The 71,650-nt window shown below is 39.1% G+C and overlaps 3 protein-coding genes across 5 annotated transcripts; 2 read left to right on the top strand and 1 right to left on the bottom strand.

Annotated features, from left to right (window-relative positions):
* Positions 1-9,865: 9,865 nt before the first annotated feature.
* GATM (glycine amidinotransferase) lies at positions 9,866-25,475 on the bottom strand. The gene is made up of 9 exons (XM_054564917.1): positions 25,362-25,475; positions 23,680-23,898; positions 16,425-16,620; positions 15,463-15,653; positions 14,411-14,548; positions 14,104-14,268; positions 12,474-12,537; positions 11,905-12,021; positions 9,866-10,791 (listed from the first exon to the last, which is right to left on the bottom strand). Exons 1-9 carry the CDS (start codon positions 25,428-25,430, stop codon positions 10,679-10,681), a joined length of 1,272 nt encoding a protein of 423 aa, XP_054420892.1. The 5' UTR covers positions 25,431-25,475; the 3' UTR covers positions 9,866-10,678.
* Positions 25,476-44,911: 19,436 nt separating this feature from the next.
* AFG2B (AFG2 AAA ATPase homolog B) lies at positions 44,912-62,116 on the top strand. 3 transcript variants are annotated; one of them, XM_054565470.1, is made up of 8 exons: positions 44,912-45,902; positions 47,022-47,207; positions 52,449-52,607; positions 55,214-55,423; positions 55,919-56,143; positions 57,476-57,610; positions 58,462-58,587; positions 60,427-62,116. In XM_054565470.1, exons 1-8 carry the CDS (start codon positions 44,925-44,927, stop codon positions 60,592-60,594), a joined length of 2,187 nt encoding a protein of 728 aa, XP_054421445.1. In that variant the 5' UTR covers positions 44,912-44,924; the 3' UTR covers positions 60,595-62,116. The 3 variants fall into 3 exon arrangements, 2 of the variants coding, with proteins under 2 accessions (XP_054421445.1, XP_054421444.1); XM_054565469.1 differs by having other exon boundaries at positions 44,912-46,019; XR_008528431.1 differs by lacking the exon at positions 60,427-62,116 and having other exon boundaries at positions 44,912-46,019; positions 55,919-56,111; positions 58,462-58,572.
* Positions 62,117-67,916: 5,800 nt separating this feature from the next.
* Positions 67,917-71,222, top strand: CUNH15orf48 (chromosome unknown C15orf48 homolog). Its single transcript, XM_054564904.1, has 4 exons — positions 67,917-68,055; positions 68,199-68,284; positions 69,608-69,668; positions 70,853-71,222. The coding sequence occupies exons 1-4, from the start codon at positions 68,020-68,022 to the stop codon at positions 70,919-70,921; spliced, it is 252 nt and encodes an 83-aa protein (XP_054420879.1). The 5' UTR covers positions 67,917-68,019; the 3' UTR covers positions 70,922-71,222.
* The last annotated feature ends 428 nt before the right edge of the window (positions 71,223-71,650 follow it).

Raw genomic sequence — 71,650 nt, 5'->3', positions numbered from 1 at the left:
CTGAATCTCTGTAGATTAGCAAGATAAGGAAGGTGAAAAGTGCTCTATGGTTATGATACATGTAAGACCTCAAGTAGATCTCTCTCCATGTCAGCAGGCATTAAGGCATTAATTTCTTGGCTTGGAGAGAGTGCAATAGATAATGACTTTGGTTCTCTCCCCACCTCCCTTCTTTCTCCATTTTGTTTTTCATTCTTTAACTCAGCTACTAGATTCATCACTCTTTTTCTATCTTTCCCTCCAACTTTGTGAATTGGAGAAAGGGGAAAATAAAGGTTTGGGAAAAAAAAAAAAAAAAGAGCCATTCCAGGAGTTATTTTCTTAGAGTCTCTCTGCTCCAGCTCTTGAATAACTGTTGACAATTTTATTCACTTTTTAGGTGCTGATCAAAGCATAATTATCAGCAATTATTACCAAAAAAGTAAGTATAGCAAGCCCACCTCAGGAAACTCTATGGCTGGCAATGTTATTTATCAGGGTAAAATTATCACAATCCATAGCATCTCTCTCTCTTTCAGTAACTATTATGTATCTCTGGAGTACCTACTAAGTGTTAGGTGGGAAGGAGAACTCAGAGATTGATATCCCCCAACCTCAAGAAGTTTAGAAAGGAGATAAAACCTGTACATAAAAATTATAATAGAAATTGGAATGTGGTATGTTCTATGCCAGTACTTCTGAGACCACCTACTAAACCAGAATTTCTGGTTGTAGGAATCAAGAATCTGCATTTTAGCAAACTTTCTATGTTTAGCAAACTTTCTCATGCACATTAAAGTGTTTTATATGTTTAAACATTTTCCCCAGAGGAAAATAAGGAATTCCTTTATGCTAGATACCAAAAGAATTCTAGCATAAAGGAATCAGAAAAAAAATAATAGAGAAGAAGGTCAGGAAAGTTTTATTTCACCAGTAATCACCAGTAATGATTAAGTGACCAGAAAGAGAGAAGTAATGTTAGACACCTCTGCATAGCTTACTTGTAGCATGTCATCACATTGCAGATTAATCATTTTAAATTGAAGATTAGGTAGAAACTCATAAATTGCACAGTTAAGTGAATTTTGAAATATGGAAATTCCTATGCAGTTGCATTGTTTCAAAAAACTGCTGGAATTGCAGTTCAAGTTCAGAAAATGTATCTGTGTATAAAGCTACTTGATGTGACTTATGACTGAAACAGCGTTAATTGTCATCAAAATTTACCATACTATATAAGTTTTGCACATAAGCACTTTTTTGCCTTGTAATTTTAGGTTGAATTTTTTAAACATTATCAAGTCTACAGCAAGAGCTCATTTCCAAAGCTATTTATTTAGTGTTTGATAATAGTAGTTGAGGGCAGCTCTTCTACTTCAGAAAAATTTCAGTCTCAGCCTGAACTCAAAAAATTGCCATAAAATTTTTACCATTGCTAAGCCATTCAGCTGCTTTGTGGGAGGGCAAGTTGGAATATTCATACAATTCTTTAGTCATTTTAAACTCAGTATTGACTCCGCAAATGCTCAACAACTATACAGTATCTCTAACATCTGTTGACCCATCAAGAGCTAAGGAAAACCACTCAAAATCACTTGCCTTCTTCTTTAATTGATTATTGATATTGCTCACAATGTCCCCAACTTTTAGAGCAACTTTTCTCACTAAATGGTTAATAGTTTTAAACAGGTTTGTTTTTTCTGGACACATTTCTTCAGCTGCTGCAATTGAGCATGGTTTGATTAACTCACTATCAGTAAACGGCTTTTCTTGCTTGACTAACAAATGAACCAGCAAAAAACTAAACTTACTTTAATTGCAACCTTATTTTCATTTTTTTATTTTGGGGGAGAAATTTTTCTGTGATGAGATACCCCATTTTAAATTTTCTAATTTTTCTGACTGTTTCTCACCTATGTGTTGGGAATATTGTGATCAGTGCTTAGTTTGGTAATATTAACATATATTGTATTCTTTTCGGCACAGTTATGTCATTATATAATAAACACAATGCTTTGCCATCTCATTTGATCAAAAGAATCCACATTCTGCTGTGCCTTAGAAGCAGGACATCTGAAGTCCTCTTTTCTTGTTTTGACATGATGGGTATACATGGGCAATAACAAAATGTCACAGATGTAGTGATACATAAGGCGCTTGAAACACAGTCGAGTTATAACTGCCACTGTGATTCATAGTTGCGAGCAGCAGTGGGCAGCAATGATACATAACGCCACATAAGGTCTCTGTCGCAACCACTCAGCTCTGCCATTGTAGCACAAAAGCAACCACAGACAATATGTAAGTGAATAAATGTGTCTGTGTCTCAGTAAAACCTTATTTATGGACACTGAAATGTAACTCCCCTGTACTCTTCACGTGTCATGAAATATTATTTTCTTTTGATTTTTTCCAACTATTAAAGAATGCCAAAAAAAAAAAAAAAAAACACCAACCAACAAGAAAAACATTGCTAGCTCACAGGATGTTAGAAACAAGTGGCAGTCCAGATTTGGCCACAGTTTGCTGAACCCTACTCTATAGATGAACCAAAGGAAAAGTGTTTTAAGAGAAAGTGCAGAAAGTGGCCACTGGGACTCTGAGTTCTTTGTTGAACCCAGAGGAAGCAGTTTCTGACAATGTTGTGGGGGCCAACTTCAGACATAAGTGGATTGAAGTGAATGGTAAGAAAGTAAATATGGGAAAAAACAAAGCAACCTTTCATGAACTTTCACTCTGAAAAATGGGGATTGAGGGAGTGAGAAATGAGAGGTAGCTGAGGAATTATGTGATTTAAGAGAATTTTTTGGTAAAATAAGAGGGATTTGAACATGAGCACTTAATCTTTGTCTCTTTTTTAATAAGGAAAATAATACATATCTTGAAGTTTGTTAAAAAGGTCAAATGAGATAAAGTATATTTTGCGCCTAGGTTGATGCCTAGCATTTGGTAGGTTCTCAATAATAGGTATTAATATATATTCACTTTTTTTTTTGGTAAAAACAAAAGTTTATGCTTCCCCTGTTACTTTGTTGTTAGGTTTTTAAGCTATCTTATTTAAAAATCAGGATTGTACTCTAATTGAGGTGTTTTAAAAATGATTAAATAAACTGAAAGTTAACCAATTCATCAAGATTTGGTAACTTCCATCATTTTGAGTTTGTAATTTCCTCAGATTTCTCCGTTTATTTTATTTTTAACTATATTTTATTGATTATGCTATTATAATTGTCCCATTTTTCCCCCTTTCCCCCCTCCTCCCAGTACCCTCCTTCCATCCAGCAATTGCCCCCCTGCCTTAGTTCATGTCCGTGGGTCCTGTGTATAAGTTCTTTCGCTTCTCTATTTCCTATACTATTCTTAACGTCTCCCTGTCTATTTTGAACTTTCCCCCATTCTTCCTCTTCCTCCTCCCTGCTGATAACCCCCTATATGATCTCCCTATCTATGATTCCGTTCCTGTTCTAGATGTTTGCTTAGTTTGTTTGTGTTTTTGTTTTTTAGAGTCAGTTGTTGATAGTTGTGAGTTCATTGTAATTTTACTGTTCATAGTTTTGATATTCCTCTTTTTCTTAAATAAGTCCCTTGAACATTTCATATAATAAGGGCTTGGTCATGATGAACTCCTTTAGCTTTACCTTTTCTGGGAAGCACTTTATATACCCTTCAGTTCTAAATGATAGGTTTGCTGGATAGAGTAAAGTTGGTTGTAGGTCCTTGCCTTTCATTGTTTTGAATACTCCTTGTTGGTCTCTTCTTGCCTACAAAGTCTCTTTTGAGAATCAGCAGAGAGGCGTATGGGAACTCCTTTGTAGGTAACTCTCTTCTTTTCTCTTGCTGCTTTTAAGATTCCCTCTTTATCTTTAACCTTTGGCATTTTAATTATAATGTGTCTTGGTGTGGTCCTTTTTGGGTCCAACTCTTTTGGGACTCTCTGTGCTTCCTGGACTTGTATGTCTATTTCCTTCACCATATTAGGGAAGTTTTATTTCTTTATTTTTTTCAAATAAGATTTCAATTTCTTGCTCTTCTTCTTCTTCTCCTTCTGGCTTCCCTATGATTGGGATGTTGTCACTTTTGGTGATGTTCCAGAGTCTTCTTATTTTCTTTTCACCTTTTTGAATTCTTGTTTCTTCATTCTGTACTGGTTGAGCATTTATTTCTTCCTCATGTTCCAAATTGTTGATTTGAACCCTGGCTTCCTTCCCTTCTCTGTTGGTTCTCTGTGGGTTTTTCTTTATTTCACTTAGTGTAGCCTTCATTTCTTCCCTTATGCATTTGCCATACTTAGTGAGTTCTCTGAGCACCCTAATCTCCAGTGCTTTGAGCCCTGCATCTGATAGGTTGGCTATCTACGTTTCGCTTAGTTCTTTTTCTGGAGTTTTGATCTGTTCTTTCACTTGGGCCATATTTTTCTGTCTCCTCAATTTGGCAGCCTTCCTGTGTTTGTTTCTCTGTATTAGGTAGAGCTACTTTGATTCCCTGTTTTGGCCCACTGTTATGTTGTAAGGGGAGAAGCCTTAGGTATCTGCCAAGGCAGGGCAACCTGCTTCACCACTTTGTGGCACTGTATGTGGTGGAGTTGTCAGAGAGAGAACAATGCCCCTTGCTTGGCACCCACCCATTCCCAGTCACATCACCCACTTCCCATATTTGACTGGCACTCCTCTAGGTGTTGCCCTGGTGGTGGTTCCCAGAGTGGGTGGGTTTGCATATGTTCTAGGACTGTGGGGGCCTTTTGGATGGACTCTCCTGTGAGACAAGCAGTTTCTTTCTCCTCTCCAACCCCTACTGGTTTTTTACTGTCAGAAGTTATGAGACTTTATTTCCCAGCACTGGAAACCTGAGCTGCATAGTCTGGCCTGGGGCTGGGATTCCTCATTCCCCATGTGTCCCTCTGGTTTTTATCTGCCACACTGAATGTGGGACCACCCTTTCTGCTGGCTGCTGTCACTGCTGCTTCATCACCCCTGCCTCACCGCTGCTACACCATATTCTCTCCACCCTGGCTGGCTGTCTCCACCACTCCAGCCCATCTGGATGAATATTTCTTCTTTAAATCCTTGGTTGTCAGACTTCCACGCAGTTCAATTTTCTGGCAGTTCTGGTTATTTTTTGTTTTGAGGTTAGTTGTGATCCTTTTTATGGTTGTGCAAGGAGGCAAAGTGTGTCTACCTAAGCCTCCATCTTGTCTGGGAGTCTCCAGCTTTCTCCTTTTTGACTGAGTTCTAATCTCTTTAGTCTATCTTCACATGTGAGCTACTTCCTTTAATTTTTTCATTGTCTTTTTAAACTATAACACAATCATACAAATGATTGTACAAATGAATCATATCAATATTACACTAATTTGGTATATTAGTGGGTTTATTTTTATTCATTTTTTTAAATATAACTTTTTATCTATAAGTCATACATGGAGTTACTATATGACCCAGCAAACAATTCCACTCCTGTATCCAGGAGAAATGAAAACATATGTCTACATAGAAACTACCCAAATGTTCATAGCAACATTTTTCATAATTGCCAAAAAGTGAAAATAATCCACATGTCCATTCATCATTTGGAAATAACAAAATAACCCACTAATAAAATGTAGAATATTCATACAATGGAATTTTGTTCAACCATAAAAAAGAATGAAGTCCTGATAAGAGCTACAAAATAAATGAAACTCAAAAACATTTTGCTGAGTGAAAGACATCCATAGCAAGAAACCACGTATTGTATGATTCCATTTCTGTGAAATGTCCAGAATAGACAAATCTATAGCGACAGAATATAGATTAGTGGAGGCCTAGGGCCTGAGAGAGAAATCGAGAGTGACTGCGAATGGGGTATCGGGCTCCTTTGTGGGATAACAGGTTAAAGTCTGTGTCTGATAATCTGATAACTGGAGTTCCTGTGGATATCTTTCTTTTGAATATTGTTTTGCTGAAGGAGTCTTTTCTCCTCCTGCATCTGTCAGCCTTTGGCTGTGTGGGGTACTATGTATATAAAATTTTATTTTTAGAAATAATTTGAAGCCTAGATGGATGTTATCTTTCTTTAAAGAAGAATTTTGATTGCTTTTTTGCAGGCATCTAGTAGTGCCAGCAATCAGGTATCATATTAATCCAAATTCAGGCAAGAGATTTTACTGGACTACCCAGATGATTTGAATCTGGGCTGCAGACAGTGTGAGAGCTGGTTTACTTTCACTTCACCTTAATTCCTATTGCGCAGCTGGTGTTGTGCACAGCCACATTTGAGCCTGAGGCCAAAGAAGTGTCAGTACCACTGATCCTGTATTTATTTTAAAATTTGATATTTTATTCATCATGGATTTTTTACTTATTTATTAATTTTAATCGGTAATACTGCATTAAAGTATTATTTATCTAGATTAGTGAGGGGTTTTTTTTGTCCTCCCTAAATTTTGTGCCCAATATGAGTAATTCACTTACTTAGCTCTGCTTCTAGCCTTGGTATTTTTACATATGCTTTGGGATTTTTATATCCTGAGAGTTTGAAGAGACAAAGCTGTGGGTTCCCCAACTTCCTGTAAAATCCCATAGTGATTTGGGGAACACTCTCTTAATCTTCTCCTTTACCATGCTATTATGAATTAACTGTCTAAAGGCTTTTACCCAACTAGAGACTGAAGTGGATTAAACATAAACATTTATTTTCATTTTCCCCTGAAACTGCGCTAAAATGATAGCAGCAGAATAACAAAGTAAAAACCTATCAGAGCTAAGTGCAAGGAGAAGAGAAAACAGTAAATGAGAGCTGTCCAAAATTTTTTGGAAGACAGGCAGCTGAAGGAAGAGCGACATCTCAGACAAGGAACAGGGAGCAGAGACCTGTTACTTGCAGGGACAGAAATGAGAAGTGAGCCAGTTCACCCTACAGAATCCCACAGGAAATGTGTTGTTCTCATTATCAGTCATCAGGGAGTGTCAACAAGAGTTTGCATTCACATGTTATGGTCTATAATACACGTTTACTGTATCACCTCAAAGATTATTTGAACTCTGCCATGTCACAGTCTGGTCAGGTGGGACCTAGATCTTGTACAACTGGACAGTATTCTAATAGAGTATATTGGTTATCTCAGAAACTGAGGATCAAGCTAAAAGTGACCTTAATATGACAATAAATTGTATAACTGGTTAGGAATGGTTGATTAACTCCCCTCTCCCCCAAAAATCCAGGGCCTTGCACAGGCTATAAAATGTGGGGCAATTGCACGAGCTGAAAGGGTAATAAAATGGAGCTTGGGGTTGACCACCTGGGACCCTTTGCTGTGAGATGACCTTTGTCTGTGATTCATATCCTTACTTTAGCACTGTTGCTGTATTGCATCCTTTTCCTGCAATCAACTGTAGGTTTTTAAGCATTGTCATTTTGGGTACTATGGAGTCTTTAACAACCAAACCTCACTTAACTGTTACTGTTAGTGAACTAAGTGATGAGAATCTGAGTACTTTTGCATTATCCTAATGTCTCAAAAGAACCCATGCATCCAAGAAGTTGGCCCCCCAAAAGCTGATGTAGTGTCGTTTTGCATTCTCCCGAACTATTGGGTGGTATTCCTATGTAGTTACAAGTTAACACACGACAGTGGTCAGATCAATGACCTTTATTTCTAAAGACTATTCATAAAAGAAATACTTTGTTTTTACTAGGAACTAGACATGACTTATGATGTCAAAATTAGATATTTTTATTTAAAATTAAGTTTATTTTTAATGACAATGATTCATCTTAATGTACATAGCTGTTTCCTCTAGACAGGGATTTGCAAAGAGGCTTGGTGTTCCCTAGGAAGAGTGATAGTCTGAAGTTGTTGGTGTGTTATCTGGACACCTGACAGAAGATGGCAGGTGTTCTGCCTGCTCTACATCACAGAGAAGCCACTGGGTTGCAGGAGTGGTAGATGACAGATAGCAAGCTGATAGCAGCTGTGTGGCAGAGCCCCAGCTGCTTCTGTTTTCCTCCACAACCCTGACAAAAGAGCATACCCAAGACCAGTGACATAAGATCCAAAAATAGAGACTTTATTAAATCATTCAATTGAGCTATCTTTGTTGAAATAATTTGTCATGTTTAATAACAATGCAAAATGCCAATGGAAGGAACAAGATGAGATGAGGAAGAGGAAAGAGTCCAGGATGGCTTGGTGAAGAGTCAAATGCAATATTGTGTTGAGCCTGTAATGCCTTTCCATATCCAGATAACGTCCACAGATGGTTGGGAACAGGACCTGGAGCTTAGGATAGGTCAAGAGTAGAAGTCTAGGCATAGGGCCTCCCTACCTCCCCACCCCCCACATGGCCCCTGGGAGCTATTAATGGATATATGGGAGAAGAAGACCTACACACAGATGAGACTTCCCAGGAGGATGTAAGAGAAGAGAAAAGGCTCAAAGACAGGGCCCTGTGGACATCCACCTCTTAAGGGTAGAAAGAAGATAGTGAAAGAACTTGAAAATCAATAAGAAAAGATGGGAGAGAATGTATCACAGAAATCCAAAAGAGGCAAGGCATTCAAAGGAATGATCAGTAGGCCTGCATAGTATCCATGGGAAATGGTAGTTGAGAGGTCAGGTCAAAGATACCTACAGTACTTTGTAGTGTTAAGGTAGAAATCAACAGGAGACTGAGGAATGAACAAGAGATGTAATAGTGAACTGGCAGGTGTATTTTTTTTTTTCAGGAATCTTAGTTGTGAAGGAAGATGAAGTTGACAGAGCAATAGTTCTTTTTGAACACTATTTTGAGCATGGTTATTTGCTGAGGGAAAACACACACACACACACACACACGCACACAGGTTGGAGTTGTAGAAAATATGGTAACTGATGCAGCTGAAAGAGGAGAGAGATTAGAATCAAAGGACAGTTGTATGGATTAGACCTGGTTAGAAGGTTTGTCTTTTTTTTGCCACAAATGAGAGAAGTGTCTCTTAGTAGAAGGTTGAGAAATAAAGGCAAATAACGAGAAGAAGGCCTGATTGTTCTGTTTAGAAGCTTAGCTAGTAAAGGCAAGGAGAGAAAGAATTTTAAGAGAATGCAAATGCAAATAAATCAGTACGGGATTAGAACAGAAAAGCTGAGGGAACTGACACATCATGGCCTCCATTTTCCCTATGAAAAATGAAATAATACTCGTATAGGCAGGTAAGGGAATATAGTGAAGGTTTGGAATAGACACTAAGGAGCATGTGGAGGGGTGTGTAATAGAATCATCAAGTAGTATTTAGGCCTGGGAACATATATCCCAACTGTGCACCAATCCATACAATTGTATAGATTTATTAAGCAGGATTCAGTCCAAGTATAGGACTGGTAGGCATCTCTGTGGGGGATGAAAAAGGACACCAGGATACATAGGGATTAAAGGTATTGGCAAGGGAATGGTCGAAAACCAGGACTCACTTCAAAATACGTCTCCCCCAACCCCAGATTTTTCATGAGTCAAAACATTTAGAATCTTGAGAACAGAGACTCTTTTTTTCTTTTCCAGGGCCTAGGATGACTCCCTTGTATTCAGAACACATTCAGATATTTTTGAATGAGTAAATTAATTAATAAACAAAATTGAACTCTGCTAAACATTTCCAAATACAAGAACTAGGCTTAAATTTTTATTTACTAGGAATAAATATGTAGATTATTTAATAGGATTTGAGTTCTGTCCCAAGAGCTACATCCTGTAATTTACTTTTGCTGAAAATAATTAGACTGATGAAAAACTCTAATAAAATGCATTCTATAACACAAAAGTTTATTAGAATAAAAATACACATACAGTATTCAACATTAAAATTATTTCACATCACATGTAGGTTTTTACCTCCATTAGTTTCATTAGTTTTTTAATGCTACTAAAAACTGCACTTTAATGCTATTAAAGCCTGCACTTTAAATAATTTGCACATCTGTAAACAAATCTTAGATTACCAAAGATGCAATGTACCCATTAGATACTGAATATCAAAACTTAGAGATGGGAACTGATAATTACATACTATTGCACTAAATATTTCTGTAAAATTTTAGAAGAAAAAGAGATTAAATCACTTGAAATGAGGTAAGTTGTGTGAATAGGTTTTTAGTAGCAACTATCACCTATGTTGAGATGAGAATATTAAAAATATTCATGGAAAATTCATTTTAATGTGTGCAAAGTCTAGGTTACTTAAAAAAACAAAATATTAAAAATTACCAAAATTCCTTATTAGAAAAAGAGACTGTTATCTGGTTCTGCTTAAGATCTGTGAACATTCTAAATCTTTCATTCAGGAAAAAATTGATATATTCACAACTGTAGCAAAAAAAATTTTAAAAAAAGATTAGGACCAACAGTTCAAGCTGCCTTTGGAAAAAAAAAATTAAAAACAGAGGTAGATTGTTAAATATTAGCGGCCAAGTTACTCAAAGGACTAATTTCTGTCTTGGTATACATTCACCAAATTTTTATGCTTGAAGCCAAACAGCAAATAAATTAAGAGTAGAGAGTAAGACCTAACACAAGTTATTTTCCTTATAGCAAAGAAAAGGAATAAAAATAAACCAGGCTTAAGACCCCTGTTAAGGATATGATTGTTTAAAGCACTACAGTTCATGCACTCTTTAAAGCAGAAGAATGAACCTTGCCCCTACACTTCCTAGGTTTATCTGAGGCCAAGCCACAAGCCCCATCAGGCATGGTCAGTCGAAGTAGGACTGCAGGGTGCCTCGGCGCCGGATGTCGCAGGTCCAGCAGTGGAAGCCTCCTCCCAGGGAATTGGCGTGACGAATGTTAACCTTAATGGTGCTGATACCTGTGTTGAATGAGAGAGACATGGCTAGTTAGATGGACTCACATGAAGCTTTTCCTATAGAAAGTAAGCCTAAAGACAGATAGGAATCATTTGTTTGTAATCCTTAAGTGTACCCCACCCTAGGAGCGTCTTTGAATTTTATTTTCACCAATTATAGTTCACCTGATCTATTCCACTGCTAACATCAAACATTCACCAAAAAGGCAGCAGAGATTCTGAAGTCTAGTTTGTGATATTGACTATTCATAAGTCAATAGGTAGGATGAGCAGACATACCTGCCGAATGTTCAAAACAATCAAGCACTAAAATCTCAAGGGCTTTTAAAATTATGCTTTAACTATTTTGTCAGTCTTTTCTATTTTTACCATATCAATTTAGTAGGAAAAGTATCATTTGTCCAACCTGAAAAGTTGACTTTTCTTACTCACATATAAGCAAAATTTATCTAATATGGTTAGCTTTACTGGGCCACCTTAAGAAAACAATGGAACAGAGCTCATATTTTAATATTTGGGTTGTAAGGTCATGCAGGTACCAAAGCTTCTCAGACAATTAATTTAATCTGGTACCATTTGTATTGACATGGCTATAATGTGCCCAAAAAACCAATGGTATTTAGGAAGAATCTGTTGTGTTTGGCCTACTGGGGTGTTGAAAAGAAAATCTGTTCTCTCTCAAGAACCCATTATTTTGAGAGGACAGGTAAGCTACAGAGTCACTAAAGGTTCTATTGGTATAGTCAGGGCAGGGAAAGCAGCATGAGTCATCTGGGAAGAATTTCCTGAGAAAGTGACACTGAGCGGGGGCGCTGGAGAGTAAGAATAGGTAGGACAAAGGTAAGGAGTGAGCTTGGTAAGGTAAGGACACCAGGAAGTTAGATAAGTCATAGAAGATGGATAAATTTATTGCTAAGGGAATGACTAAGGAGCCTGCAATGCATCTCCAACCTTTTGAGGTTATGATTGTTGAAAACGAAAATATTGTCCATCTACAAAATAATAACTTGGTACCTCTAAAATGAACAGAAAAGGAGTTAGATAAAGCATACAACAAAATTAGCTGTCATTTCTTCAGTCCTTCATACATGACAACGTTTCATATATTGTACATACCCAGCTTTTCAAACATCTTTTGAATTGGGACTTCATTGGCATCCACCATAACTCGCTTTTCATCTAGCATCAAGACATTCATGGAAAGCCATTTGGATGACATCCAGAGTGGGTGATCTAAAAATAATGACAACTTTTAAATCATGTCTACTATCATTTTTGCTTAAAGCAAGGATTTGAAAGTGAAGAACATTAAAGTGTCAGTTCAATTTTCAGAGTTTACTTTCCCTGCAAATTTTTTATCTTAAGACAATTTATAAATGTTATGAATCAATCTATAATCATTACACATTTCACTTTGGTTTATTTACAAAGTCATTTCTTGCTTTATGAGATGCTTTTTTTATATTGATTTTTCCCATTTCTCTTTCTCATTTTCTATGGAAGGAGAGGTTGTGAACACAAGTCCAGCCTTGTTCTAGTATCCATAGTCCCAAGCACCAGTTCACTCCTTGCTGGTGAAATGTTTTCTCTAAATTGCTAAAAATTTGGGCTGCTGTCTATAAGTGCAAGATTCTTGGCCACTGAAGGAATCATTTTAGTGTGTGAGTATATAAAAGTAAACATACCATCTGGGATGACCGGTATCGGAGGAGTAACTATGGTCCATCCTGCTTTCTTGAAAAGATCGATCTGCAAGACCAAAAAAACCCAAAGAGGCTTAAATCTATATATACTGTTCTTATCACTCTTGGTCTCTGATAGCCCTTATGATTAATAATTATTTTTTGAGAAGCTGTCTTCTCAACTGTCGATATAAAGAAATTAAATTTTTAAGACATTTGGATGATTTTGTTTGAATCCTGATTTAAAATATACATAAAATTCCCAGATTACCAGATTAATATTAAATAGTAGCAGAAATGTTAATGCTTCAAAAAAATATTCTGTGCTTTTCTCAGGTTTCAGAGATTTTAAAATACCAAAGATACTTTCCTTGCGAAATTCTCTCTAAAGAAAATGAAAATATTACCTAACTATTTAGTTATAAGAAAACAAAAATGTGACTGTGTCAAATCCATAGTCCATCCACTTCATAGTCACTTTGTTATCTATGACTGTCATATAAAGACAGATGTTAAGGTTGTACTCCCAAAGGACCTTAATTGTCCTTATGACCTATTTATTATAACTCAGCCATCCCTACGTTCATTTTCCCTCTTAGTATAGCAATGAATTATATATAAAATGAAATGAATAACTAATCTTGGTCATTGAGTCTTAATTTATGGGATAAAAATGAAGAGTGACATGGTAAAACAGTGATTTTAAAAACACAGTATTGCAGCCCAGCAAATAACAAAATCATTCATCACCCAACTGGAAATAGGGGGCAGCAGACGGAAGTAGGAGGTGCAGGTGATGGGGACAGACCAGCTGCAATGCGATGGCTCTGCTCCTCCCTCCCTGGTGTGGCTGCCGAAGGAGGCCTGACCCACTAGAAAGGGAAGAAGACACCGACTGCCTATGGGCAGTGGTATTGCCCCAAGTATGCAAGAATCATCTTGTTTCCAATGCAGCTGCAATTGGAACCTGGGTTGCAAGTTATGATACATAGTAACCACTCCCCCTCCTGCTCTTATCCTTGGTTTTGCTTTCCCTGGTTTTTACTCACAGTCAACCATGGTCTGAAAATATTAAATGGAAAATTCCAGGTATTTTGAAAAAGAGAGAGAGACCACATTCACATAACTTTTATTACAGTATATTGTTATAATTGTTCTATTTTATTATGTTGATATTGTTAATCTCTTACTGTGCCTAACTTAGAAATTAAACTATTATAGGTAGGTAGGTAGGTAGGTATGTATGTATGTATAGGAAAAAACATAGCATATATAGGGTTCAGTACTATTCATGGTTTTAGGCATCCACAGGGGTTCTCAGAATGTATCCCCCAAGGATCAAGGGGAACTACTGTAATACCACTGTTCAATAAAAACATACGTACCAGCACGCCCTTCAAGCTCTTGCAGCAGTGCAGCCAAAGTCTAATGGCTCTACACTGTATACGTCTGAGTGTTGGACATCTTGTAGTAAATGTAACATAAGTAGTCCAATTATTGATTATAATTGTTGAACTTTGTTGAATTTATCATTTAGAACCATTAGGAGTCACGGAAGTTCTTAAAATATAAATAGCAATTACTTTAATTGCCAGACTCTATTACTCTTCCAGAGTCCTAACAACTTCCTTACCTGGTGACATGGTCGGTCTGGGTTGGAAAGCACAAGACCAGGTCCAATGATATTGAAGGTGGCATCAATGTGCATTGGATTGGGATCTTTAAAGGAGATGATATGTACTCTGTAATCTGGAGCAAGATGCCTACGCATCCATTCAATGCCCAGGTAGTTTGTAACCTGAAAACAAAAGGAACACAAAACCAATAAAGATTTGATTCTATGATTAGAAAACTAAAAATAGTTAGGATGAAAATATTTGAATTTGGAAATAAAAAATACAATAATAATGTATGAAATTTCATAGGCAATCTTTATCAACCTGGCTTCTCTGTGCAAAAATATCTCTTCCAGCTCTAATGAAGTCAGCAGCATCAAAGCATGGCTCAAATTCAGTTGTCACAAATTTTCCCTGAGCAGCCAATTTGTGTCTGTCTTCTACAGAATGAATGGGGTAATCCTAATTGGAACAAGAATGAACACACAGTGCATTGGTTCATGAGGAAACTATTTATAGGACATTCACTACCAAGAAAATTAGTTTATCATCATTTACCCAGTCTAATACTACTACCCAGTATTAGACTAAAATATGCAAGATGTAGACCCATCCTAATCAAACAAACAACAACAAAAACGATTAACAACAAAAAATGGCATGACAGCAATTTCCTGATATTTAGAAGCAAATGGTACAGAGGCAGTAATGATTCTGAAAATATTCCATGACATTGATTTATGTAGCTACCTACAATATTGAAAGGCAACAGGATGAAGTCATTCTGTTCTTTTAGAAAAGGAATTTGGTCCTGAGCCTACCTCTTACCATAAAATGAGTTGCTATGTTTCCCCTGCCAAATTTGATTGGGTGTGGTGGAATGAATTTATTATTTATTTGTGTTTAAACCCCTGGAAGAAATTTTGATTTTTTAAATTATTTCTGTGAATGATCAAATACTACCAAGTGATCTAATAAGGGACATACATATACTTCCTCTTACTGTGAATTTGGCCTGTAGCCAAATTCTTTTTCTAAAAGCGAATGGAGTCTAGTGACTTTTCTCTGTCCACCAAGGATTACCTGTGGACCTTAGGCAAATTTTTCTCCCTGTGACAGAATGATACTAATCCCTCAGGGTGTTGTTGTGAAGTGTAAACAGGACTGAGGCTGTAAATAAAGTGCTTAGCCCAAGACCTGGCACAAGTAAGCACCAAATAAGTATTAGCCATTATTACTATTATTATCACAGTATCATTTACTCTTATTTTCAATAAAACACATAACAAATACGAGGGATCAGAGAGTCTCCATCTCACTCTCTGTGGATCATTTAGAAAAGTTACTAATAAGCACTTCTATAATTAGGGACTTACCTGGTCATAAAGCTCATTAGCCATTGTGGGCTTAGGTGCCGTTGTCCACTTGGCACCACGGCGGAAGTAGTCTTTGATAATTGATCGGTATGCACGGTACTCAAAGAAGCGAGCGCGCCATGCCATGGGAGCCTCAATAACCTCATTTCCCACAACCATCAGAATGTCTCGAGGCATCGCACCGTATAAACCTGTCAGACCGAAAAGTTGCACCATGACCTCAGTAATGCTAATTTCCAAGACAGAAAAGTCCATGTGATCCCATTTTTTGGTAAAAGAAAAAAATTACAGAAAATCTGTATGTATGAATGCATATAATTATATGCAAATGGAAAAAATATGGAATGGAAAAATGGAAAAAATACTAGATTGTTAACATGAATTCTGTGTGAGTATGGTGAAGCCAAACAAAAAAGAAAGAAAAGAAAAAAATGAAACAATAAGGTCCTTGTTCAAAGAGGTCTTGAACCACCAAGTTTTCATCTTTTGTAAGCTCCTTCCTTGCTACACAGAAACAGAGTTCTTCAGGGAATGTCTGTACCACAAGATAAATATTGGGCCAAGGATTGCATCTGCAACTATAAATTAGAAGACTGAACAAAAAAAACCCCACTGAACTCAAACACACAAACAGCCTTAGCAGTGTCAGTTAAAAATAAAATGGGAATGTTTCTGTTCCTCTCTTAACTTCTGCTCTTGAGGAAAATTAAATATAACCCACTGTTCTTATGTAAGAAACTTACCATAAAGTTTAGAAAAACTGATTCTTCCAAGATTTCAGATTTACAATGATGTTTTGAATGTGTACATCTTAATCATAAACTTTCTAAATAATCTTTAAAGTTTTGAAGAGTTATTAAGACAAAGGAATCTCTCAGAAATTATCAGAGATTTCTCCTTACACATTAAGAAATAAATTAAAAATTAAGATACTAGCAACTTAGGGATCTGACATCACTTACCCGTAGACTCAAAATCAGGAGTTTTGTATTTTATCGACCAGTCAATGGGGTCAGGCCTCCTCACTGTTACTCCTTCCATTTTTAAAATATTGCACATTTCTTCAATTTCAGCAACAGCTTTTTTCAAATGTTCTTTGGGAAAATAATGGCCTCCATGCTTCTGGTAAAATGGCCAATACTTTTCATATGTGTTGGCCTAGAAGCAGAAGAAAATAAGTGAAATACTTATAGAAGAAAAATACGACTCATGATAGGTTTATAGGTGAACCATGATTTATATAACTTAACAGAATTGAGACTAAGACCACATCTTGTCCAGTGTTGATCCCCAGCACGGAGTACAGTGTTCTATGGGAAGACACTCAATATTTGTTGAATGAAGAAGTCTAAATCCCCTGGATGTGTTGAGACCTTTTACTTCTTCTGTCTGATACCACTCAGTGTGTCTGCCCTCACACAGGCTTGGAATCCTCTTGGGCCACTTTGTACATGCTTCATGGACAAAATAGGACATGAGTGGTCCCGTTAGACAGTCTCAATGAAATCAAATAATAGCACAAAGGAAATAGTATAAAAGAATAAAAGGACACCTATATTAAGACAAAACCATGGGCTATCCATGCATCCCAGAATTCTGTCTAGAAAAGAGCACTTAAAGATATTTTGTAAGAAAATAGGGAGCTGCTCCCTTAAAGGTTAGGGACATACTCTCATATATGCTTGTTTCTCTTAAAAATTTATTAGTGTTTTTCCCATCCAACAGAATGGCCCCTTGGCAAAATTGTGCAGTAGTATGAGCCTGCCTCTGGTGCTTCCTACCCTTCCCTGCCAACATGTCTCACCCCACCACACCTCTCCTCTACCCAAACCATCCAAGCTCTCATTGCTTCAAGTCTTTTTGCCATAGAAGAAGGTGACGTAATAAATGAATTCACAAAATTTTAGTAGCTAAAAAAAAAAAAAATTTAGAAAGTGACCAAGGATTATATGCATTTTAAAAGACAACTGAATGGAAAACAGTTGAATGCTTTCCAAAAAGCTCAACCAGCCCTGGCCAGGTGGCTCAGTTGGTTGGAGCACAGTCCTGTATACCAAAAGGTTACAGGTTCAATTCCCGGTTGGGGCACATACCTAGGTTGCAGGTTCGATCCCTGGTCGGGGCACATATAAGAAGCAACCAGATCGATGTTTCTCTCCTCTCTCTCTAAAAGCAATAAACATATCCTTGGGTGAGGACTTTTTTTTAAAGGCTCAACCAATTTGCTAAAAATTTCTGTTGAATTAGGGTAGGTATAACTAATAAATCAATTTTCAAAAGTATAAAAATCGAGACGATTCTTCATTGAGGTTGTTTTGCATGAGATTGTTTTGCATGTCACTAAGTTCTCAGTCAATTTAAAGAACTACCGCGGGCCCTGGCTGGTGTGGCTCAGTGGACTGAGTACCAGCCTGTACACCAAAGGGTTGCTGGTTCGATTCCCAGCCAGAGCAAATGTCCGGGTTGCAGGCCAGGTCCCCAGTAGAGGGTGGATGAGAGGCAACCACAGATTGATGTTTCTCTACCTCTCTTTCTCCCTCCCTTCCCCTCTCTCTAAAAATAAATAAATAAAATCTTTTTAAAAGTTTTTTAAAAAAAGAACTACATTGGGAAATGCAGCTGATACAGATGGATGTATTTTATCAAGACAGATGAAGTAGAATTCTGATCAGATGATCCAAATGCTAAGAAAGAGCCCTGGGCCTTCATCAAAACATTGGCAAAACAATGTACCTTTATATATTTTACGTTTTAAAAAAATGTTCAAAACATAAAAAAAAATTTACATATATCATTGATTAACTGACCAACTACCAGTTCTGGTCACATCAGATAAGAAGGTTTCCATCATAGATCAGATAGTTTCAGACAAGAAAGGAAAACTGAGTAATGAAACATAGTTTGTCTAAATGTCTGGCTCTTTAATGTCAAAGACAATGTCTTTCCCAGATTTTGTCTTCACTTCCATTTTAACCTCAGCCTAATAAATACCAAGCATATGGAAGCAGACATGCCTCTTGTTAGTTCAGTATCTAGGTTCACATCAGTTAGACTGGAGCTGAGCCTGTTGGAGAAAGATTAAGAATATGGAAAACAGGTCTTTAGCAAATGAAGAATGCCACTGAAGCTCTAAAATGGGTTGGCAAACTAAAGTCCATGGGCTAAATCTGCCCTCCATTTTTGTAAATAAAGTTTTATGGGCACAGTGTCTATAGTGTTCTTGCACTACAATGGCAGAGTTGAGAAGTGAGTGGTTGCAACAGAGACCTATGGTCTGCAAAGTCTGAAATATTTATTATCTGGTCATATACAGAAAAAGTTTGCTGACCCCTGTCTAAATTGTTAGTGAGTTGCTTTACTTTTGAAGATCTATAGGCAAATAACAGGCTCAATAGCTGGCCCATGAAAAATGTTATCAGTATTAAAAATGTACTTTTTATGATCAATCCACTCTTTTAAAAAACAAAACAAAGGCACTTCACTGTATTGTATACCTAGAAAGTCCGGTAGCAGCAACCAGAAGGAAAGGATAATAATGACTCTTTATATTCCTCTCAGACACATCCTGGTACTACATCCATTCACCACTTCCTCCTTCTCATGCCAGGCACATCTCTTATAATCCACTGAGAGACAAGAAGCCTTTGAAAATTTAACACTGGGTTATAGCACATGCACAGCCATGTTGTGTTACCAAGCATATTCCAAAGTATCCCATGGGACTATTTGTGCAGAGGGAAGCTTGCCTAGATAAATATAAAGTCAACTTTATATTTACTTTTTCTCCTTGGGAAAAAAAAAGTTATTTGAACAAGTGTGACTTGTATAGCTCATACTCTGGCTAAGATTGGACAAAGTCCAAATGATCGGGGTACACTACATTTTCCAAGAGATAGCTGGAAACTATTTACACTTTCTTTATAACCCTGCTAAATGAATTCACAATAATTTACCAAGTGTCTGCAAGATTTTTTAAAAATGCTTAGCATATTATGTTTTTAATAATGTTGTAGAGATGTGGCTGCATTCCTAGAGACTTTGTAGTCTTTCAGAACCTAAAGTCTTTCAGCAGCGGTTGCCAAATGGACTTTAAATAAGATCTTTGGAAGACTAGGAAATCTCAATAGAAATTTTTTATTTATCCAGCTGCAAATGTATTACATTAACTTTGATCAATTTTGTACTTTATAAAAGGTCATTTATCAAGGGCTTTGTAAAAAAAAAGACAAAAGCACCTATTTGATGGAAAGTATTCATTATGTTTTATATAATTAAAAAGCCATATAGCTTTGAAAAATTGTCATTCCTGACAACTGTGTTACTCCCATAAAGCTTCTCTAGCACTTACATCTTCCCACATATTGTAAGCTCTAATCGCATACAAATAGTGTATTATATTGTTTTACATTTAATTGTTCCCAGAACTGATAAATATATCTGTATCATTTTCCTCTAACTAGAAGCTAAGGCCTTGCCTGTGTATTTCTTAGATTTACTTTCCTCAATACCTCACCCAAGGATATGTTTAGAGAGAGGAAGACAAGAAAGGAGGGAAGGGGAAACAAAGAGATGAGAGAGAAACATTGATCATTTGCCTCCTGCAGGCACCCTGACTGGGGATCAAACCTGCAGCCTTTTGGTGTACAGATGATGCTTCAACCAACTGTGCCACCCAAGCAGGGCAATACCTAGTTTTAGTGTGTGACATAAAGCAGAAATATCCAGACAAATGAATTAAATCAATACTGTTAATGCTACTAATATCTACAACCATTATACTCCCAATGTACTTTCATAATGTAATTAGCAAACTGAATCAGTACACCTATAATGAGTTATAGTTTTGTCCTTTAAAATAATTAACATGTAGCCTTTTACCTTCATATTTAATCTTGTTAGGTAGATGGCAAACTTCTTAATATCTTCATTTTACTGAGGCCCAGAAATGTGTGGAATCTTGCACAAGGTCAAACAGCTTATTAATTGAGACTAGTTATCTAGCTTTATCAAATACCTCATTCAATCAATCAATCCCTGTCTCCTGACTTCAACCTGGTTCACTTCCCACAATCCCATGAAATGACAAAGTCTAAAGTTATAAATCAAGTGACAAAAAACTCAAAACAATGTTAGAGAGTTCTGATTACATAAGAGCACGTGGTATAAAAGTCAATAGTTTTAAAGACAAGTAGAAGGATAATCTATTCCCTGAAGTTGAAATTTAATTTCACCTAACTAAAATGCTTAGGGGATGGGGCATCTTTCCAAGAAAAGACTTAGAAGATCATGCCTTTTAAAACATGTGGATGACATATAAATCAACCTGTTCATCAAATTTCGAATATCAGAACCAAAGGTAGTTTCAGAACAATTAGAAGTTATTACTTTTTCTACTACTTTGTCTTCAAGATCTACCTCAAGAATCATTTTTTTTTAAAGAAGATTTCCCAGCTATTCAGCACCTGGTCATTGCTTTTTCCTTATATCTCCTGACACTTCAGTTCAACGGCCTTGCCAGTTGGTTGGCATAAGATACTGAGTATTAGTCTTTGTTTCTGTGTGAACATAGTATCTCTCCAAATACTAAGTTACATTTTGCTAATACCTCTGGAGCCCTGGTACAATGTGGGCAACATTTATGATGATGAAGACAATGATATAAAAGAACTTACTTCATCAATCTGCATTACAAATACAAATGTAATATTCAAGAAGAATTCAGGAAGATATATTTGTAGCCCAGTATTAACGGAAACAGGCTGTGTCGACAATGTTGATGGCATTCCCTCAGATACAGGACCCCTATGCTGTATACAACTTGAACACCAAACCATGGTGGTCCTGGCTATATAATATTACAGAAGAAGAACAGTAGGATTTTTTTTTTTAAAGGGAGATATTACTTGTTACAGAAAAATCCTGTAAGGCTTTGTGGAGGGTGCCATTGGAGCTAAGTGTTAGTAAAAGGGGTAGGTTTAAACTGCAGACAAGGGGTGCAGGAAGAGAAAGGTGGAAGAGACCTAGGTGGGAGCAAATGTATGAGGCTTGTTTGGGGATTAGTGAGTAGTCTGGTTTGGCTGTTTATACAGTAGTCTGTTGGGAAACGCCCGGCCTGGTTTCAGGAGCTATAACCCTGCCAACAGGCTGGAGGGCCCCAAGGCTAGAAATAATCAGAAGGCCTTGGAGAAACAGGCTCCTAAGGTGACTTGACCTGTTCCCCTGGGCAGGGGCTGCGCCCCTGCCCCTCTGCTTTGCCTTGGGATGGTCCTGGCCAGGGACGGGTAAGACCCCTCAGGGGAGAGGCAACCTAAGACAGGCCTTGGCCGATAAGGGCAACAGATAAGAAATTGGGGGACATGGAGAAGGGGCAAAGAGGCCCCTGCACCTGTCAGCTTAGCTTGGACACGGCCAAAGTCCTCATTACAGCCGAAAAGCAGTCTCCTTATCCCTTGGTGGTTCCCTCCCCCTGCCTGGATAACAATGCAGGAAAAACAGCCCTAGATCAAATCTGGCAGTTGCCAGGGTAATCAGGCCTAAAAGTAAATTCTTAAGAGTATGCTCCATTCCTCCCTCACATCTCTGGTCAGCTCACACTGCCAAGGACCTTCACATTATTTACGCCCCTTACACTTTATCATTAAGGCGCTTTCCCTTGTCTTCATTCTCTTTTGTTTAGACTAGGCTCCTCTCAGACCCATATAAATCAGTAAATTCCTGTCACTTGTTTTCTTAAAGGTATCTATTCTCTGCGAAACTTAACATGCTAATATAATATATATATTTTTATATATATGCATATATATAAATATATATTTACATATATAAATATATATATTTACATATATAAATATATAAATATATATAAATATATATATGCATTCCTGTTACCTAGCCCACTAATAAGTTTTTCAATTAAAGCCTTGGAACAAAGGGCAACAGGGCCTTTCCCGCTGGGGGGATGTGCCACGGCCTTCCCTGGTAGGAGGGAAGTGCCCCGTCTGCCCTCCTGACAAACGAAATGTTTACAACGTTTTGTGTTTATTCCCCCTCATCCGTGACAACCCCAGGATGGGCTCTGCGGGTTTCAGAGGCCTGCTCCCACCTCAACTGGCCCCAGCCGGTTTCCCTCAGGTTTCAGGGAGCGCTGCACTCTCTGCGGCACTCCCCAGCGGCAGTGCTCCCCTATACTGCAGCGCAGTGCAACAGTGATCTATAAAAGTCTAGTGAAAACTAGGGTGGAATGTTACAGATGAGAGATACCTGAAAAGAATGCACATCTGCTAACCTGCCATACTAACACATCTCTAAGACAAGTCAGGGAGTGAAATGGGGAGTCCTTGAAAGGCAGGCAAGAACCAAATTATGAAGGATCTTGAATACCATGAAGACTTTATCGTAAGGAAAAAGGTAGAAAATACAGGAGTAATGAGTAAGAGCAGGATGAGTAACATGATTGAATTTTGTTTTTTGTTTTTTTTTTAAATCACTCTGCTGGAAGCTGAAAAGTAGTTTGAAGAGTGAACCGGGGAGACCAGTTAGGAGTTAACTGCAGTAGTCCAGGCAGTAGATGGCAACCTGACCTAATGCAGCGGCAGAGGGATGGAGGCAAGGTTCATTCTGACAAAAGGCTTGTTAGATCTTGAAGAATGGACATGGAGGATGTGACTGCTATAGAAATCAAAGGTGATTCTTTGGTGTTTTAGCTTGAGCAAATAGGAATGCCAAAAACTTAAAGGAAAAAATAAAGAAGGGTCCAGTTTAGCAGAGGGATTGGCAGTTGAATCCAAGATGTGCCAAGTTTAGGGCCCTGTGATAACATCCAGTAAGGAGTTTAACATGTTGATCTGAACAGAGTTCAGGAGGGAAGTTTGGACCAGAGTGCAGATAGGATCTGAAGCTGTGAGAACAGCTATAGGAAGAGGGTCAAAAATAAAACTCTATTCAACTCCAACACTATAGACAGTGAAGGAAGATGTGAGGGATAGTAAAAGAATATCCCCAGAAAGGAGTCTCTCAGAAGCTGAAGGAGGGAGTTATCATTTGTCCAGTGTCAAATACTGCAGGTATGCCAATTAAGAGAACTTAAAATCAACCCTGGCTTTGGGATTCTGGCATAAGCTAAAGTAAAGGCAGTTACAGAGGGGAGTGGGAGCAGGAGCCAGACTGACAAAGGCGAGGAGTGACCCCACTTCAGACATGTGAATACCCTTGCTTTACCTTCACCTCCACAGTGAACGGTGGAACACAGGCATTTTCTGCTCTGCCCACTATCACTTCCTCTAAGGGGTCCCATTCATTGTAAGAGGAGACTGGGCAGTCCTTGGGCAGAGGATCAGTGGCCTTGTGGTCAGCGGCACAGGAATTCTGGGAGGAAGCCGTAGCTGCCTGGGTGCTCTGGCAAGTTCGCTGCACCCATCCTGTTAAGGTTCTTCCAAGCTTCCAAGAACAAAGAAAAGATTATTGTATAGTCTTGTAAGTACATGGGGGGAGGGGAAGTGAAGGTAAAATGAAAACCTAGGGTAACATAGTGAGACATTTAAAATCCTTTTGGAGAGTGTAAACCAAGATGTTAGTTTATAGGTGGTTAGTGGTTCCAGGTACTTTAGTTTCATATTTAGGTATACATTATCTTCGCATCTGTTATGTTAACTGACATAACTCTTTAAAACCCTTCATAAGATTTTGTCCCCAATGACCATACACCCATTTATATCTTAAAATGGTTTTCTGCAATCAAGCTTTAATCAAACTAAGCAACTCGTCTGCAGATGACCCTCTTCCCAGAAAGCCACAGAAAACTTTCGGTGTCAAGACCGTCTGAGGGGAGGAAGTTTCCTTTCCTCAGCAGTATCAAAGATTACCAATATTAGACTACCAATATTTTCCCTAAGTGAAAATATGTAAAGGACTTTACCTTTCAAAATAATGTTTCGAACCAAAAATTTTTTTCATTGCTGACATTTCACATTCTTTGGCAGGTCAATTCTGAGAATGACCAAGTGCCATTTACTCCGTCTCACACATGGTTCACGGTCCCCTAGCCAAGATATGGATTTACCTGGGCACAAATTTACACAGCTAGGAGATCTAAGATCTCCAAAAAAAAAAAAAAAGGCCTTTTGAAAATTCAGAGCCTATAAAAATCAGAAAGCAGAGAGAGTCCCTCATCCCCAATGCAGATCTTAAGTCCCAAATCTCTGTTAAAGCCTTAGGAAGGAGGCCGGAGGGTATACCAGGGGTGGGGACCAAAGCAAGGAGAGTGACAGCTGTTCTGGAACCTGTTGCTGGGAAGGGAGGGCGAGGGACAAAAGTGCCTTGATATTCCAATTTTAGGAGCTAGGGAGGGTCTGCAGGCGCGTGCTCATTTACTAGGGAAGCTGAGGGCGGGGTCCGGGCAGGAACTCTGTGCAAACCGAACTCACTCCACCGCCTCTCGAGACTGACGCAGGACTCCATGTTACACTTGTATTGGGCCTGCTAGCTCCTTCTCCGTCCTCAAACCCCGCTTTGCCTCTCCTCCCGTCCACCCCACACGCATGCCCAATGCTATGACCACCGAAGGCAACGAACTCGGATACCACCACCAATTTACTAAGAGGTGTTACTTGTTACCCCCATCCCCTCACTCCGGGCCGCAAGCTCCAAGGAGCGAAAGAGGTCCAGCTGGAGAGGGTGGGGTCCCCTGCGCTGACGGCCAGCGCGGCCGCAGAGGCGCAGAGACCAACCGTACCCACGGAGGTGGCCCCAACGACTGCCCCCTTCCCCGGGGACACCGCCAAGCTCCCGGCAACCATAAATGGCTCTTGAAGCTGAGTTTCCAAAGGGGACCGGGCGGACCAGATCATGCAATGCTAGCTGGGGAAAAGCGAGCGAACGAGGGAGGCGGGCGGCGCACGCACCCGAGACCCGATGTAGTGCACCGCCTCTGCGCCGCGGCTCCCGCCGCGCAGACACCGCACCCGCAGCATCTCGCCACGCCCGCCTGGCCGATGATCCTTATGGTCCGGGCGCTGGGGCCCGTCCGTCCGCGTCGCGAGAGCGCGCCCACGGCAGGCTGTCTGGGCGCGCGGCCCGCGGGCTGCCTTTTGTAGCCTCGCCCCGCGGCCGCCCCCCCTTGCGCCCATTGGCTGCGAAAACAGGTGGCCCCGAATTAGGAACGGTAAGGGACTGCCCAGGGCGCTGGGTCAAGTGCCCGGCGCCTGCCCCTTTTTTAGCTAGTCAATCTGCCAACTGACTTCTGCAGCGCTCGGAGAAGCCAACCCTGGGTCCGCTGAAGAGGCCCACGAGCGTCTCGGGGAAGGGCCGGGGGTGGAGGTCGGGGGAGGGCGCGACTTCTGATGAAGGGAACTTAACAGTATATACATCTATTGTTTTAAGTTTACCTTTATGGATTTATGTATGCACACGTGAGTAAAATCACACGTTTAAATTTATCTGTGTGCACTGACCCAGTGCCCTCATATTACTGTGAACGGAAACTACCTTCAGTTTAGGTGGCTGCTTAGGGCAACAACGGGAGTGAGATTGGAGCGAACTCAGGCTGGAATTCAGGTCATCTGCTACCCCGGGTGCTGCGCTTTCCACCCCTAGCCTGTTAGGTATTTTTTGGAATACTTGCTGATTCAAATAGTCTTTGGCCATGTGCCCCTGGTTTGAGAAACTCAGTCATGGAAACATAGAAAAATGTGGGCCAGAGAAGGGAAGGACTACAGTTTCTTCCCTTCCATTTCACGTATTTAAAACTTTGTTTGAACTTGATTTGGATACATTTGTTGCAAAAGTAGTTTCCTAACAGTGGAAAGTCTTAATTGCTGTGGATTTGTGCAAAACTAGGGAACTCAATTTGACTTTTAAGTTCCTAGCAGGAGATGGGGTAGAGAGACTTGAGTATTTCATTTTTCTACCTACAAAATATGGAATTATTTATTTTTAATGAGCTTTCTTTCAATTCTAGTGTCTCCAACTAGTTTTCCAAAGTTCAGAGATGGAAGGCACCAACCAGGATCTGTGCAGGGGCCATTAGGAGATCTGGGTTATAGCCTTGACTCTGTTACAGACGACCGTGTGTCTTCTTGAGTTGCAATCTTCTTATCTTGGAAGAGAGAGCAATTGCACTTATTGTCCCTAGCACACAGGGTCATTGAGGGGCCAAAAGGAGAAACTGTACATGCACAACTTGGTGTGACACTGAAGTTATATGAATATGATGTGATATTTTACCGGCTCTAACAATAAAGAGGCCTCCAAATGTGATAATAAGGTGAAAGGAGTCAGTAAGTATAGGTTCATGTCTTAGCCTTATTACTAACTTGCTGTCTGACCTGGAACCAGTTTTCTTCATCTTCTAGTGAAGGCTTTGAGAAGTTCATAACATTTCTAAAAATTTACAAAGTACCTTCTCCCAAAATTCTTTCAGTGCACTTTGGGTGGCCAGAGATGTGCTCCTCAATAAAGGGATTTCAGAGTACAGTAAGTACACATAACAGGCGATACTGACATTACTTTATGCCATTTCTGTCTGAGATCTGAGGACTCCTCATGTCACTCTTTAAAGATACAATTTTAATTTTACAGATTTAAGAATTGGGAGTGCCTGGAAATCATGAGTCCAGAAGTCATTAAGTGTTGCATAAAGAAAAACACTTTTTTCTTTTTTTAATTATATTTTATTGATCGTGCTATTATAGCTGTCCCATTTTTTCCCCCTTTGCCCGCCTCTGCCCAGCACCCCCGACTCCCTCAGGCAGTTTCCTGCCACTGTTCCTGTCCATGGGTCATGCATATAAATTCCTTGGCTGCTCCATTTCTTTTACTGTACTTTACATTCCCATGGCTATTCTGTAACCACCTATTTGTACTTCTTAATCCCCTCATCTCTTCACCCATTCCCCCATACCCCCATCCCATCTAGAATCCATCAAAACACTCTCTGTATTCATGATTTTGTCTCTGTTCTTCTTGTTTGCTTTGTTTGTTATGTAGATTCATTGTTGCTAGATATGTATTTTTGCCATTTATTGTTCATAGTTTGATCATATTCTTTTTCTTAAATAAGTACCTTTATCATTGCATATAAAATTGTTTGGTGATGATAAACCCCTTTAGTTTTTTTCTTGCCTGGGAAGCTCTTTATCTGCCCTTCAATTCTAAATGATAACTTTGCTGGGTAGAGCTATCTTAGCTTGTAGGTCCCTGCTTTTCATGACTTTGAATATTTCTTGTCAATCCTTTCTAGCCTGCAAAATTTCTTCTGAGAAATCAGATGACAATCTTACAGAAACTCCCCTGTAAGTAACTGCGTTTCCCTTACAGTTTTTAAGATTCTTTCTTTATCTTTAACCTTTGGCTTTTTAATTATGATGTGTCTTGGGGTGGGCCTCTTTGCATCCATCTGGTTTGGGATTTTCTGTGCTTCCCAGACTTGCATATCTATTTCTTTCACCAAATTAGAAAAGTTTTCTTTCATTTTTTTTCAAATAGATTTCCAATTTCTTGCTCTTTCTCTTCTTCTGGCACCACTATGATGTGAGCGTTGGAATGCTTGAAGTTGTCCCAGAGGCTGCTTATACTGTCCTCATTATTTTGGATTCTTTTTTCTTCTTGTTGTTCTGATTAGTTGTTTTTTGCTTCCTTATGTTCCAAATCATTGATTTGATTCTCAGCTTCATCCACTCTACTGTTGTTTCCCTGTAACTTATTCTTTATTTCAGTTAGTGTATCCTCTCTTTCTGACTGGACCTTTTTTATGCTGCTGAGATCCTCACTAAATTCCTTGGGCATCCTTATAATCAGTGTTTTGAACTTTGCCTCTGATAGATTGCTTTTCTATATTTCGTTTAGTTCTTTTTCTGGAGTTTTGATCTGTTCTTTCACTTGGGCCATGTTTCTTTGTCTCCTCATTTTGGCAGCCTCCCTGTGTTTGTTTCTATGTATTAGGTAGAGCTGCTTTGACTCTGTGTCTTGGTAGTGTGGCCTAAGGTAGTAGGCGTCCTGTAGCGTCCAGTGGCACAGCCTCCCCTATCACCCAAGCTGGGTACTAGAGTTGCACCCTTCATATGAGCTGAGTACACCCTCCTCTGATAGTTGAGCCTTATTTGCTGTTGGCAGATCAGTGGGAGGGATTTACCCAGGCCAATCACCTGCAAGGATTGTCTGTGACCACTTGCCACCAACTTCTGCCCTCCTTGGAGGATCAGCTGTGCAGGGGCAGGGTGGTGCTCCAACATGGTCTGTTGCTGTCTGTTGGGTGGACTGGCCCTGGGGTTCCCCAGGTGGTGTAGGCCAAGGTCAGACCACAGCCCGAGGTCACCCTTCCTGAGCTATAAAGCAATGTGAGATGGCCGCTACTTGTGCTGGGCTTGGAGATTCCCGAGTGAAGCCAAGCTGTGAATCTAGGCTGGCTGCAGGTAGTGCTAGCCTGGGGCTCAGTGAGGTCAGCTGTTGGTTGTTTGAGAGGACTTAGGAAGTTGTGAAACATGAGCCAAGACCAGCCATTCATATGGAAAAGCAGGTTGGGTGGGGCGGAATCTCTGGGGAACTCTAAGGTGGGTCTAACTGTAACAGCCAGGTTGATGGAGTGTCATATATGACCCCAGTTTCCCGGCTCAGTGGCTCTGTCGGGGTAGAGCTCAGAAAAGAGACGATGGCCTTTGTTTGCCCCAATGTCAGACACCCCAGTTTCTCCCAGTGTGCCACTGGTGCCTTTCAAGCTGCTACCGCAGTGTTGAAAGCTCAGAGGGAGTGAGTCCGAGTAGGTGATTCCATGTGTTGGTTCTTTAAGAGGAACTGCTTGGCGCTCCAGCAGTTTCTTCCACTGACTCAATCCCTGCTGGTCTTTGCAGCCAGAAGTTATGAGGACTTACCTTCCTGGCACTGGAACCCTGGGCTGGGGCGCCTGATGTATGGCTGGGACTCCTCGCTCTAGAGATGACCATCCTGAATTTTTATCCACCACACAAGGGTGTGGGACCAGCCCATTCTGCAATCTTTTTACCAGTCTGGATAGATGTGGTTTCTTTAATTCCATAGTTGTCAGACTTCCAATTAACCCAATTTCTGACAATTCTGAGTGATTGTTGTTCTATATTTTAGTTGTAATTTTGATGTGGTTGTGCAAAGAGGTGAGCCATGTCTGCCTACACCACCACCTTGACTGAAAATCCAAGAAAAACTCTTATTATAGCCATAGAACATGCACTTACCTCCTAGAATCCAGGGGAGAGCATGTGAATAGAACTACCGAAGAGTTCTGCTGCTATAAAAACAAATCAAAGAACTTTCCCTTTCTTCCTTCCTTCCCTCCTCCTTTCTTTCTCCTTCTTATTAATTTTTCACTCTTGAAAAAATTCTGTAACAATTTTTAGACTCACCTCATCAATTGGAAGCACAAGTATTCCATACTGGTTTGTTTGTCTAATACTGGGCCAACTCTACAAAGTATCGATGGTGTCCCCTGGCAACTCCCTGGCCTTTAATTGCTGCTTCCCCCGCAACACCCCCTCCACCCACATACCACGTTGAAATGGAATAGACTGTGAACTCTTGGCTTCTTCTCCCTAGTTGGCAATAGGTTAGCTTTGTGTAGACACATGTTTCATTTTTCGTTCATCTATACCCAGGATTGGAATTGCTGCATCATATGGTAACTCCATGTTTAACATTCTGAGGAACTGGCAAAGTATTTTCCCAAAGAGCTGCACCAGTTTTACATTCCCACAACCAATATGTGATGGTTTCCGTTTTTCTGCATCCTCACCAACACTTGTATGTCCATCTTTTTTATGTCCATCTTTTTTATTATATCTATCCCAGTGGGTGTGACATGCTATATCATTGTGGTTTTAATTTGCATTTCTCTAATGACTAATGATGTTGATAATCTATTCATGTGCTTTTGGCCATTTGTACATCTTCTTTGGGTCACCTCAGTCTTAGGAGAGGTAAAAATTGAAATACATTTATTTAGGGAGGAACTGATGCCCATTTATAGGAACTAACATCCTTCTTTCATATAAAGCAAAATTAATAGTTGTTTAAAAATACAAAGGGAGAATACTTCTTTAGGTAGATTGCATAGGACTCTGAGTTTAAACAAAAGCCTTTATATTTAAAAATCTATGTATATGAAATCTTGGAAAGAAATTCACTAAAATTTTAATAGTGACCCATTTGGATAAAGCTATAATGGGTATTTGTTACATTCTTTTTTCTGCTTTCCTGCAACTCGTATAGTTTTCTCTATGAGCCATTATTACATTTACAGTCAGAAAAAGAAACATAAATGCCATTTTCTTTTTTTTCCTTAGGAAGCAAGTGGTTGGTTATGTGCATATCTACAAAGAACCCTCTTATTGTCACAGATGTTTTCCCTCGCAGCCCTGCCCCAAGAAAACTGTAGACACTGTTCTGGGAGAAAACTTCCCACAGCCACCTGGCTCCTCTCATGCCCACACACATGATGATCTGGCAGGATGGGGAGATTAGTGTGGGAATGCACTTCTGACTTCTGTCTGTCCTGCACTTTGCGCAGCGCTCTCAGGTCTGTGCTTGCTATTTGACTTCTGCCTGTCCCACTTGTTGCTAGTGAGGAATTTTCCAGAATTATCACTCCCAGCAAAAGGCGCCTGTCTCATTGGTCCCTGGGGAACAGAGAAGTAACATCTGCCTGTTTTCTCTACCTGTCTCCAATTATTTCTTTTTGGCTTGGGCAACATCCCAGGAGAAAGCGCTCATCCTCATCCCACTCCAAGATCATCTAAGTGGTACCCCGCCGCCACCAGCAGCCACGTTCTCCTCACTGAAGAAAGATCTGCCCCAGTAGATTTATTGACTCTGCAAGCTTAGGGTTAAAGGTGGAGCCAATTTTGAACTGTTGCTTAGGAATTTCCTAAATTTCTGTTTCTAGTATGCTGTTCAGAATTTAAAAGCAAAACTATATACTAAGACTGAAGATTGCAAGGCCTCAGCCACACATATTCGGTTATAAGATGGAAATGGAATGATCAGAGAGGCATGGATTTTTTTAATGAAGGATTGATTTGAAAATGCCAGAACATGACAAACAACACATGACCTTTTCTAGAAGTGTTGTTCATGTGACAGTAAGTAAGTCACCTCAGGATTTCATGCATATCAATATTCCCAAGAGACTGAATCTGCAAAATGAAATACTTGTGCTTTTCTGGCCCAGCTCTGTTGCAACCACATTTCTGACTCAGCAGCTAATTCATAGATGGGAAAATCCAGTAATCTCAAATTTCACATATAGCCAATTACAATAAATGTTTGGTACTGTAGAGTTGATTCCTCACTGACTCCATTTAGATCAAACAGTAATATTTTATGGTCTTCCCAGCTTCTACAGGCAGAGGGAAGCAGTTCCTCGCTCTGCACCAGCACACCTTGTTAATACCTCTTTTATGGCACTTATTGCCTGGTTGTAATGGCTTGTTTACAGATTCACCAGACTGAGACCTCTGGAGGGCAAGCACTTGCACGTGGCATATTGATTGCTGTTCAATAAATGTTTGTGGAATTAGTTACCTAATCAAAATGTTAATGTTTTCTCTTCCGAATTGATACCACACTTTAAAATAATGTTTAAAATATTTGAGAAGGGAATATTTATAGAATTTTTGAACTGGGAGGGAACTCATTTTGTAGATGGGATAACTATGGCTCAGAAAGGCCAAATGACTCATCCATCCAAATTCATCACACATTGCTGAGATCACTTCTCAGTGCAATCCTGTTTTCAAGAGTTAAAAGAGCTTTAGGAAAATGGACTTGGATTTTACACTCCAGGAATTCAAATGTGTACACCTTTAACTTCCAGATTTAGCAAAATGGTGCTATAAGTCTCAAGCGGAGAGTTAAGTGCAGATGTTGGGTTGGCCAAAAAGTTTGTTTGTTTTTTTTCTGTAATTGGCTCTAGTAATGCTTAGTTGTCCTTAACTTCATTCAAAACAATTTTGTTAGATTATATTGTCACAGCTTTCATGTCAATGTGCATTTTTTTAAAAACTTATCAGAATTGATGAATTTTTGTGTCTCCATTTTAATATTGAAGATGGAAGAAAATACACACCATTTTTGGCATATTATGCTTTATTATTTCAAGAAAGGTAAAAATGCAACTGAAATGCAAAAAACAAAACAAAACAACAAAACAAAACCCCAAACTTGCATAGTGTATGGAGAAGGTGCTGTAACTGATCAAACATGTCAAAAGTGGTTTGCGAAGTTTTGTGCTAGAGATTTCTTGCTGGATGATGCTCCACAGTTTGGTAGATGAGTTGAAGTTGATAGTGATCAAATAGAGATATGAAATGAGAACAATCAACAGTATACCATGCAGGAGGTAGCTGACATACTCAAAATATTCAAATCAATAAAGTTATTGGTGAAAATAAAAAATATGTCTTATTTTATGGAAAAAACCATATGGACTTTTTCGCCAACCCTCTATTATAGGTAGGCATTTCACACCAGTCTGTCCTCTAAATGGCGGAATCTGAGTGTCAAGGGAAATCTTACTTAAATATGTTAAAACTATTTTCACAGATTTGTAGGGAGTTTTATTTTATTTTCCATAACAGATTTTAGATTTACAGAAAAGTTACAAAGATAGCACAGAGTTCTGTATATCTGTCACCCAATTTCAGTTTGCTGCCATGTTATTATCTTAAATTCCCATGGTACATTTGTCAAAAGTAAATTATTACTATTAACTAAACTTCAGACTTTATTCAGATTTCACCAGTTTTTCCAAAAATGTCCTCCCATTCCAGGATCCTACATTACATTAGTTGTCATGTCTTCTCTCGTCTGTGATAGTTTCTTAGTCTTTGTTTTTCACAACTATAGCAGTTTTGAGGAGTACTAGTTGTGTATTTTGCAGATTGTCCTTCAAAGTGGGTTTCTCTTATGTGTTCCTTATGATTACGTTGGGGTTATGGGTGTTATGGGAATTAATACCACACATATGAATGCTCTTCTCCTCACCCTGTATTAGGAGTTAAATGATGTCCCCATTGTATCACCGGTAACGTTAATTTAGCCCTGGTCATTTGTTTAAAGTGGTATTTGTCAGGCTTCTCTACTCTAAAGTTAGTATTTCCCTTTTCATTCTCTAGTTTTGTTTTTTGGTTTTTTGGTTTTGTTTTTTTTTTTTAAGTGATTCATTAAGACCAGTCTGGAAGGAAAGAGAGGTTTATCTTCATATATTATTTGGAATTCTTTTTTAAGGGGGATTTATCTCTTTTGTTCCCTTTATTTTTAACAATTTTAGTTTGATAGATAATAACAATTTCTTGAATTTATAGGAAGTTAAACTAAAATTTTAATTGTATAAGGATGTAAGTTCTGGCAGATATAAATAAGCATATGGTGTTGGAACACCTCTCTGAGGAGACCACCATGGTTGAGACATTTCATGTCAATAAATTTTCCAGATAACTGAAGTTTATTACTTTAATCACTAAAAGTTTTTTTAATATATAAATGTATCCCATTCTAATGGCTGCCTTTTTAAGATGTGTTATGGGCTTTTACCTTCTTGAGCAGAATATGCGAAACACAACTCAACCTTTCTACAAAAATTGATCATTATACTGAAATTCACAGCAATGATGTTGGTTGAGCTTAATGACCTCTAAAGTTTCTTCTGACCCAAGTGTAATACCATCAGACAAAATCAATGGAACTGTGTCCCCAGGGAACCAAAGTCTTCTTGTTTCCCACCTATGGTTTTTACCTTGAGGTGGGGGTACTGTGATCTCAGCCTTACTCTATGCTGGAGAGAAGCAATAAGGTGTTCACACAAAAGCACCCAGGACAGAACATACAAGTCACTTAGGGAGGCTGTTGCAAGACAGATTCTGATTCATTCCTGAGGTCCTGCATTTCTAACAACCTCCCAGGTGATGCCAATGCTGCTGGTCCATAGATCACACTCTTTGAGAAGCAAGGACCCAGGGGACCCCACATATCAAACTTTATAGTCTGGTTGTTTGCAGGGCTTTCTGAGACCAGGGAGTTCCTGGGACAGGGCAGAGGTGTTCTCTCATGCTGCAAAGAGCCTTGGAATAGATATGGATCATTCACGAAGTACAGCCAAAGCTTAGGAAAACAAGGGCTAGGTGACAGAAATAAATTCCTCATTCTTCTAATATGAGCCAAAGGAAGGAAAGGGAATTCTCTTTCTTAAGAGAACTGCTTTTTGAGGCAAACCTTTTATTCTATGGTTCCTTTGATGTTGAAAAGAAGTACTCAGACCACAGCAAAAAGACAATAAGCCAGTTTTATGTAAAAATTGGTTTTGTAGACAAAAGATCTGTTTCTAAAACTTGAGGCTTCTTATCCACCCTAAAATTATACTTAAGGATTTTAGGATAGCACCAACATATATTTTATGTGATTGCTTCTACTACTATTTTCTCACAAACAGAAGGTGGGCTTGCCTGTCCTTCAAGATCAAAGGCACAGAAACCAAACTCTTAGCTGCATTCTGATTAAGCTCATATGATATGTGGAATCTACTTATTTAAATATACAATGAAATTATGATTCCTGAATGAAATGTAGTGTCTTTATTAGGGTAATTAATAAAGAGTTTCTTGACTGTGAGAAGCCCTTCACATCACTGTGGGCATGACACAGCCAGTCTGAGATAGTGCTAGTCAGAAATGCGGGGCCGAGGAGAGAACGCTGTGCCTGCTGGTCTGGAGACCTGAATTCTAGTCCCTGCTTGACCAGTAACCGCTTGGATAGCATTAATTGCTGAACAAGTCACTTAACCTCCCCAGGCCTAACTATACAAACTACTTAATCTCAAGGCTTCTTCAAGTCCTAGTTTTTCACCACCCCACTCTCATATCTCAGAAAGATATTTTGTATACATTTCAAAACACTGCTTATTTTATAATGCCAGTAAGAAAGCTGATTCTGCCAACCTTGTGCCAAACCCATGAGCAAGTAGCAGCTTGAATGTTACCTCATATCAAGTATTCACCAGGAAAAATAGTTGAGATTTTGACCTCATTTCTTGCATAGATTTGCTTTGTAAGCAACTAGTAGTTTAGTTAATATCACACAGTTATTGCTAAATTCTCCTTTTCTCCAGACAACGACTAAAAATCAAGGTTTGTACCACAAATTATTAATAGTCGGTAAGATTCTAAATTTATCATAAGTGGGTAACAAATATTATATCAGAGTTGACTTTAAAAGGTAAAAAATATATACTAGCTGCTGCTTGAAAGATTTCAACTTGGTAAGCGTGTATGCAGGGCAGTGGCAGGCACGCGGGCAGCGAGATACAGCGCCGCCGCATGGCCGGGAGGAGCGCGGGCTGTGGGGCTGCACTCCCAGGGCTGAAGCCCGATTCCGTCACTTACTAGCTGTATGTCCCTGGGAAGTTATTTAACCCCTCTAACCCCTCTGTACACAACTCAGAGTTATGTTGATTAAATGAACATGTGTAAAGCTCTTAAAACAACACTCACTACACATTAGCCACAGTTTTTACAATTAGGAACTGAAATGGGGAATAGGGGAACTAGTGAGGACGGGAAGGCAAGCTTGGTCACATTAAGGAAAAAAGGATGCTGAGAGCAAGTTCAGAAATGGGGAAGATAGTACTTTTCACATCTGCTTCCTACATTGGATATTCTCTGCAGTACATGTCTACCGCACTCTTATATGAAAAATCTTCACTCTGTGTGGGTGTATGTCTTTAGTATTTCACAGTGACTTCAGATACAGCATCTCATTTGATTATCAGCAATCTAGGGTGGTAAAAAAAATCTCTTATGCAACCTGGCAAATACTGCTGACTCTCACAGAATGTGGGTAAGGCAAGCACAGGCTGGATCCTGAGAGCACGAAGCACAGCACAGCAGGGCACAGCAGGCCATCATTTCGATCTTGATTTGGAAAGGATTGCTGGGCTTTTTATGTGTCATTAGAAATGGAATGTGGGGCTATGTCATTCCTCAAGATGACCTCATCATACATTTCCTCAAAGCATTGTGTTTGATCTTCTTCATATCTTCCTATTCACCAGATGTACTGCAAGTTCTCTGGTAGTAAGTCTACTTTACGTGCCTTCGCTATGTATTGGAAAGTAGCCATTTAAAGTATTTTGTCTATTTAGCCCTGAGAGATACCATATTTTGCCATGTATAATGCACACCCATGTTTTTGTGTGCATTACACATGGGATTATTATACCCATTATTACACCACTGGTAGGTAATCATTACACCAATGTATAATGCACATCCTTATTTTTCCCTCGAAAACTTGGGCAAAAAAGTGCACATTGTGCATGACAAAATATGGTAGTTGTACTGCAAGGCAATATCCTGTAGAATACTACACAAAAATGTTTCAAACAAAATTAGGAGGCCAGTGGAAAATGGCTGCATGGTGATGATAGAACATAATCTCTAACTAAATAATAGGAAATATGTATCAGAAGTTATTGTCTTTTCATTATTAAAATAATAATTGATATCGATCACTTACTATGTGCCTGGAAATATGCCAAGTGTTTTATGTGAATGTAATCGTCATGATATTGGCATACAGCAAACAGTAGGAGCTCAATAAATATGTTGTGTAAATGAATCTATGAAGTAGGGTTTTTTAAAATCTTTTTTACAAAAGATGAAAATTAGATTTACAATCTTAAGTTTTGCTGCAGTTCACATAATTATTAAGTGACTAGTAAGCATAGTTTGTAAAGTCAAATTCGATTATAGCACAGCATATAGTGTAGTGGTTCAGAGTGGGGACTTTGGAGCCAGCCAGACCACCTAGTTTTGAATCCTAGCTCTGCCTCTTACTAGCTGTGTGATCTTGGGGAAGTTAGGTAACTTTCCTGTGCCTCAATCCCTTCATCTGTAAATTAGACATAATAATTTAAACCTCTCAAGTTTTGGCAGATTAAATGAGGACATACAGTTAAAGCACTTGGAACTATGCCTAACACAGGATAGCTATTACTGTTTAGTAGAGCTTTGTTTAACATATAAGTAAAGCATCTTACTTTTCAAAAGAAATGTCCATAAATTATCTCATGATATCCTTATAAGGCAGGCAATAATAATTACAATTAATATAATCGTATGTCACTTAATCCTCACAACAATCCATTTTATAGATTACAAGAACCAGGCTTAGAAAGGTTCAATGATTGCTTAAAGATCACACAGCAAGTCAGTAACTAGCCCCTGTTGGGAGAAATTAGAATGAAAGATTAAAGATGACTAATACACAGTGTCAACTTTTAAAATCAGGAGAAAGTAGAGGGAAGACAAGAAAGCGACTAACTCATTCAAGGCAGAATGAAGCCTTACGCTAAAAAGATTGTTACATGCTGAGAAGAGCCAGAGGAAGGGTCGATGAATTATGTCTGGACATAGTATGTTTGCCTTGAGTCCATCCCAGTGGCACCAATCAGGTCAGACACTGTTTCATGGTAATGAAACATTGAGTTTAAGCCAGAAACATTTGAAGGTCTGGGAGTAGCAGAAAGTTGCCAAAAAAGAAAAAACTGAAAAACGCCTAGGCATTCATGCTCACTCCTTCACATTTTTGGATGTGGGAGGGAAACAGTGACCTTCATTTCAACAGACAAATGAGGTATTCAGTACCAAGGGTAATGTGAACAACGTGATTATTTTAAAGAAAGTTTCCAGTCTACTTGGGAGGATTCAGAATGTGTATCTTCCTCCCTTTATCTTCAGTTTTCTACTTTGGAACCCAGTTGATCGATTTCTTCTGAAGTCAGTCTTCCGATTTAGGGGTCAAGGGATTTTGAGGGGGTGGGGGGGTGGGGTGTGTGTGTGTGTGTGTGTGTGTACACGCGCTCTCTGAGGGTGTGTGTGTGTGTGTGTGTGTGTGTGTGTGTGTACGCGCGCTCTCAGGGGGTTTTTGTGTGTGTGTGTGTATACGCGCTCTCGGGGTGTGTGTGTGTGTGTGTGTGTGTGTGTGTGTGTGTGTGTGTGTGTGTGTGTGGTGTGTGTGTGTGTGCGTCGGTGTGTGTGTGTGTGTGTGGGTGTGTGTGTGTGTGTGTGTGTGTGTGCGCGCGCACGCGCTCTCAGGGCCTGTACTCTTCCAGCAAGATCTTGCCAATCAGTTAAAAATAATGGTACAGCAAAGATGTCTCCATCTTCTCTGTCTGATCTTGGTGCCTTGGAAAAAAGATTTCATTCCATTCTTGACAAGGGTATAACAAAGGACTAGAGGAGACTTTGATGAAGTAAATACCAGTGAATTACTATCTATAAACCATGTTCTAATGCTGTCTTCCCATTTCTGTAGACTGACCTTGTATCTGGCTCAGTTGCCAAGACCAGTTCTCATATAAAGTAACTCTTAGACAAGTTTGAGAGTGTGAAAGTTCTAGGATTTTTTATGATAAACAAGAATTCTCAGATTTAGTGTATCTTAAATATATTACTCAAACCAGATTTTTTGAGATTCAAGTTTATTCTCCTAAATTCAAACCAAATCCCTAGTAATGGAGAGAACAGACATATTTCATTATTAAGCACTTAGTATTTTGTTCAATGTTGGGGGTGGAGAGTAAAAATTATAACATATTAGGAAAGAGTGGTACAAATTCCCAAATCACTTCAAGATCTCAGGAGAGAGAGAGTACAAAATCACATTAAGTAATTGCCTAACAACAGAAACAGAATGCAATTAGACATATATATGTATTGATAGTACTATATGCTGGACTTCTTTCTGACTCAGTTTCCTAGATAAGATCTTACATAATATTGTGTCCACTCTTAGACAAGTTTGAGTGTTTGAAAGATCTAGGATTTATTAAGAGAGGTACAACCAGTCAAAAGTACAGCAGTTTCCTGGATGGATTGATATAGTAGCAATGTGAGGAGAGACTGGAGGGACGGAGTTTGGTTAGGAGGCTGCTGCAGTACTTTAATAAAAGTGGTAAGGATTCCTGTTGATAATAGGAAGAGAAAAGGGAAGATGAATGCTTAAATAAGTCAGTCAATAACTCATGGGTTCCCAGTTGCATGTTATATTCAGCCTTAAGATACAGTATTTGAACATCAGCAATGATTATGGTGACAATCCTGAATTCTAACACTTTTATAGGGATTGATTTAATTGAAATTTTAAAATGTCAAAAGGGGGAGAGATGAATAACAGAAGTTGCAGGAAGGGTGGCCTCAGTCAGGAGCTGGGACATCCTCCTTGAAGATTACCTTTGAGGTCTACTTGGGTCTACCCTGAATAGCATCTGATGTGTTCAGATCTAACCCACATAACAGAGGTCACCAAACTCTCTCTCTCTTAATTTCAATCCAACAAATATTTATTGAGCACAACTATAATCCAGCACACTACTAGATACCAGTAAAATATACATATTTGTATATTTTAATACATATTTTCAAAGTTAGTTTTTATCCTTAAACAACTATCTATGGAGATAACAAAATATCCATCTTATTTTACATATGTAAAATTAGAAAAATTAAAATATAAGTGCCAAAGGTATGGTAAAGACAAAACTGGCCTTTTAAAAATTTCTTAAACATGTCCCACCCTTTCCCTCTGGCTGGTAATCCCCCCACCCCCAATTCTTCTGCCTGGTTCCTTCTGAAATTTCAGGTTTGAGCTTAAATGTCACTTCCCTGCTTCCCTGTGTAAAGTAGCCCTTTTCTGTTTATTTTTCTTCATAGAAATTTTTATCATCTTTAATTATCTGGTTTATTCACTTATTGAGTCCTTTAATGTCTGACTTCCTCACTAGACCATAAACTTCATGAATTCAAGAGTAACATTTTTTTTTTGCTTTCACAACAGATATTTTTTTCTTTTTCAGATTTTACTCTATTTTATTTTATTTTTAATTTTTAAATCATGTTTATTCTATCAGTTGTCTGTTTTTACCCCGCTACCCCCCCTCCACCTATCCCACCCCACCCCCGCTCCCACAGTCAGTTCCCACTCTGTTGTCCATGTCCATGGGTCATTCATACATGTTCTTTGTCTAGTCCCTTCCCCTTCTTTCCACCATTGCCCTCTTTCCCCATCCCCTCTGGCACTTTCAGTCTGTTCCGTGTTTCCGTGCCTGTGGTTTATTTTGTTTGTTTATTTTGTTGAATAGAGTCCACTTATAGGTGAGATCATATGGTATTTGTCTTTAATCAACTCACTTATTTCACTTAACTTAATATTCTCCAGTTCCATCCATGTTGTCGCAAAAGGTAGGAGTTCCATCTCTCTCTCTTTCTTTCTTAAATGCAGATTGATTTTATTTTCTTAATGTAAAATTATAAAATATTAAAAAAATTTAAAACCATTATAAAGTCTCAGCAATTAAACCAACATGACACCAGCATAGAAATAATCAAGTAGATCAATGAAATACAATGAGCAAATAATAACATTTTTTAAAAAACCACCATATACTCAGTCTCTGGTACATTAAGTGGCATAAAGTAGATATTCAATAAATATTTGTTTAATACACATGACTATTAGTCTTTTTACTAGTTGAACAGTATGAACCAATATCATGCAGGTTAATTATCTTAAAGACTTACCTTCTAAAATGTGATGGAACAAGAAGTTTCCCAAAAATCTGCAAGAATAGATTGACTGAATAGTGTTCTATGAAATATAGTCTGCTGGTCATTTATAATTCAGCAAAGATTTCTGATAGCTCTAATTGCCCCCCTCCCATTACTCTGTATCTTGTAAAGAATAATTCTAGCCAGGATATCTGAGAAAAACTAAAACTGGAAACATATAAAGAACACTTTTAACAAGGTCCTATTTTAGGAGATTTTCTCATTTACTTTCAAATAAGAAAGATTTTTTTGTTATATTAGGTATCTGTGGCAATAAGTCACTTGATATACCTGCATGAATATATTGAGATAAAGCATTTATAAATCATTTCTTTCCAAGTGTGGTTAAATGAATCTCTATATTCATCTATTACAACTCAATCATTGTTGCTATTGTTCAAATATACTAGGGCTGAATGTAACATGAAAATGGAAGCATAAGAAAAATTAGCATTCATGGATCTATAGATGTCTCATGCTACTGGCTTAGTAATTTTCTTTAGATTTTTCACAATTATGGTATATTTCACATCCTGAAATATATTTAATATGTAATATTGATGCTGAAGAGACACAAATAATGTACAATTATTATTCTTAAAAAAACAAGTTCCAACTATTTCTTTTGAATCTTAGATTTATTGCTATTTAAGAATGTTTATAGTTAATCTAATATTAGATAGATTGTAACCTTGAATGTAGCAACTGAAATAAAGGGAAACTGTTAAATGCATCTCTTTAGGAAAATCTCACAACAGATTTGTGAGGCTGTTTGACACAATTAAAAGTTATAGTTATTTCTAGACTATAGCAAGATAAATTCAGTTTGTTTGGATAGCAATCTACTACCAAATTTTGAATTGGGGGAGAATCTCATTATGATATTTAATACAGCAATTAAATTAAACTTTGAAAATGAGTTCTGTATGGTCTGAGACATGTAGAAATTAATGTGAAAATAAGTAACTGTATAAACAACTAAATATTTCATACATTGGGTGTAAATCTTGGGGAAAAAGTCTAGTAGAAGCCACAGTTGAAAACCCTTGGAACTGAAAAATCCTGTAGCCTTCAGGCTTATATGGTTCCGGACTCCCTCTAGTGGTTTGGCCTTTTGGTGCTTTAATTGGTACTCTTCAGGTCATAGAAATACCAACTTTTGGGTTATATATTTTAAAAATTTTAAAAAAGAACCACACAACTCCTATTACAATGGTTTCCCAGAGGAAGATTATATTAGTGAATGGTATAATAAATGTGGATATTAAGAGAGCATTGCATAAGATCCGACATAAAGGGACACAGTAGATTTCACTAATTAGAAAAGACAGTTATAGTTCTGCTGCGAGTGTGTGAATAAGAGCTGAAGGCCCCAGAACAGGATTCTTAGTTGCTCTAAGGTAAGAACTGGGCCTTTTAGGGAATGGGTAAAGTGACTATTTCATGGGTATATGTGTCCAACAAGGCCAGCTAATTCTAGTTTGACTTTGTATAAAGTCAATCTTTCAGACCAGCCCAAAGCAACATGTAATTTCTTCCACATCATATTCCTCGTATCACAGCATTTACATTTGTTTAAACCAAATGCAGAAAACTCTATGATGGATTTATATAACTTTATTTGCCTCCTTGGTTTAGTTTTGGTTATGCTTTTGGCTATATCTTATAAAATGTCTCCTACCACCCTGGCTGGTGTGGCTCAGTGGACTGAGCCGGCCTGGGAACCAAAGGGTTGCTGGATCAATTCCCACTCTCGGCACATGCCTGGGTTGTGGACCAGTTCCCCAGTAGGGGACATGTGAGAGACAACCACACATTGACATTTCTCTCCCTCTCTTTCTTATTCCTTTCCTCTCTGTCTCTAAAAATAAATAAAACCTTAAAAAAAAGAAGTCTCCTACCTCTTCCATATGACCATACAAAGAATATAAGGAGGACTTTTATGTTCCCTCTATTACACTTTCACTTCCTGGCCAGTTCTGCACTGCAGGTATATATATACATATACCAACTCTTTTATAAGACAGTCCTATACATATTTAAGACAGTTATGTCTGCATTGTCTTCTTTCCCTTTTTTTTGGATCCTCAAAACTTCTTGGAACCAGAGTAAAAGAACTTTTGTGAGGTACAGGCATCATTACAGAATAACTTGGTGGGCATTTTATTCACACCTTCAAGGGGTCTGTAAAAATATTGGCTTTTTATTTCAGAAAATACAACTGTTCTTGAAAAGTCTGAGTTTGGAGGACAGGAGACAATAATATTAAGAGAAAAAAGAAAATGGGATGTAGTGGGTGACTTAGCCATTTCAGGGCCTCATCTTAGTATGCTATTTCCTGACTCCTTTTAAGTTGTCCCAGCTAGAGACATACAGCAGAGACCAGATAATTGTGGAATCCCGAAGTCAGTCACAGTGTTTGCCCTGAGGTTTGGGTAGAGTAAGGCCAGGAACTTGCATTGGTTTTAAGATCTCAGATCTGACAGTACTTTCCATTGAGAAGACCTTGCTATAGAGTCTGTAGTTGATTACAGTTGACCCTTGAACACCTGTTTAAACTGCCTGGGCCCATTAATATGGCTACATTTCAATAGCTACGTACAGTACTGTAAATGTATTTTCTCTTCCTTATTTTAATAACATTTTCTCCAGCTTACTTTCTTGTAATAAAATAGTATATAATACATACAACATAAAAAATGTGTTAATCGAGTGTTTATGTTATCGGTAAGACTTCCAACCAACAGTAGGCTATTAATAAAGTTTTTGGGGAGTCAAAAGTTATACAGATTTTTGATGGGGGGGGCACCTTTAACTCTAGCATTGTTTAAGGGTCGACTATTTGCTTAAGCAGGAAAAAAAAAACAACCCTCCAGTGACTTAAGCACTCTATCCAAAAACTCCATTTTGAAATTTCATAAATTGGGGTTGCTGTGAAGGTGAGAAAAATAGAGGTAGAAGGCTTGAGTATGATAAAAAACAAGGCACTTTTAAAAATTTTGAATATCTGTAGCTCTTTTTGATGAGTAGAATTTAAAAAGAGAGGAAATGTATTTCAGCTGATAAGAGGAAAAGAGTAATTCCCGGTGGCTAGAGAAGAGATGGAAAGAGAATAGGGGGAAGTTTTAATGTAGACAGGCATCGCCTCTAACACAGGACTCAATGCTTCTGTCCCCTAAAAAGACAATGATAATTCATCACAAGAACAGAAAGGATTATGATTAAGTTGGTGTGCCACAAATACGTCAGACGGCCCGGTTTTCCTTCTTTCTTCTCTTCAAGGGATTTAAAATGCTCCACTGTGCTGCTCTATTGCTGTGCTGGCGCTTTCCTATGCAAAGGCTGGAACCCACGGCTGTGCTGCTCAGCTACTCCCAAGTCACCCGAGACTGTAACACTAGCGCACTCACTCAGCCCATGAGGACTGTGGAGGTTTTCCCCACAAAACAGCAGTCTCTAGGCTGACATCCCAAATGAGCAGGTGGTGATGCTCGAGTCCGAGAACCAGGGAGAGTAGGCTCTGCCGGTGACCCTCCAAACCACCGAGTCATTGGACCTAGTGAGATTAGCTTACGCTGTCTCCCAGACGCCCCTAACGAACGCTTCGTCCGTAAAGCTCTGGAATCGTCCAGTGTATTTCTTAAATTCCGACAGCACAACTAGCTGTTCCCCAAGACCCAAGCCTTTCCGATTGGCCTTTTTGGCCTCCACTCAGAGGCTAGTGACGTTTTCCCTGGCGCATGCGCGTCACCTGCTTCCGGCCGGGGCGCTTGGTGTACCGGTTTTTCTTGCCCGAGTGGCATTCATACCCTGCTTTGCTCGGCCTAGGTTTCTCCGTGTGCAATGGCCCCGGACTCGGGTCCCCTTCGTGAAGGACCTCTCTTAAAGCTCCTACCTTTGGATACCCGGGACCGGGGTACCCAGCGCTGTCGCCTGGGCCCGGCAGCCCTCCATGCCTTGGGTGCGCACTTAGGCTCGGCGGTGAAGATCACGCTGCTTGACGGCGGCTCCTGCCTTTGCACCGCCTGGCCGCGGCGGGACGGAGCGGACGGGTTTGTGCAATTGGATCCGCAGTGCGCGAATCCCGGGTGGGCAGGCGAGAAGCCGAGGTTCCAGGGGAGTCTCAGCCTGAGCTGCCTCCGCCTGGTGCCCTGCCCGCCCCTTAGGCACCTCACTGTGTGGCCGAAGTTGCGGGAGCGGGCGGGCGCGCCGGGTGCTCCAAATCCAGCCGCGGTGCTGGAGGCAGCACAGGAGCTTTTGCGGAACCGGCCAGTCTCCCAGGGCCACGTGGTGGCCGTCCCCAATGGCGTCCCCGGCCCGGTGGCCGCCCTGCACATCGTCAGCGGGGTGCCCAGTCCGGATCCCGCTGGCCTGGTCACTCCTCACACCGTCATCGGCCTCAGCGGGGTACCTCCGTCGGAAGCGCAATCGCAGCCCGAGGTTCCCCTGGGGGGCCTTTCCGAGGCGGCCGACTCGCTGCGAGAGCTCCTCAGCCTGCCGCTCCGCTACCCCCGCGCCTTGGCCGCGCTGGGGCTAGCGGTGCCCCGCGGGGTGCTCTTGGCGGGCCCCCCGGGAGTAGGCAAGACCCAGCTAGTGCGCGCTGTAGTGCGGGAGGTGGGCGCGGAGTTACTGGCAGTGAGCGCCCCCGCGCTGCAGGGCTCCCGGCCCGGGGAGACCGAGGAGAACGTGCGGCGGGTCTTCCAACGCGCCCAGGAGCTTTCCAGCCGCAAGCCCACCCTCCTCTTCCTGGACGAGGTAGACGCCCTATGTCCCCGGCGGGGTGGCCCACACCAAGCCCCGGAGAGCCGCGTGGTGGCCCAGGTATTGACGCTGCTAGATGGCATCAGCGGGGACCGCGAGGTGGTGGTGGTGGGATCCACCAACCGGCCTGACGCTCTAGACCCAGCGCTGCGCAGACCTGGGCGATTTGACCGAGAGGTAAATAGGCCAGGCCGGTTAGCCCATTACCCCTGGAACCTCGACCTTTTATGGCCCTGGCTGGCTTCCCCGCGTTGTTTGCCACTTAGGCTTGGAAGTCGGTGAGGCTGGAGTGAGGCTGTTTGTAACGCGAAGAACACACATTCGTTCAATGTCAGTATACGAGCTGCGAGCCAGGATTTGTGTTTCTCTACAAATGGTTCTGAGAAGCAAGATGGCCATTAGGGGTTCGTTTTGTTGTGCAGGTCCTGAACAAGAGTACGATAATCAGTAAAGTTAATTTTTTAGGGCAAGTAGGTCTGCTGCAAGCGCATTAAAACCTAATGAGTTTGGAATTGAGAATTTAAAATAAAAAGATAGCTTCGAGATATAAATGTGTTAAAATAAAAGGATGAAGGTAGGGAAGAACTAAATCAAGAGCAGACATCAACTTATCTGATAATCTGACATTGCTTGTCAGGTTGTCAGCATCCTCTCCTACAACTGCTCCCTGAGTTGCCAGGAAGGTTGAGTATTCAAAGCTGTCCTGTTTTATAAGCTTCAGTCTTAAATTGACTCTTGATTTCTATTAAATAGTTTGAATAGTGCTTAGTTGAAGTTATGTTTGAACTTTGTGGCAGGATCCTAAAGAAACATGGTAATTGCATGCATTTAGCTTACTCTGCTCTGATCTTGAATAGATTTATTTCTGGCACCATCTAGTACCACTCTCTTGCATCACCTCCATAAGGACTGGGACTTGGATCCTAGAATTTGGTATAGCCTCAAAAATAACAAATAAAAACTTCTTAAATGACATGTGTAATTTTCATTGTGCAACTTTACAGGCACTGTTACTCTTCTGAAAAACGAGGATTTTCATATGTTCAAAATATAAGGAATACTTAAGAGTACATAGTAATAATTTCTAATTTACACATTAAATTCTACATTTGTGATGATAAAAAATTGTATTTTAAACTGTAAACGTTAATTTTTTTTTTTTTTTTGCTTTGCATATAGGTTGTCATTGGGACTCCCACACTTAAACAAAGAAAGGAGATTCTACAGGTGATTACCTCAAAGATGCCCATCTGTCCTCAAGTCAGCTTGAGCCGCCTTGCAGAAATGACAGTTGGCTACGTTGGCGCAGACCTGACAGCGCTCTGCAGGGAGGCCGCCATGCATGCTCTGCTTCATAGTGGGAAGGTAGGAAACACTGGTGCTCAAAACATGTGTGCTAAGTTTTTTATTAAGATAACAAATTAATTTGGTGGCCTAAAAAAAGTGGTAAGTACATTTTCTTGGAACTTTTGATAACTTCCACAGCTGTTTCTTACATTTGAGAATATCCTGCAGCCATGATGCCCTTTTCGTCTTGAAAATTTAAGTGAATTGTTCCTAAAAACAAGGACTTTAACTGCAGTACAATTATCAAAGTGAGGAAATTAACACTGACATGATATTTTAGACCTTACCCAAATCTCACCATTTGTTCCACCAATTTCCTTTAGAGAAAAATTTAAAAAAGAAAATTGAAAATATTACTTTTAATCCAGGACTACACACTGCATTTAGTTGTTAAAATTTCTTAATCTTCTTCGATCTAGAACCATTTTTCAGCCTTTCTTTCATGTATCATTTTTTAAGAGTGCAGGTCAGTTATTCTGTAAAATATTCGTCAGTTTGGTTTGACTAATGTTTTCTCATAATTTGATTCAGGTTTTGCATTTTTGGCAGGACTGTCACAGAATTATATTGTGTTCTTCTCATTGCATCTGTTAGGTAGCAAATGATATCTCTTTGTCCTATGAACTTTGATTTCTTGGATAAGGTGGTATCTCCAAGATTTTTCCATTGTCACGATACTATCTCCCTTTGTTATTAATAAGTATCTTGTAGGGAAAATAAACTTTTCTAACTCAGGGAAAGATTGGGCACCTGGAATTTTATTTAAATTTGACTTTGACATTCGAATCTTTCATTCATGACCACCTTTCTTAAAAATATTTAGAATATTAGCTTAAATATAGTAGTTTTCAACACTATGGATTGGAAATCTGTTCACTTTGTATATAATAAGTAATCCTGAACTCCTAAACCCCTTTAGAAAAAAATTAATTTCAGCATGCCAAGGATTTTGGGATGAAGTTTTTAATCTCTGTTGTAATGTTAAAATTGTCCTTTGAGCTTATAATATTTAAAACTCAACTTTGAGTTTGAATTCATAGTTTTAAACTATGAAAGGATGATTTATCCTGAAATTTTAAAACCTCTTTACCTAGATAATTTGTATCCTTCCTCATTTCATTTATTTTTGCTCTTACACTGACGTTGGGGAAGGAATTACATAAACTTAAGTCCTCATCTTCTGGGTTTAGAACCAAAGCTTCTTGAAGATTAATGACAAGTCCCATGTGTACAGTTGTAAGAATATACGCCTTTCGAGGGGATGAAGAGAGTACCAAGGGATGGGAAATGAAATTTACATTTAGGATTCCCTCTGCTTTGAAGTTCCAGGTTTGACCTTAAGCACCTTGGCTTAGGTGGACCAGCCAGCTGCTGTCATCCTAGGGTGGAGCCCAGTGCTACTTGAGGAGGGGCCTGCCCAGGCATAGTTACCACAGGCGATGGCTGAGTTCATAAACAACCAGGGGAAGTGGAAGAAAGAAAGACATAAAGGAAGAAGGGACAGAGGCATCTGGAGAGGTACTGGCTCCATCTTTTTCTTCTTTCCTCCTCCAAGCAGCTGAGGGCCTGCTACTGCCTCTGTCTGTGCCAGGGCAGAAAAGGGACACATTAAAGTTTGTTCAGCTTTTTGTGAAGTATTCCTATTAAAGGATGAGAAATAACATATACACATGTACACACAGAGGGAAGGGAATTTAATGTGCCTGAGAGGATTATGAGAGTCAAGTGAAATAATGGGCATACAAGTGATCTTGATATATAGATGGGGTTTTCAAATGTTAGTAGGTGTTACGTAAAAATTAATTAGTATTCAAGTATCCAGTACCTAATACTGCCAGCAAGTTTAGAAAAAGAAAGGTATTTAAAAAATTATTTAACAGTGTCCTTTGTAAGGAATTATCAACAAGATAAGAAATTATCAAGAAAGTAAAAATTGCCTGAAATCTCCCAGAGAGATTATAATCATTAAAATTTTTTAGGAATGCTGTTTAGAATTGCTCTATACATACATATTCACTTATATAATCTAATATAAATGTAATAAAATAGTTTGTTATTAAAAATGAACATTTTTGGACAAGTAAATGTTTAGAATTTGATATAAGAGGGCAAATACTTAAATGTAATATGGATATTATAAATACAAATCTGAGTTTTTAACTTGAACAAAAAATCTGCTTCCCTAGAATGATTAAGGAAATTGCTAGAAGATTCTCCAGAATATAATCTTAGGGTGAAGATAGTCTTTCTTAGCAAAACATAAAACCTTGTAGCCAAAAAAAGGGAATAATTTCCTATTTGAACATTTTGGAATGGCAAAACAATACTATAAGCAAAGATAAGACACAAGACAGACTGAGGAAAATGCTTTTAGCCCATGACAGAAGGACCAATTACCTTGATGTAGGAACAACTCTCACATATCAGTAAGAAAAGACAAACAATCCAAGAAAAATTGGGTAATAAGGTATGAACAGGTAGTTGACAGTAAAAGGATTACAAATGGTCAATAAACATGAAAAATTCTCTTTAAAGATTACATTCTTTCAGGTTTTTTTAACTTTCTATTTTGAGATAATTAAAACTTTGGGGAAAGTTGCAAGACAGGGAACTCCTGCTAAATCCTTTATCCAAATTCAACAGTTTTTAACATTTTGCCTAATTAGCTTTATATTGGGTTGACCAAAAAGTCGGTTTAGTTTTTTTCCATGAAATAAGAGACACATTTTCTATTTTCACCAATAACTTTATTGATATGGATATTTTGAGCATGTTGGCTATACATGCTCCTAAGTGGTATAACATTGATTGTGCTCAATTAATGTTTCTATTTGATCACTATCAACTTCAACTGGTCTACCCAACTGTGGAGCATCATCCAGAGAGAAATCTTTGGCATGAAACTTTGTAAACCACTTTTGACATGTTTGATCAGCCACAGCACCTTCTCTGTACATTGCATAAATCTTTTTATGCATTTCAGCTGCATTTTTACTTTTCTTAAAATAATAAATCATAATATGTCAAAAATGTTGCCTGTATTTTTTGGTTTTCAATATAAAAATGACTACACAAAAATTCACCAATTTTGATAAGTTTTATTTAGATGCATGCTGATATGACAGCTGTGACAATACAGTGTTACAAAATTGTTTCAAATGAAGTTAAATACAACTAAGCGCTACTAGAGCCATCTTACGGAAAACCAAGTGAACTCTCTGGTCAACCCAATATTTTTTCTCTATGTATGTATGTGTGTATACACATTTTTTTCTGAATCATTTGAAGATGGGTTGCATATATCATAACCCATTATCCTTTAGTGTCTTAATCTCTATTTCCTAACAACAAGGATATTCTCATACATGACCACAGTATGGTTATGTATAATCATATTCAGGAAATTTAATATTGATACAAAATGTTATCAGATCTACAGTCTGTATTCTGATTTTGGTAATAGTTTTGATCTTTTTAGCATTTTCTTTAAGTACAGAATCTAGTCCAGGATCATATATTACACTTAATTTTTACTTTTAATCTTGAACACTTTCATAACTCTGTGTGTGTGTGTGTGTGTGTGTGTGTGAGAGAGAGAGAGAGAGAGAGAGAGATTTGACATTGACATTGGCATTTTCTAAGGATGCAGGTCAGTGATCTTACAGAATGCCTCTCAGTTTGGTTTGTGTAATGTTTCTTCATAGAATCAGGTTATGCATACCTGTTGAGAATACTACATAAGTAATAGTGTGTATTTAGGGTGTTACATGGGGAGGCACAAGATGTCCACTGTCCCTCTTTAGCGATGCCCCTAAGTGGTGACTGATGTGATCAGCCAGTCAAGGTTTTGTCCAGTTTCTCCACTGTATAGCTGCTGTCTTTCCTTCTGCAACTAATAAACCTATGAGGACACCCTTTGAGGTCATGGAGATAACCCTGCCCCTCGTCAAACTGTCCCTCTCCTAAGTTAGAATTCGTTAATGATTCTTGCTCAGAAAAGCCTTTACTATGATGGTTCCAAAAAAGGTGATTTTCTAATTCCTTTACTCCCTTGATCTCACTCTTGATTGAACAAATTTAATTAACACAACAGTGAGTCCTATTTCCTCTGTCACAGTGGGAGAAGTGAAAAGTTTGGTAATGTCCACTGTCAGAGAAGTGTGGGGAGAGACAGCAGCTTTTTATTTATTGGTGCAGCTTTGAGGACAGTTTGGTAATAGCTGTCACATCTGTAAATGTTCATGTTCTTAAACTCTGTAGTTCTGCTTTGAGGAAATTACATAGAATACTTGACATGTAGCCCTGACTGGTGTGGCTCAGTGGGTTGGGCGTTGTCCCACAAACATAAAGGTCACTAGTTCAATTCCCTGTCAAGGCACACGCCAGGGTTGCGGGCCAGGTCCCTGGTTGGGGGCCTGTAAGAGCTACCAGATCAATGTTTCTCTCACACATCTGATGTTTCTCTGCCTCCCTTTCTCCCTCCCTTCTCTGCTCTCTAAAAATACATAAACAAAATCTTAAAAAGAAAACAAACTTATAACACACACAATTAGCAACAACTGAACTTAAAAAAAAAAACAACTAACTAAGCTTAAAACTAGAACAGGAACAGAATTACAGAAATGGAGATCAGAGGGGAGGGTGAGGGAGGAGAATGGGAGAAAAGGTACAGGGAATAAGAAGCATAAATAGTAGGTACAAAATAGGCAGGGGGAGGTTAAGAATAGTATAGGAAATGGAAAAGCCAAAGAACTTGTATGTATGACCCATGGACATGAACTAAGGAGGGGAGAATGCTGGTGGGAGGAGGTTGCAGGGCAGAGGGGAATAAAGGGGAGGGAAAAAAATGGGACAATTATAATAGCATAATCAATGAAATATATATTAAAAAATACTTGACATGTAAAAATGAGGAAGAAAAAAAAGACTGAGGTAGAACTGTATTAGTTGATGTGAAGAGATTCCTAAGATAAGTGGGAAAAAAAGTACAAGTTAATATGTATGGCGTGGTCCCATTTGTGTTTTCTGTTTGAAGGGATGTGCATGTGCTTATTATTATAAAACGTACTGGGAGAATACACAGGCAACTGTTGACATCCTTTGGGGATGAATGTGGGGGCGTTAATTTTTTGTACCAGATGTATGAATTTTATAATAACAAAATAGATTTATAGGTTTAAAGAGGATAAAAAAGTAATTATGCAAATAAGTCTGATCTCATTTTTGATTTGATTTTTTTTGGGGTGGGGGTATATTCAGAACGAGGACAGTCCGATGATTGATGAAACCGACTTCCTTGAAGCTTTTAAAAAGATTCAGCCATCGTCATTTCGAAGTGTCATTGGACTGATGGACATCAAGCCTATTGGCTGGGAGCAGATTGGTGGCCTTGAAGATGTAAAACTGAAGTTAAAACAGGTGAAATGGAGAGGCTCCTTAAGCCATTAAAGTATTACAGTTTGGGTGTAATTAATGTATTTATGATGAAAACAAGCTATGCTGCTACTGCTCTTGCCATCGCTAATTTGACCCCAACATTTAAATCCAGTGATCACTTTTCAGTCTTTATTTCATTGGATTTCCGAGGCAACAAATACTATTTTTCATACTTTCCTACCTCATTCTCTTTCTGTTCCTTTTATGCTTTAAAGAGTTCGTAGTCTAGAACAGGGGTCAGCAGACTTTCTCTGTAGAGGGGCAGATGGTCAATATTGTAGGCCTTATGGGCCATGCGGTCTGTTGCAACCACTCGTCTGCTGTCATAGCACAAAAGCAGCCACAGGCAGTACATGATGAGTACTTGTGTTCTGTTGAAACTTTATTTATGGACCCTGAAACCATCTAATTTTCACATCATAAAATATTTTTTTCCCGAGCATTTAAAAAGGTAAAAATGATTCTTAGTTCATGGGCTGTACTAATACGTAGGTGGTGGGCCTTACTTTAGCCTGGGACTGGTAAAAGCACAACATTATAACAAACAGTGTGGATGGCTACTGGGAGCAGGTTCTCAGAGTGGATGTTGAGGGACACAACTCTCAGATGCACTTGCCTGCATTGCAGTTTCAGAAATTGATTTTGTCAACTTACCTTCCAGTGATCCTGCCATAAGGAACTAGGTTGCTCTAACCACACACACAAAAGACTGATCTATAAGTATCAATTGTAATTTATTCATCTTAACTAGGAGTTATATCTGCAGTGAACCCTGGCATCCCTGTGTCCATGGATAAGCATATTAATAACATGCCCTGATTTTCTACATTCATTGTCTCATTTAGTCTTCACAAAATATGTGAGAGATTAGCCACACCTTCCTGTTGAAAACTCTTTAGCATTGAGATGTTAAGCTTTTCTACCTTTCTGAACACTCTTCTACTGTATCTTAAATGTTAGTGCTCCAAGTTCCTGGGAGGCCTCTTTGCATTCTGTGAATGAGTCTGTCATTTTGATGTCCAAGGCTTCAGCTGTCCCCTGAAAACTAACTCAAAAAATCTTTATATTCTACACAGACAGCTCTTTGGGTTATCAGAACTACATAGCCGCCTGCCTACTGGATAACTTCCAGGGATCTCAAACTCAGTTTGTTCAAAGTTCAGCCTTTCAATTCCACCTCCACACCGGGATGCCCTACCTCAGTGCATACAGCCAGCCCCGCCCCCGCCCCGCCTCCCAGTCAGAAACCTGTCTTCTAAATGCATAGGGTCCTATCATGCATGCATATAACTTCCCCTCTGGATATAGAACTTAGTCCCTGTGTAAAATACAATTACATTTTATGTTTCAAGTCCATCCCTTCCACCCCTTCTCCACTGCCCATGACACATCCAGCCTTATTATTTTCATAGTCTGAGTCGTTGCAGAATTTTAACTGGTCTCCCTGCCTCTAGGTTCATTTCCTTCTAGTCCACTGTCTGTACTGCTTCCTCAATGTTGCTTAAAACTTTTAAGGCGCATTGTGATCTGACTCCTCCTCCTGTTTCAATTCTATTGCTTTTTGGTTCCCCCATCCTTCCCTTGTTCTTACTTGCTGTTGGTGGGATAAATTAGACAGTTTCTTGTATCTCCATATCTATTGTTTCTTCTCTATTGAATGCCCCTTCTCTTGCCTGGTTGGTAGGTTACAAGCCTATCTCCCCAACTAAAGTATGAGTTGCCTCGGCACAGAGGTCTTGTCTTGCCCCTCTTTTGTAGAGAAGCAATATATTGGAAGTTAAAACACCTACGCTCCTGATCTGCACTGTCTGCAGTCAGTCTTAGTTCTGCCGCCTCACTAGCTTTAGTCCAGGGCAAGTGATTTAACTTTCCTAAGGCTGGGATTCAACATCTGTAAAATGATAATGATAAAAATATCTACCTAAGCAGTAGTGAAGATTTATTTAACTATCCAGTTACCATTTATTGAGTGCCTGCTTTGTGAAAGTGTCATTCTAGGTGCTGGGGATTTAGGGGTGATATTGGCTTACATTCTAGCAGAAGCAGAATGACAAACCCAGCATAGAAAAATAATAATTTCAGATAGTGCACGAATAAGTGCTCCAAAAGTAAAAGATGGGCAGTCGCATAGAGTGACTAGGAGAAGGAGAGTCTGCTTTAATTCGAGAGGTTAGGGAAGACCTCTTCAAGGAAGTGACGTTTGAACTGAGACCTGAATGATGAGGGACAGCCACACAAAGATCCTGAGGGAGCGTACAGGCAGAGAGAGAACAGCAGGTAAAGGACCAGAGATGGGAACGATCCGGGATATTTGGGCAATAGGTTATGCGAGGCCTTGTAAGCAGTGGCGAGTGAGGAGTCTGGATTTGCAATTAATTCTAATTCTGATGGCAAGTCATTGAAGGACTTTAGGAAGGAAATATTGTGACCTGACTTAGGTTGTAAGATCGCTGGCTGCTCTGGAGAATGGACCTCTTTTCCAGCTCATAACGGGTACCTGAGACTTGTTGAACAGGCAAATGAATTTACTGGATGATTTGATGTTTTATTGTTCTACTAAAATGCCTGTCTATTTTTGTGTACTGCAGAGCGTTGAATGGCCTCTGAAATTCCCTCGTGAATTTGTTAGGATGGGCCTGACACCGCCCAGGGGCGTTCTCCTGTGTGGGCCTCCTGGGTGCGCTAAAACCACCCTGGTGAGGGCCCTGGCCACCAGCTGCCATTGCTCTTTGGTTTCTGTGAGCGGAGCTGATCTCTTTTCACCTTTTGTTGGAGATTCAGAAAAACTCTTGTCTCAGGTTGGTTTATTTTCCCCCATGCAGTTAAGTTTATGTTTGAATTTTCATTTCATACCTTAAGAATAAACCTTGTTTTTTAAAGTGTAACTGGCTTTTTCTCCTGTTAGAAAATTTATACATATTTGTTCATTAGAAAAATATAGAAAATATAAATAAGAAATCATTCATAATCTTTCTACCTACATTACCATCTTGGTGAATTTCTTTTGTCGTTTTCCTTGGGCAGGAGATATATATGTATCTTTATTGTGATTTTTTTAACTTACCATTATCCTTTTTAAAATTCTATAATATTAAAAATTCATTGAAAATATGATTTTTAACCCTTGAATAATACTTCATTGTTCCTAGTTTTATTTATTTGTTCTCCAATCCTTAGACATTTAAAATTTTTCTCTCCTTTTTACATTGTAAAAAGAGAATGTAGAAAACATCCATTCACATGAATAAGGCATATTATGTAGCTTTTTAATATTTCTATTTTCCCAACAAAAGGTATTTCGACAAGCAAGAGCAAATACTCCAGCAATTGTGTTTTTGGATGAAATTGATTCAATCCTGGGCTCTCGATCAATCAGCAAAACAGGATGTAATGTTCAAGAACGTGTTCTTTCTGTTCTCCTGAATGAATTAGATGGTGTTGGACTGAAACCTATAGAGAGAAGAGGAAGTAAATCAGATCATCAGGGTAAATACAAGGAGCTGGAAAAAAATGAAGAGGTATTTATTTGCCAGATTACACCAAAAATCCAGGACAACATTAAACAGAATGCATCTACACTCGATTTCCTTGAGCTGGATTCATCTTATAGAAAGAATTATATAATTTCAGTCTGCCTCTGTTTATGATATATACAAAGCTAGTAAAATTGTGATTTAGTTGGAAAAAGTGAGGTAAATTTTATAACTTAGCTATATATGAATGTGAATTTTATTTATTCTGAGATGTAGAAATATAACTTTACATATTGCTAATGGAGAAGGGAGTTTCTTTTTATTTCTACATCCTGAAAAACCAGTATTCATCCCTTTCTAATTTTTTTTTTTTTTTTTTTGGTGGAACAAAACATTATTATTTCAATAATCTTAGAATTGAAAATTCCAGTTTCCTTGAGGAAGGGGTATCCTTGGTTATAATGAAATTAAAATAACCTTTGGAAGTCCCCTTCTTCCCTTCAGTGTTCTCTGGATAGAGTTTGATATCCTTAAATAATCCCTGACAGATAATTTTTCTTTTCTTTTATTCTTTTCTTGTTACTACTTATTTCCCACTTTTAAAATTGTTCACAGAAGGAAAGTCTTACAGCTCCTTAGGGACATATGCCACTAGAATTTGAGGGGACCCATGAAGTTTTCTAATCAAATCTCAAAATTCAAGAATTATTCTGTAGCACCTTGCAGGTGTTTATCCTACCTCAGCTAAAATACTTGCAGATACAGGGGACTCGCTGCTTTGAGAGATCACATTACTAGAGAACTGTTGATGCCTCGATTATTCAGTTCACCAAACAATTGTGCATGCTTCATATGTAAGGCCTTGCCCTGGCTGCTTATCTGTATGCAGGATTTATATACCTACAACTTAGGTTAATTATATTTCTGCCTCTGGTAAGAAAAATAAAAAGTCAAGTAAATCTCTCTCTTTGAGGAGGCGAACCAAGACTTATCATAGCCATACATCATCACGTGTTTATTGTATGCTTCTGTCTCTTCAAGTCACCCATTTAAGTTGTAAACACTCACTGAGGCTTAGGTGCCCTCAGATAACCACGTAGATGCTTTCTGACCTGAAGTAAGACCTTTCCTGGGGAGAGGTTCCCTCACGATTGCTACTCCCTTCATCATGTGTGCAAGTAGCTCTTTGATCAGTAATTTGCTAATGGGGTACCTTGACATTGAGAAAGTACCCCAGATAGGAGGTATAAGCATTCTAGTCCCAAGAAAAAAATCCCTATTTAAAAACAAATGGACCTTCTGATTTATAATTAAAAAAAACACATTTAATAATTAACAATTTATTGACCTAATTTTGTGTTGTGTGTTTTCCCTCAGTTAGAGTTTCAAGAAGTTTTTAATCAAAATGTCATGATTGTTGCGGCAACAAATAGACCTGATGTGTTAGATGATGCCTTGTTACGGCCTGGAAGATTAGATAAGATTATTTATATTCCACCTCCAGATGAAAAGGTAATTGTTATACACCTTTACTCTGTGTGAGTGTCTGAACTCTGAGGAGCCTGGCAGCATTGAATCCCAAACTGGATTCTGCATTCTTCTTGCCTGGTGGCCCTTCATAAATCACTATTTCGATCTGCTTTTTCTGGGTACTCTGGCCCTAATTTCAGAGAAACATAAGCCAAAAAGTAAGGTAGTAATTTCAGTGAGTTTACTAAGTTTGTTGAGTCTACTCACCATTATTTTGCAACCAGAATGGAGGAATCCTAAAGGGTTTTGGAGTTTATGTGGGCCAGCATCCTTATTTTACAGTGGAGAACTCTCAGATTTTAGAGATTATGTAATGTATCCGCAGCTAAAGAATCAGTGAATTCTTTGCCCTTAACACCCAGAGCTGCTGGCAGGGAGTGGTGAAAGACACAGAGAATGAATTTTTTCCGTCATTGGGCTTTTATCAGGTTTCAAAGGGATGAAAAAATTGTTTAAAATGTCTGTTATATTTCTAAACTGTGTCAGATAGTTCATGTATTTGCTTTTAAACATGTCTGATGGCCTTGTTTGCACCCAAAAAAGAGATTCATCATTTCTCTTAAAGAGCTATATCTGCGGTTGGTTATATTAAAAATCAACTGTAAAAATATTAAAATTTTAACATGACATCATTATTTTTACCATTGTCATGTAAGCCATTGATGAGTTAAACTTCTTTACCTCTTCAGAAGCGATTCTTTCTTACTGTTTGATTCTTAACTATATATACTTTCTGTGTAATATAATAGGAAACTGTAACTTAAAATATTTTAATATAGCATGCGTCAAACATAAATGTTACAAGGTTATAAACATATTTTATTTTGTTCCAGGGCAGGCTTTCTATTTTGAAAGTCTGTGCAGAAAACATGCCAGTGGGGCCTGATGTATCTTTAGAAATCTTAGCTGCAGAAACCCGTTTTTTCTCTGGAGCTGATCTTGGAAACCTCTGCAAAGAAGTAAGTTAATGAGTGAAGAAATGGATGGTTCAAATCATTTCTCCTTTATTCAGATCGTCACTCACTCGGCAGTATTACTGAAAGACGTCTGTGTGGGAGGCACGGGGCAAGGTGAAACAGACAGGTGCGGCCCCTTCCCCTACAGAGCTTACCAGCTGATGGCAGAGTGTGCAGAGGGGTCAATCATAGCACCGAATTAGCAACCGAAAATGTGTAGTGAGTTGGGGAAGTTTTGGGTGCTGCGGAAGCACCTAGGAAGAACACCAGACTTGGGCGTCAGAGAAGGCTTTGTGAGAGAGGGTGTGTAAACTGAAAGTGGGAGGAAGATGAGGGGGTTACCAGGCTGAGGGAAGGAAGGGGAGTGTTCGAGGCAGAGGGAATAAAATATGCAGACAATTGGAGGTAAGAAATGACATGACATTATTGAAGAGGTGGGCAGTGGCTGGATCACTCAGGTCCTTATTAGACACTTTAAGGCATTTAGACTTTATTTTGGGGGCAAAAGAAGCCATTTTCCATTTCTTTCCCTTTGCATAAACTTTTTTTTAAGTTATTTAGTTTTTTTAAAGTAAATTTTATTATTTCTTTAATTTTATTTTTCAATCACAGTTTACATTCAATATTATTTTGTATTCATTTCAGATGTACGGCATAGTGGTTAGACGATCATACTTTGGAAAGTGGTCCCCTGATATTTTTAGGACACCTCGGGCACCACACATAGTTATTAGAATATTATTGGCTACATTCCTTGTTTGTACTTTCCATCCTTGTGACTGTTTTGTTACTACCAATTTATACATCTTAATCCCTTCAATTTTTCACCCAATCCTTCACCCCCACTGTCCCTCTGGCAACCATCAGTCTGTTCTCTGTATCTGAGTCTGTTTCAAGTTTTTATGTTTATTTATTTTGTTCTTTAGATTCCATATATATGTGAAATCATATGGTATTTGTCTTTCTCTGTCTGACTTACTTGATTTAGCATAATACCCTCTAGGTCCATCCATGCTGTCACAAATGGTAAGATTTCATTCTTTTTTTATGGTCAAGTAATATTCCATTGTATATATGCACCACAGCTTTTTTTAATCCACTTGTCTATTAATGGGCACTTGGGCTGCTTTCATATTTTGGCTATTGTAAGTAATGCTTCAGTGGACATGGGGTGCATAGATGCTTCCCATACACTTCTATGAAGTATAACTTTCAGAAAAATGCAGAGATCATAAGGTACAGGTCATTGAGTTAATATAAAGTGAACACATTTGTGTATCCACCACTCGGCTTAAAAAAGAGTATTATCAACACCCCAGAAGCCTCCCTTGGGCTTTCCTACTCTATCCTAAAGGAAACCACTCGTGAACATTCAGGTTACCTACAATTTTGCTGTTATGAACTATGCTGCTGTGAACAATCTTGTACATGTCTCTTTGTATACATGTGTATGCATGTCTGTTTCATGTGTATTTTGTGTATCTACAAAGAGAATTGCTGGGTCATAAAGTACGTGTTTGATCTGTCCTTTATCATCAGTGCTTTGTCCAGTTTAGAAACTCTTAGTGTGAGGTCAGGAAGATAGTCTCTCATCCTCAAATATGTATATGGGCTCATAATGTCTGTATTACTCTGCATCTTGGTTTTTCTTTTTTTCCTTTATAAGGGTAGAATTTAATGTAGAAGGAAAGTTTTACTAAGAAAACTTTTAATCGCTAACTTTTTAGCGTAATGTTTTTGTTGTCATGAATACTGGAATTCTGTGAAATGAGACTGAGATGTTTGCATTCAGACTGTGTTATAAAACAAAAATGAAGCAAACTATTTTATTGTCTCTCTTAGGCTGCCTTGCTGGCTTTGCAAGAAAATGGACTAGAAGCAACCGCTGTGAAACAAGAGCACTTTCTAAAATCACTTCTGACTGTAAAGCCGTCCTTAAGTCACGAGGATTTGACTTTATATAAAAACTTATTTCAGAAAGAAGGATTTTCTAATTTAGACGGTATTTAAAAATATACCTGCTCAAGGATTAATTGAAATGTGAACTCGAACTATAGTTTGCAACTTCATAGTTTTAGAGTTTGTGTATATGTTATTTCCTGTAAATAAAACAAACAAACGTGCCTGAGAAGCTAAGATTTCTCTTATTTCTAAAAGGTATGTTAAAATACCATAATTTAGGAAGAAAGTATATATATGTGTGTTGATTTTGTAGTGGGAATGGTGGTTTTTGTTTGGTTTTGGTTGATTGCTTTTTTAACTTTAGTTTGAAATAATTTCATACTTACAGAAAAGCTGCAAGAATAGTATAAAGAACTCTGATATAGTCTTAACCCATATTCACCAATTTTTTACATTTTGCCATATGCTGAACTACAGACATACCTTATTTTATTCCCCTCACTTTATTGTACTTCACAGATGTTGCATTTTTCACAAATAGAAGGTAATACCCTCTACCCAAAAAAAGATTACAATTCATTTTATTGTGATACTTTATTGCCGTGGTTTGGAAGTGAACCTGCAGATCTGAGGTACGCCTGTGATTAAGCATAGGTATTATACCTAATGCCCCTTCAAATATGTAGAGTTGAAAAATTAGCACAAAGAATACTCACATTCCTTATCAATTAACATTTTGCCATATTTGCTGTATCTCTCTGTACATTATGCTCTTTTAAAACGAATTCTTTGAAAGTAAGTGGCAGACATCATAAAGCTTTTTATGCCTAAGAGAAAGGACATTCTAGCTGAGTGTAATGCCATTATCATCCCTAAGAAGCTGAACATTATTTCAATAATATCACCTAACATATAACTCATTTCTGTTTTTATTGGGAAATGCCCTGTCTGGTTTCAGGAACTGTAGCCCCGCCGACAAACAAGAGAGCCCCAAGGTTGGAGCTAATCAAGGAGCTCTTGGGAAGACAGGCTACTGAGGAGACAAAACCTGTCTCCCTGGCAGGGACACAGCCCCTGCCTCCCTCACATCACCCTGCCTGGCCCTGGAAGATGGCTGGTTAGTCAATGACGAGTAATACCCCTCGATGGAAGGGGCAACCTAAGACAGGCATAGCTGCAATGGGCATCAGGGAAAACCTTGGGGGACACGGAGAAAGGGCAAAGAGGCCCCCACCCCTTGGCTTTGATATGGCTGGGGTCCTCAATCTATCTGAGAGAAGTCTCCTTATCTCCTGGCTGCTCTGCCCTCCCCGCCGGCTCAGGTTTGAAACAATACTGGAGACGGCCCTAAACTGGATTGGGCGGTTCCCAGGGGAAATCAGGCCTAGAAGCAAATTCTTTAAAGCATGCTTTGTTTTTCCCTCAAAGGTTATGATAACCAGCTCATGCGGGGAAGGAAATGTACATTATTCACAGACCCTGACCCTGAACCATCTGGCGCTGTTATGTTTACTCGTCTCCTCTTGGACCCATGTAAATCGATGTGTTCCTGCCATTTGTTTTCTTCAAAATATCACCTATTTTCTGTAAATATTAACATGCTGATGTAATGAGATCATCTGTACATTGATAACCCTTTCAATAAAAGCCTTTGGAAAAAGGGACTCTGACCTTCTCCACTAGAAGGAAGAGCCCCCTCTCCTGGCAGACAGAGAAGTGTCTGGAATGACTCATTTTATTTCACCCCATCCGTGACAACCCTGGGACAGGCTTTGCGGGATTCAGAGGCCCGCTCCCTCAGCTGGTGCCTGGATAGGGACCTGAAGAGTCCACCTCACATTTTCTCTAATTTTGATGTCTTTTGTGACGACTTTTAAGTCCATAATCCAAGGCTCACTTGCTGTGTTTGGCTGTTAGGTTGTTGTACTGAGTACTTGACAAATACATGGTCATGAAAATTACTCCAAAGAAGCTTGTATTGAACTGTTTTCAGAGTTTCATTTTGATAAGATTCTCTTGGATGTGGACTTGAAACTTTAAACATTTGAAATATAATATTTTCATGAAATGTAAATATTTCAGCAGCTGTACAATTATTGAGCATTCACCATGTGGCAGGCATTGTGCTGGCCTCAAGGATCTAGCATAGAAAAGGATGCATGTGTGAGCGATTGATAGATCTCAGAGGTAATAAGATGTAGGTGGAGGGGGGGTCCAAAATGACCCTGAGATCTCTCACCTGATTAGCTGGGCAGGTGGTGGTGCCATAATGAAGAATAGGGAGGAAGAAGAAATGGAATGTTAAAGGGAGGGGTAGATTAGGAAGAAAATTACTTAGACTAGGTATGTTCCCTGACGGAGTCAAACCCACAATCTTTCTGTTACGGGACAATGCTCCATCCAACTGAGCCATACTGGCCAGGGCCAGTGTATATTTCTTAAAAATAAGGTTATTTTCTTACATGACCACAGTGCATTTGTCAAATTCAAAAAATTAAACTTCGATACAATATAGTAATCTATCTTCCCATGGTTTTCCAACCATCATGCCACTTGTCATTTTTTTCTATTAAAGAATCCAGTCTAGGATCATATATCTATTTAGTTGTTCTTTTTCCTCGTTAGCCTCTTAAAATCTGAAACAGTTCCTCAGTCTTTTTTGACCTTGACATTTTTGAAGAGCACAGACTAATTATGTTACAGGACAATGGTTCCTGATTTGTGTTAGTCTGTTATCACTTGGTGATAGATTCCAGTTATGCATTACCAGCCGAGCGGTATGTAAGTGCTATCGTGTCCAAGATTGCAGCTTGAGGCATGTAATGTCTGTATATTGTTGGTCATGTTAATTTTGATTACTTGTTTATGGTATTACCCAGTTTCTCACTGTATAGCTACTATTTTTTCCTTTTGTAATTATAAGTATTTTTAAGGAGATAGATTACATGTACATTTTTATTTCCCTTTATTACGAAAGTAATTAGAATGCTAGAAAATACAGATAATCACAAAGAAAACACTTGGGTATTTAACCTTCTAGTCCCTTATACATGTATAGATAAGGCATGGTACTATGTAAATTGTTTTTCTCACCTAACAATATCCGGTGAGCATCTCACCGAGCCTTTCTTCACTCACGAGGTGCTGTAGTAGTTGTTGGAGTGTGAGTGAGTGAGAAAGACATACTAATAGGCAAGCCGGGAGCAGAGGTCTCAGACAAGTCATGCAGTGAATTACATACAACCAAAAGGTGTTAAGGGTATGATCAGAGCATAGTGCATGAAATATATAAAGTCATAAATGTTAAGTTGTTGGAAAATTGTCTGTTTCTGACTGGAGCCTGGACTCATTTAGCAAAACCTCACTATTTGGAGAATAATTATTTATAGGTAGAACATACAGTATTTCATGTAAATTATTCTAACAAACTGATCCCTTGCTTTTGAGTAGTGGGGAAAACATCTAGGGAAACTCTTAGAATTCTGAAAGCTTTCATTCATGTTCCCTATCAATTGATTTTATAGGACAAGACAACGATTAAGCCTTTGCCAACCCGAGGCCCGAGATATGCTGCCCTGAGCCCCTGAACTCAGACTCTAACTGTAGGCCTCTTGTTTTTTCCTTGAAAAAGTTTCTAGTATCAGCCTGGAAATTTAGTATCCACACTTTGGTTAGAAGCTGAATTTTGATTTGAAAATTCCTGTTCAAATTGTAACTATAACTTCTTATCAGAACTTTAGAAGGCCCCCTGAGGGCAAAAACCATGTTTTTCTCTCATTGGAATTCTCAATAAATGAGGAAGTGCTGAGATCAAGGATTTCTTTGACTCAGGTTTTTTTCCCCCATTCAGTTTTTAAATTAACTTTATTGGGGTAATATTGGTTAATAATAATTTTCAGGTGTACAACCTTATAATTTGACATCTGTATATTGTGTGCTCATCACCCAAAGCTTAGTCTCCTTTCGTCACCATATATTTGATCTCCTTTACCTTCTTCATCCTCCCCCTCCCTCACTTCACCTTTGGTAACCACCAATCTGTTGGCTTCGACTCAATTTTAATGTGATTTTAGACTGGCTCTGGGCAACTTCCAAAAGTTGTTCTTAATTGGTGAGAAAATTAAAACACTTCAGTTTCTAAGTACCTGGAAAGTACAAATAGCTTTCCCTGCACATGGAGCACAAACTCCTTCCTGAGCCTTGTTAACAGCCTTAAACAATAAAGTAGTATACCTCAGATGTGCCAAAATTTAGCAAACCCAATATTTGCTACACCTGCTAACTGCGTAGCCACTGAAGGATGGGCAGAAAGAATTTCAACAAAATTTAATAAAAGAATATTTTTCTCAAAAACTGTAAGCTGATTGAAATCTAAGTTTAAATTTCTGGTGTGGGAACCAAGCAGTCATGGCTCTATGTTTCTGAAAGCCTGGGTTGCAGTAGTTAGAGAAGGTTCTAGAAGTTTCTGGCAATTGAGGTAGGGAGGGGAAGCTCCCAAGATTATGGGCTTTTGGGCAGCCACATAGGGTGAAGTGTCCTGAGTGGGTTCCTTTGGATTTTTTAAAACATTTTTTTTTATTTTTAGAAAGAGGGGAAGGGAGGGAGAAAAAGAGGAACAGAAACATCCATGTGAGGCAGAAACATTGATGGGTTTGCTTCTCAAACATGCCCAGTCCTGGGATGGAACCCCAACCCAGGTGTGTGTCCTGACTGGGAATTTAACTGGTGACTGTTAACTTTGGGGAATCACACCCAACCAACTGAGCCACACTGGTCAGGGCCTGTTCCTTTGGGGTTTGGACGGTGGGAGCTGTGCCTGCTAGTCATCCTGGGAAAGACCAGATGATATACTGACCTTGTATCTCCCACAAATTCAATAATCTGAGTATTAACTGAAAGGAGGAGAAATGTGGCTTTCTGGGTGAATTCTCATTGCTGCAATAGAAAGAAGCAGACTGTAAAGTTTATATGGACATGCTACATCTGTAACTATATATATGTCCAATATGTGAATTTTAAAACATTTTCTGAACATTTTCAAATGTATGTAGAAGTGGAATGGACTAACACACCCCCACATACCTGACATCTAGATTGAATACTATTTTGCTAAATTTGCTTTATTTGTTTTTTACTTAAGCATTTTAAAGTAAATCTCAGACATCATGATATTTCTCCCTTACCTGTTTCCATATACATATATACACTCTTTAAAAAGGTTTTTTTTTTTAACATATTTTGTTAGGTGTGATAATGGTATTATGGTTTAACATAATAATATGTTAACATAATATGGTTTAACATAACCATAATACCATTATCACACCTAACAAAATTAACAACACTCCTTTAATATTTCATATCTAGCCTGTATTTATAGTTGCCTCCAAAATATTTTTTGCAGTTGGTTTATCTATTTGTTCAAATAAATACCCTCACCTTTGGTAAGTTTTGTCAGACCCCCTTAGCCAGAATTATCTGTCTGGGCCCCAGATAATGTCTAGAGTTAGAATTTATGGGCACTACATTGTAATAACCTTGAAGTAAGAGACTTGAGTCTTATTAATCCTTTGAATTTACTGTGCCCCCATTCTCAGAACAATGCCTGACTACTATAAAACTATACTGCATTTGGAAAAGAAATGACATCAGCAAAGCAGCACTTGCAGTTTACGCTCATTATACATTCTTAGAGTTCTTCCTGTCTTCCATCTACCCTTCCTCCCTAGAAAAACTTGCATTTAATGAACAAAATGAAACCTTTTTAAAGAACCTTATGAGAAAAGTAGCTTTAGAAATCCTGCCGAAAGGAGCACTAAAAGGCTTCTTTAATTCTATTCAGTACACACTAGGGAGAAATAATGCTGAGTTTCTTTAAGTATCTGATGTAAATCTGACCAATAGGCAAATGTCTCCAGTTACAGCTCTGGGTTTGCACAGTAAGAATCCTTGTCAAAGTGGGTGAGAAGCTACATTTATAATCTGTTTCATATAAAACAAATATTTGCGAATAGTTACTGTTTAATTGAATGCCTATTATAGGCAAGGCGGAATGTCACATGCTTTACATACAGTCTAACTTCCCCCCTCCAGCTTCCTCCTGAGCTAGGTTTGTCCCAGTTTATAGGTATACAACCTGAGACTCATAAAAGCCAGGTAGTTTCTCCAAGTCAGTCGGCTAATAAAGTGGGCGGGGGCAGGGGGAGCAGGGACGGGACTCTGACTTTAGATAGAACTAAAATCGGGTTCAAAGAGAGCGGCGTCTGGCTCTTTCCAGAGAACATTAAGACGTTTCCGTTTTAACCTTGACTTACAGCTTGAAGGTCAAATAGTTTCAAAACAGTTGTTTTAAATAACTTTTTAAATAACTGAGGTTGCTCTATAACTGCAGTAGCTAGGAGCGGGGTGCAAAGAACAGTGTTGAGTGCCACAGAGACCTGGGGACAACTCTGCCACTTACTGGTTAGGTGGCTTGAGCATCCCTGAGCCTTAATAACATACTTTGCCTGCATAAATGCCGGGAAGATTCTGGCGCAGTGCCTGGCGCACGGCGCCTGTTTTAGTGGAATTGTTGGTAACGTCGTTTCCCTGGTTTTGCAGCCGCCGGCGTGCTCTGCAGCAGGCGAGGCCGTTAGCTTAGGGGTGAGTTAAAAAGGGACCTCAAGATGAAGCCAGCAGACCGGGTCATCTCAGACATGGACCTTATTCTAGAAATTGTTCTGGCTGATTCTTTTTTATTGTTCTCCTTCACCCTTGACTATTTTACTGGAGGAAAAAAAAATTTTTTTTTTTCCCTGGGAGGAACTTTACGACGTAATTTTCATTATCTCCATAGGTGCGCTAGATCACATTTTGGAGCATTTAATGTGCTTGGATTAATTCTAATTTAGATGCCAGCACCTGGGAGCCACCCTCGGGGGACCACCGCTCTGCAGCTCCTTTTCCGGACCCCCTTTTGGATGCGTTGGTTTTCACTCAGGCCATGGCCATCAGCGCTCCTTTTGTTCTCAGTTCCCCTCCCTTGTAGACGCCTCCGAAGGCTGGCAACCAGCCAGAGCGTCAACGGCCATCCTGGGCTCAAGCCGGACGCGGGGTAAGAACCGCGGCAAACGGCAGGGGGCGCCGGCGCCCGCATTCGGCTGCACAGCGCCTGCGGGCACGGAGTCCTGCAGGGGGCGCCCTTGAGCTGTGAACCCAGCGAGAAAAGCGAGTGGGGCCCCGCACGTCCCCCACCCGACCCGTGACCAGAACGCCTTGGCCAGGCCCTTCCGGAGGGGTTGTGGTTGATATATTAAGAGCGGAGGCCGGGGCCCCGTTTGGTTGTGGTCGTTAGCATCGTCCGCGCGCGTCGCCCCGCCCCCCCGCCCCGCCCCCCAGGTGAGCCTCCCAGGGCGAAGGCGCTGCGGAGCCGGCCCCAGGCTGCCTTTGGGAGTTCGTTGGCCTTTTTGGGATCTAGTGGCTGAAGTTTCGAGCATTATCTTGGATTTTTTTTTTTTTTTTACTCAAGATTTGGCATTCTACACTGAGGTCATCATGAAATTTTTTCAACTCCTGATGAAAAAGAAGGAAGTAAGTATTTAAAGCTACTGAAAATCTTGACTAAATGTTTTTAACTTTTAAAGATGAGCAGATGGTGCATAGCTATTCTGTGATATATCAAATATTCCACGTTGAAATATCGGACTATTTACTCTTAACCTTTTCTCCGTTAGCTTATTCCTTTGGTGGTGATCATGACGGCGGCAGCGAGCGGAGCTTCGTCTTTTGCTGTATATTCCCTTAAGAAAAACGATGTGATGTAAGTAGACATCATTTATAAAAACGTTTTAAGCAATGTCAGGATGGTCTTTGGTTTATAAAGTGTATAATAACAATTTCCTAGTTTCCCCCCGGGACAAGAACATCATATTGTGAAGTTGGAGTCAGGGCTAGAAAGCATAACGGTATCAGAAAACTATTAAATTATATTTGTAAAATTAATTTGTTCCTTAATTCTAAATATTTTTTCATCCATTGCCCCCCTCCCTTCTTCTGCAGCAAAGTTTGTTTGTTTGTTTTTACTCAAGTTTTGACATTTAACATGCTTCAATGGTCTTTTGGGACATCCATCATCAAACTTAGATCATCATTTTAATGAAATTTTAAATTTTTAAGAAAAGACTTTATTTTTTAGAGAGGGGGAAAAGGAAAGAGAAAGAGGGACAGAAACATGCCTCTCACATGCCCCCAACTGGAGACCTGTTCCACAACCCAGGCATGTGCCCTGACAGGTGACATTTTGGTGGGTAGATCAGCACTCAACCCACTGAGCCACACCAGCCAGGGCTAAAATTTTATTTTATTTTTTTAAAAGATTTACTTATTTATTTTTAGAGAGAGAGAGGAAGGGAGGAAGAAAGAGAGGGAGAGAAACATCAATGTGTGGTTGTCTCTTGTGTGCCCCCTACTGGGGACCTGGCCCACAACCCAGGGACATGCCCTGACTGGGAACTGAACAAGCAGCCTTTTGGTTCCCAGGCTAGCACTTAATCCACTGAGCCACACTAGTCAGGGCTGAGATTTTAAACTTTCAGTTTAGTATAAAGACCTTTCCAAATATGGTAGAGTTTACAGATTCAGTCATTTGCAATGAATCTTATCTCAGCTGTGGATATAAGGTAAAATACCATATATTATGGAATATGAGGAAGAGAGAAACTTGAAACTGAGCTTGCCCAGTGCAGGGCTAGAAAAGTCAGCTTTGGTAGAGGGGCCGAGGGCTCTGCAGTTCACCACATGCAGAGTTCAACCCTAGCCATCCTGTTAGTCCCAGAAACCAGGGGAAGGACATTTTTGCTTTCTGTTAGCCTGGGTTTCCACCCCTGTTGCCATTTAGTTTATGAGAATATTCTCCAGTCTAGCCCAGTAAAGGGAATTCAGGTCTCCTACCCTCAGAGGAATTAATCCCTAATGTTTGACCCGAGAAGCTACTTTAAGGAATCTTCCATTATTTTCAGTTAACTAACAGGTGATCGCCTTAGCATGCAGTCTGGGTCTGTCCCTAGCATGCTTATAGACCCAATATCAGAGTTGGTTTAAATTGACCTACTTTAACGTTTAATCAGCTTTCCTTTATTTGTAGCATTGATCGAAAAAATAATCCAGAACCTTGGGAAAGTGTGGACCCTAATGTACCTCAAAAGGTATTTCTGAATTTAAAAAATGATTTACATTTTGCCCAAGCCTTAGCATCATTGTCAGCAAAACAGACTTAATACTTTTCACTTTTAGGGATCATTTAGCATAATGTCAATGAGAGTGCTATGGAGTTGTAGAGATCTATTTCAAATCCCTGCTCCATTAGTCACAGGAGATTTTAGACAACTCAACCTCTGAGACTCTCAGAATCTATAAAATGGGCACAATAGTAGGGTTAAGAAGATTAAAGAAGATAAAATACATAGAGTCCTATAGCACCATGCCTGGCCCATAGCAGGCACTCAAATATTAACTTTTTATCATAATTGCAATACATTATCTGATTTTATCCATTACTTATCTAAATTTAATATAAGGCCTTTTGTAACACTGACAGGAGTTCCTGAAAACAGAAGTAGCATTCACTTTAAGCAAAAATAGCTAATATTCACTTACTCTTTTGAGACTATTGCAAAGACTTCTTACATTTTAAGTATTTTGGGAGTAATAAACATTTAGTCTATTAGACTGAACAATGCTAAGGTCTGTCAGGAAAGCTATTGTTTTTTTTAGCAAAACTTTCAAATAACACAGTCTGACCTAGTGAGGACATTTATGATCTTTTAAAACTACCTGCATCTCCTAGGTCCTGGAGCAATAGAAAACTTGTGAGGATAAATGAGAATTTCTGAATGTGAGTCCTTTGGAAGTTAAGGACTGTCCATAGCTCTGTCCCTTTTCCTTTACTGTATAACTTAGATCCTTCGTACTTTTAGTGAGTAATTAGAATGAGGAAATTTTGTTTAGAGCCTACTATCCACCATATCCTAGGAGCATTATGCATCCACTCGCATGGAGCAGACTTACTTTTTAAACTTACAGTTCATGTAAAACCATGGGAAATTAAAAAATCTAGATCCCATTAAGGGAAAGTGGGCAGATATATATGACCTTTCTCTCTAGTCCTATAACACCCAGAAATGCAAGGGGTTTTTGGAGGGATAGAGTGATAGAAACCAGCCCACATTACTGTCTTGTCCATGGTTTAGAGGTGGGAAGAGGTGATTCTTTGATTACAAATGCTATGGTGATGTTTTTTCTAAAGGGGAGTGTGGACAAACCCCCAAAGGGGATGTAAGGCTGAAGGACAGGTCCTAATGAAACATTTTATTTTGCTTTTTTATTTAAGCTTATAACAGTCAACCAACAATGGAAGTCCATTGAAGAGTTGCAGAAGGTCCGAAGGGCAACCAAATGACCAGTCCTCACCTCTTTCTTCCAAGGAGGGTTGTATGAATCTAGTACTTCCTGCACAAACTAGATAAGGGATACCAGTATGTGGAAATGCTTCTGCTACATTTTTAAGGCTTGCCTACATCTTTGGATTCTGGATAAGGAATTATAAAGGTAGTGCAGCAATAACCACATAGTCTGAAAATAAATTTATTGTTGTAAATTTGAATTTTGCATATTGAAATGTTTATGTGTATGATGCCTGAATATTTTCCTTAAAGTGTATAAAGACTTGTAAATTAGATTATCTATAATAAAATACCATTTGTATGCCCTGGCTGGTGTGGTTCAGTGGATTGAGTGACAGCCTATGAAATGAAAGGTCGCTGGTTCGATTCTCAGTCAGGGCACATGGCTGGGTTGCAGGCCAGGTCCCCAGTTGGGAGCATGTGAGAGGCAGCCAATCAATGTTTCTTTCCTTTTCTCACTCCCTTCCCCCTCTCTAAAAATAAATAAATAAATAAATAAAATCTTTAAAAAAAACCCATTTGTGCAAGAGTGCAAGATTTCCTAAAGATTAAAGAGATATTTAAATGGGGGAGGAAGTCTTATGGAGAAAAACACAATTTAAAACATAGCACTTCATATTTTAATTAATATTCAGTGCAAATTTTTGTGTAAACTTTTCTTCCAAGTTTATTCATCCACCAGAAATTTGCGCTTGGAGACCAAAGGCGCAATCAAACCCAGCATG

Source organism: Pteronotus mesoamericanus, unplaced genomic scaffold, assembly GCF_021234165.1.
Source record: "Pteronotus mesoamericanus isolate MK-2021 breed Mesoamerican mustached bat unplaced genomic scaffold, CSHL_Meso_final contig_164, whole genome shotgun sequence".
NCBI classification, from domain to species: Eukaryota; Metazoa; Chordata; class Mammalia; order Chiroptera; family Mormoopidae; genus Pteronotus; species Pteronotus mesoamericanus.
This window is presented reverse-complemented; position numbering and strand designations above follow the sequence as displayed.

Coding starts and splice junctions, on each gene's coding strand:
- GATM (XM_054564917.1), bottom strand. CDS start 25,430: ATGCTGCGGGTGCGGTGTCTGCGCGGCGGGAGCCGCGGCGCAGAGGCG. Junction 16,621..23,679: donor CGTTCACTGTGGAGGTGAAG/GTAAAGCAAGGG, acceptor TTCTGCTTCTAG/GCCAACACATATGAAAAGTA. Junction 14,549..15,462: donor CTAATGAGCTTTATGACCAG/GTAAGTCCCTAA, acceptor TGTTCCAATTAG/GATTACCCCATTCATTCTGT.
- CUNH15orf48 (XM_054564904.1), top strand. CDS start 68,020: ATGAAATTTTTTCAACTCCTGATGAAAAAGAAGGAA. Junction 68,285..69,607: donor CTTAAGAAAAACGATGTGAT/GTAAGTAGACAT, acceptor CTTTATTTGTAG/CATTGATCGAAAAAATAATC. Junction 69,669..70,852: donor ACCCTAATGTACCTCAAAAG/GTATTTCTGAAT, acceptor TTTTTATTTAAG/CTTATAACAGTCAACCAACA.
- AFG2B (XM_054565469.1), top strand. CDS start 44,925: ATGGCCCCGGACTCGGGTCCCCTTCGTGAAGGACCTCTCTTAAAGCTC. Junction 47,208..52,448: donor CTCTGCTTCATAGTGGGAAG/GTAGGAAACACT, acceptor GGGTATATTCAG/AACGAGGACAGTCCGATGAT. Junction 56,144..57,475: donor AGCTGGAAAAAAATGAAGAG/GTATTTATTTGC, acceptor GTTTTCCCTCAG/TTAGAGTTTCAAGAAGTTTT.